Source organism: Perna viridis, chromosome 4 (assembly GCF_037379345.1).
Source record: "Perna viridis isolate PV_CMFRI_1.1 ecotype Kerala chromosome 4, ASM3737934v1, whole genome shotgun sequence".
NCBI lineage: Eukaryota > Metazoa > Mollusca > Bivalvia > Mytilida > Mytilidae > Perna > Perna viridis.
Window position 1 is genome coordinate 15,316,691 of NC_142448.1, and position 72,089 is coordinate 15,388,779.

A 72,089-nucleotide genomic window follows, 5' to 3' on the forward strand; every position below is an offset into this window, starting at 1 on the left:
TAAACATAATTGTGTCATGCTGGTTTGGTTTTGTACAGCATTTCGATTGCGGGCAATAAGATTTTATCGCTTAATGTTAGTCCTGGTTAGATAGCACCTTATTGTTTATCATAATTCTTAAATGGTGATGCTTTTGTCTCAAGGATATTCCATCCCCATATCTTTATAATATGCTGATGGGAAACAGACAAGTATGATGAAGTGATGATTAAAAACTAGAACTTGTGAATCAGACTATTGAAAAGGAGAGGTTAGAATTTTTTATTAACCTGCAACCTATATTTTTATATAGCCTAACTGGCCGAGTGGTCTAGGGCGCTGGACTTTGTGCAGGCGATGTAGCCATAGATGTCACAGCGGTACGAGTTCGAGCCCCGCGGAGGGAACGACCAAAAATTTGCATCGCAAATTTGATAGTTCTAACATCGTTGGGAATATTTCAGACCTTTCTATACGTTTACATATCTTCCCTGTATCAAATTTGATCCGATGGTATATATATATATAACGTCTCAGAATGTGACGACTCTATTCTCTACACTGCTCCACCGGATCAAATTGATACAGGGAAGATAACATAAACTTTTAGAAGGGTCTGAAAAATTCCCAACGATGTTAGAACTGTCAAATTTGCCGTACCGCTGTGACATCTATGGCAACACCGCCTGCACTAAGACCAGCGCCCTAGCTATATAGCCTAGCTGGCCGAGTGGTCTAGGGCGCTGGACTTATTGATTAGAAAGGCCAAACCGAAACATTCATTTGCATGGATCCTTTGTATTTGGTTGAGTCAACACAGTCAGGGTATGTTCATAACCTTTATACCAATAAATAATCGTCTTTTCAATACAACAATTACATGACAAAATCAGAATCCTATTTCTCTAAAACCCAATTTGGTCCTAGTATCCTATCAGTACCCGATGTTGGTTTTTAAAATAATTTAAGCCTACAGAAGGTTTTATACTACTCATAAAAGGTTATCTGGTGAGTATTCATCCACTAGAAGTTTATTTGGAACTTTGATTCAAATTCTCCCTACGGTACATAATTTCAACCAAGTTGACGGCTAACAGGGGGAACCCCAAAGGTGGATTACTCATCCAAGCATATGGCTAATTTGAATATGTGAATAGGTATCATACCATGCCTAACTCAGATTTTCTCCGGTGGTTATCACTCATAGTGATACTAAGCCAAAATTGGTATGATTCTGTTTTTGGCTTCGGAAGTGACTGCTCAAGCAGCTATTGCGATTCAGAATCTGCTTGAAGCCGAAAGTAGGCCTCTTTTTATATGCTGATGACATCATAACTGACCAATCAGAATACTTCTTACAAACACGCGCAATGTCCCGGTAAAATGTAAACAGGAATGGCGATCGCAAGCTGTGTTTTCTCCAGAAAGGAAAATGCAATATTTGCTAATAAAAATAATACAAATGATACATATAATGATCTCAACATCTGGTAAGGATACTATACTAAGGAACCATAATTATAAATAGCGTCAACCAACCGTATCATTTCAACAGGACGTAAAATTAAGCGTTACGGCTTGTAAATCTCAATGTAAACAGACCGAAATAGATCGATAAATATTACTAATCAAGTCAAATTTAAGGTAATTTCACTTTCTATGAGTAATGTGACAATCGTAATCGAAATAAATGCACGAGGGGTTACAAATTTGTAACACAGCCCCCCTTCCTACAAAACATTTGTCCTCAAATGAAACATAAATATACCATTCATGCACTTTAAAGCTGGTTGATTAGCCTTCAAAATATACATATAGTAAGGTTATCACCTTATTCACATCATATTACGACTCATATTTCACACAAATATAAACAAATAGGTAATTGGTAACAATTTAACATATAGATTTAGAATGAGACACACTTTGTACAGGGCACGACCTTCTAACATTTGTGTGAATATATAAACCAATACCAGACAACAAAACACAAGAAAAGTATAGAAAAATCTATCTACTTCAAACGATGTCATGGGGCTTTTCTTGAGTATTGTTGTGCTGTATTAAGATTCAACATCAACATTCATTAACAGAAAATTACATAGTACTAATAGTAAAATCCATCCCCATAAAATATCTACACATGCGTTCAATATTAATCACCATGATTAGATAATGTATGAGTCCGTATAAGATCGCCTCCCCAATGTCTATTACTCAGTTTATCATGGTCACAAACTGGAGATCTTGTATTCTTCTAAGGACACAGGACTGTAGTTGATTAAATTCGTAGAATTCACACTCTAACAGTAAATATCTTAATTGACGGATATCTCTTGGGAACATGTCCGAATGGCAATGACCACCATTACGTAAATAATTGAAAATAAGAAAGAAATATGTTGGATCATTGTACACAAAATAGCATGTCCTCCCGTCCACTGTGTAGGGCTTCATCGGTGAGTCCTTCTCGGTCATTTAACCAAGTAAAGTGTTGGGAATCGCCTGCATCACAGGAGCAGATGTTTCAAACTTGTTTCAACCAACATTTGTTACAAATTGGCTCTGTTGACCAGCCTGTAGCTTCTCAAGTTTCAACCTCCAGCTTTGTGTGGGTACATATAAAGTAGTTGCTTCTTGTTCTTCTTCAACATTCTCACTTCTTGGCTCTTCTGCTACATTTGTATCAGACTTGACTGCTTTGATCTCTGATGCACTGACAAACAATTCCAGACTGTCTCATTTTTGATCGATTTCTGGAATTGAAGTTATTTCTCCACTGTTCTTCACTTGTCTGACAGGATTTTCAATCATTTCCTGGATATCCTCATCTGGACTAAACATCGATAGGTCTTCATCGATATCCCCACAGATGGAGATGGCCGCACAAGAGGATGTCTCCAAATCTTTGCTAAGATTCTCTTCTTGCTTTCCATGTTTTCTTTCTTGCCACATATTTCATGTTTCTCTCCATTGTTTCTTTCTTTTATATCTTAAATAAAACAATCTTGGATGGTGTCTATTTCTTTCTGTACTTCCTCTAATTCATGTACCACTTTCCTCTCCTCTGTTCTCATTTTCTTGTTCTCTTTGTTCTCATCTATTTCAGCCTCTTCTCTTTCTCTTTCTTGTCCTTCCTGCTCTGCTGACTCTCTCTTCCATTCCAATCTTGTTGGTCCCGCTGCCATGGTATAGCTCATCTAAGGGACTTCGGTGTTCTGTCCTTGTATCTTCCCTCCTATCTTTCCTCTCTCTTTTGTCTTCCCTCTGTCTCCGTACATCATTTCTGGTTCCCTTCCTCTCACTGAAAGGCACTTGTTCTGTAATTATTCTTCTTCCTCTAGACTCCTGGGAGGTATCAAAATCTTCCTTCTGCTGGGAGATCAATGTCATAGTCTGCCTATTAACTAGTTTGGTCACACCTGTGCAATTTCTGTTGAGTGCACCTAGCCGACTACTGTCTTACAGGTACTACATCTATACCCAAACTCAGAATGTTGTTCGGTCATATGCTTCTTGCAACTAAGGGTGGCATCAAAAGTAAAATCTCTGCATATACCGCACCGGTACATGGTGGTCTGGAATAAATAGATGGAACATTTCCTTAATATTTTTCATCAATGATTAACTGAATATCTGCTGTGCTGGTTGGATAATCTGTTGTAGAGCCTCATGTACCCTTACAATAGTATATTAATCACGGAACCAAGTTAGTGCATTATTACTCTTATAAGGTTTCAACCTATCTTGATGGACCATTTTGGTTTAGTTTTTGGATTCTTTTGTACTTTATATATTACATCATTTAATTTGCTTATTACTATGAAAGGACCTTCCCAATTTCTCTGTAATTTGGGACATAGTCCCTTTTTGCGTCGTGGGTTATGCAACCAAACTGCAGAACCCTTATCAAATTTCTGCATCCTGGACCCTATATCATAATTTTTCTTCATTCTGTTGCTTGACAGTTTTAATTTCGTTCGTTCGTTCGTTCGTTAATACTCATGTATTGTATCAATTTTCTTAGAAAGTTCATGTGCATAGGTTGATTTCAAGTCAGTGTTTAGGTCTTCAGAGCTTAGTCTCCCTAATAGTAAGTCAACTAGCAAATTAACCTCTCTGCCAAATATCATAGAACATGGTGAGGTTCCCAAACTTTCATGAAGGTAAATAAAATCATCCCAGTCTCGCTGGTGCTCGCTCACGAAAGCAGACAACATGGTTTCAATAGTGGAATCTTTCTACCATTCCATCAGATTTTGGCCTAAATGGTGTGGTCGGGGTCTTATGCATCCCCAGAATATTGCACATTTCTTTAAATATTTGTGATTCAAAATTGGATCCTTGATCCGAATGTATGGACAATGGAACCCCAAAAATAGAAATAATCCTATATGAAACTTTTGGCAACTGTTACTGCCTCCATATCAGGTATTGGAATGGCATCTGCCCATTTAGAAAAAATAGTCTTGTATTACCATTAGGTAACGGTTATTTTTATAGCTATTTGGTAGCGGACCTAAAATGCCGATTGCTACTCTGTCCCATGGGGAACCTACTAGGTATTGCTACAGGGGCCCTTTAGGTCTCTTACAAGGGGCTTTCTTAGAAGCACAGGTATCACATTTTTCACACCAGATTTAAATGTCTCTCCTCATCTTATATCAAAAATATCTAGTTTTGACTTTCGAGAAGCTTTTTTTACACCGAGGTATCCACCTCTTACAGAATTATGAACTTGGTTCATAACTATCTCTTTTAAACTTTCTGGGATTACTAAATGCAGATAATATTTACCATAATTTTTCTCCCATTTTCTATATAAAATTCCATCCACAATTACCAGGCCAACCCCTCAGGGTTTTTGAAATTAAATAACCATCTCAAGGCACCATGATCACTTCTCACAAGGAAATCCCTCCCATAGAGATAATGATGGAAATATTTAATGGAGGAAACCACAACTAATTACTCTCTTCTAGTTACACAATATCGTTGCTCGTTGCTCTGCACAGCTGAAAGTTTTACTATAATAGCAAATGACTTTTTCTACACCATTGTGCACTTGGAAGAGAACAGCACCCAAATTGATATTGCTGGCATCAGCATCCAGTATAAAACTACCATCCGTGGTATGATAAGCTAATATGGGGGCACTTATCAAGGCATTTTTTAACTCTTCAAAAGATAATTGACACTCCTCAGACCGACTAAAACGTTGATTTTTCTTAGTAACTTTGTACAATGGCTTAGCTTTTTCAGCATAGCCTCTTATAAACTTCCTGTAATATGATGTTAACCCAAAAAAGCTCCTAACATCTTTAATACTTCTGGGAATTGGCCAGTCTTTGACTGCTTCAATTTTACTAGGATCGGTAGTCACTCCTTGTTGGATTACAACATAACCCAAAAATTTGACCTGCTTCTTTAAGAAATGACATTTCTTAGGGTTTAGTTTTTAAATTTGCACCCTTAGTCTCTGGAACACTTCCCTTAGGTTCTCTATATGGGTTGAGAATGATTTTGAATATATTATTATGTCATCTAGGTATGCTAAGCAGACTTTGAAGGTTAAACCTGACGATACTTTTTCCACTAACCTTTCGAAAACAAGGGCACTATTATATCGTTCCATGGGCATTCTCTTGAATGGTCATGAACCTCCCCCGGGAAAAGAAAAAGTTGTTTTTGGACGGTCGCTCTCTTCAACTGGAATCTGAAAATACCCTGATTTAAGGTCCATATTGGAAAAAAATTTCGTCCCAGATAAAGCATCTATCGTGTCATCTATCCTGGGTAATGGGTGGGAGTTTTTAATAACTGCCTCATTGACAGCTCTGATATCAATGCAATACCACCAAGTGTTATCTGATTTCTTTACCAATACAATATTGGAATTCCATGGGCTTGTAGAAGGCTCTATTACATCTTGTTTTAAAAGTTTTTGAATTTTAGCTTCGGCATCTGCCATGCGAGATAGTGGAATTCGTCTAGGTCTCTGTCTGACTGGAGAATGGTTTCCTATACTTATAGTATGTTTTACAAGATTTTTTAAACCAAGGTCATCAGAAGTTTTAGAATATATGTCACTGTATTCTATCAAAAGATTTTAAAAATCTTTTCTTTGGTTTTCGTCTAGATCTTCTTGGCCAGATTCATACACATCTGCCGAATGAGATGGTAGTTGAACCCCCTCTTTGGGTTCGTTTGGGCTACCCACTACACTGTTGACAAACTCAGAAATTTGTATATCATCCATCCCCTATTTTATGACAATTGGCAACAACTGTCCCCTTATATAAAGTGCAACGTTCATCTTGAACATTCATCGATCTAATTGGAATATTATACATATCAGGTATTACAATGGCCCTAGCCACCAAAACCCCATTCTTTTCCATAAACTTGTCATTCGGTTCTATAAACCCAGTGTGACCCCTAAAAATTGGAACACTTGATTTCCCATGTACTATTATCTCTGTGCTAGCAGGTACCGTTATATTTTCCTGTATAGCAACTCTGTAACAGGATTTGGCACTACTTGCATAATGAAAACATTGGATTATCTCCCCTTTTTCAATTTATTCTGGCAAAGCAAGTCATCACAGTGGTGATCAACAAGAAAATCCATGCCAAGGATTCCATCATTGGCTATATCTGCTGTCAATACATTTTGGTCATAAATCTTGGTACCCAGACCAATTTTAACTTGAATTTGCCCTACAAAAGTGCACTTTCTCCAGTGACAGTGATTATATTTATGTTTACTAGTTCAATTTTTCCATGTAATGAGGGTTCTGAGCTATTTACAAAATATTTACTCAGTATTGTAACATTGGTGCCTGTGTCAACCAAGAAAGTTAAGATTTTGTTATTGATTCCTGCTATAACAAATAGTCCCTTATTACTAGACTAGGATTCATTAACTCTTATCGACTTGGGCCATTTGGTAATGATCTGGCTCCGACCCCCGAGTTCGACCTCCAATAGTTTCCTTGGAAGCTACCATTTGGTTGCTACCTATTTTGACCCAAATTTTGATTTCCCTGGTTGGGCCTCCTATCGTTGGGACCAAAATTCTTATTTGGGCCATTCAAGTTTCTCCTATTGTTAGTTTGTGGGTACCTTTGTGAGTTTGATTGTTTGGCAAGCCCTTTAATTCTCTAGTCAGGGTGGAAAGTTCTTGTCTTATACTGGAAAAATCGTTCTGAAGAGCTTTAAAGGTTTTGTCACCATTCATTTCTTTGTGGTTAGGGTTATGAGTGTAATTGTGAGCAGAATCAGCTGTTCGAACAAACCTCCCTTTCTGACGTTCTGCTAATTTAAGGGTTTCTAACTTTACTGCTAAGGCTTCGGCTTCATTTACAGTTTTAGGACTAGATTCTCTTAATCTTAATCTCATTTCTGGATCAGGAATGGCATCTATAAAATGTTCAAGTGTCAAAACACTGGTTAAGGAACATGGTGCAATAGGGTATTCCTGTCGTGTCAACTTCTTAATGGACTGGGCCAACTGTGGCAGGCTTTCATCTTTACCCCTAATTCTTGATTAAAGTTTTGCTCTAAATAATTCTGATTTCTCAGCTGAACCATATCTTTTGTTTAAAACCATTATCAAGCTATCATAACCTTTCCTGGTTTCCATATCTAATTCATTTATCAGAGTTCTTGCTCCCCCTTTAAGCTACTCGCTAAATACAGGGATTTGGTTGTATAATTTCAACCGTTTATCTCAGTTAATATTTTAAATCGGGCCAAATATTCATCTATGTCTTCATCCCCTTCATATAAATGTGGCTTCATTGTAACATTACCTGCTTTAGCTGGGATTGGTGAGTTTCTATTACCCTGATTATCCAACACAGCATAGTTCTAATTCATATCAAAAACATTTCCTGTACTCAATAAAATATTATCATCTGGTTGTGTCTTGTCAATTAAACTTTTATTGGTTTTTCTTGTTTGTGTTGCTTGACAATCTTCTGTAATTATTTTTTTTGTGTTTTGTCTCTGACATTAAAACTTTCTTTCATTTGTGGATTTATATTGGTATCTTGGTACTATTTCATTGTTTCATAAATCCTGGCTATGTTATGCTCATTATTCTCAATTCTGTCTTCCATTTTCAGTATTCTGTATTTAATTAAAGAACTTTCTGCCTCTACATCTTGCCTAATCTGGTTACCAGATTCAATCACCACTTTTTGGTAGTTTAGAAAATCATGAGTTATTGACCTTAATTGTTCCCTATATTCATCTTCTCTTTTCTTATTTCAGTCAATACGGTTTGTAAGTGTTGGTTTCCATTAACCATAGGCTGGGCTGAGTCAACCTCCTCATCAACTATATTTTCCAAAGGAATGGTCACATCATCATTTTCTTCTACTTCTAAAGTATTTGAGTTCAACAGAATTTCTCCAGACTCGTCCATTTTCATCTAACCTCAAGATATAAAGCAACTCTCCCCCCCCCCCAAAAAAAAAAATAAAAATAAAAAAAAATCCACAAATTTTCAACCACCAAATTCAAAGAACTAAATCCCACTTCTGACTCCAGTGTAACGATTTAGGCGCCTTTCAGTCCGAGTGGTTCATTCGTATTGATTAAAAAGGCCAAACCGAAACATTCATTTGCAAGGATCCCTTTGATTTGGTATTTAGTTGATTCAACACAAAGTCAGGATAGGTTCATAACCTTTATACGAATAAATAATCTTCTTTTCAATACAACAATGACATGAGACAAAATCAGTATCCTATTTCTCTAAAACCCAATTTGGTCCTAGTATTCTATCAGTACCTGATGTTGGTTTTTAAAATAATTTAAGCCTACTGAAGGTTTTATACAACTCATAAAAGGTTATCTGTTGAGTATTCATCCACTAGAAGTTCATTTGGAACTTTGAATCAAATTCTCCCTACAGTATATAATTTCAACCAAGTTGACGGCTAACTCATCCAAGCATATGGATTATTTGAATATGTGAATAGGTATCATATCATGCCTAATTCAGATTTTTTCAGGTGGTTATCACTCATAGTGATACTAAGCCAAGATTGGTATGATTCTGTTTTTGGCTTCGGAAGTGACTGCTCAAGCAGCTATTGAAATTCAGAATCTGCTTGAAGCCGAAAGTAGGCCTCTTTTTATATGCTGATGACACCATAACTGACCAATCAGAATACTTCTTACAAACACGCGCAATGTCCCGGTAAAATGAAAACAGGAATGGCGATCGCAAGCTGTGTTTTCTCCAGAAAGGAAAACGCAATATTTGCTAATAAAAATAATACAAATGATACATATAATGATCTCAAATTCTGGTAAGGATATTATCCTAAGGAACCATAATTAAAAATAGCGTCAACATACCGTATCATTTCAACAGGACGTAAAATTAAGCGTTACGTCTTGTAAATCTCAATGTAAATAGACCGAAATAGAAGTCTACGTTACCTTCCCTGTATCAATTTGATCCTATGGAGCAGTGTAGCGAATAGAGTCGTCACATTCTGAGACGTTGTATAATATTTATTTGTTGTGACATGCATCACTAATTTGATCCTCTATCCTAAATAATAACTCCTAGATGAACTGTCCCGTACTACCATACATCGTATACTAAATTACAGCCCTAGATTAATCCTACGAGGAGGAATGACCCAGCCACCGAAAGCTATATTTTTATATAGCCTAACTAGCCGAGTGATCTAGGGCTCTGGACTTAGTGCAGGCGGTGTCGCCATAGATGCCACAGCGGTACGAGTTCGAGTTCCGCAGAGGGAACGACCAAAAATTTGCCTGGCAAATTTGAAAATTCTAACATCGCTGGAAATTTTCAGACCGTTATATATATATATACACATTTTATACTACTGTCCAGAACACACAATGTACTCACCACGGTAAAGTAAGACAGATTATAATTGAATTCATGCAAAATGCTCAACCAGTTGAAGATAGGCAGAAAAACATTTAATAATGTACGTAATGCGAAAGTGCATAAAGATAATACAGAAAAGCACAGGCAACCAAAAAGAAACTTTTACTAACGTAAAAGACATTTATAATGAAAATGTAGAAATGAATAAAAAATCATCCCCACCATATAATGCTAAATTTACATTCAATACATTGTAGGAGAGCTCATTGACAGGTAAATGAAGAGCTCAGGTAAACATAAATAAAAATAGAAACCATATGCTTTTGGTGTACTTTAGAAGTCTATCCAAAGTGGATTTCTGTTATTTAAAAAGCAGGTCATCACATAGAACAACACATGGTTTTCGAATGAAATGGACATATTACTGCACAAGTTTGCGTCAGAGGTAACGGGAAAGTTCATTTATTTTCAACAGATTTTTCGGGTGAATGGCTCATGAGTTCGTTTGTTTTTGAAAATGTATTGACAAAAATCTATTTTGTAAAGATTTTTTTTCATTATTATATGGAAACAAAGTGGACTATAATAGCGTTAAGCCTGTTTATACCATCGAAGTTTTCCATAAAAAAATTGACGTTTTATTTGATGGACTTAGACCAAGTTTTTGTTTCAGTCGCTAGTGACGACTTCTTGCATTCTTAATTTCAGAACTATGACTTGCATAATTATATATTACTACACTTGCTTATGTTGCAGATCGGTGCCGTAAAACCGTCAATTCTAGTTTCATACGAGAACAAAATGTACCTCTTAAGTACCATACATATACATATGTTCTACGTGGTTTTTTTTTACTTGTAAGAGAGCGGGAATTTTACATTGAATGACCGGTTAGCATTGAACTTTCTATAATTTAGCTGAGAAACGCCTAGTCTCCGAGTTGTTTTGATTGAAAAACATTCGGGTCATCACAGTTACAAGTAATCTGATTTTATAAAGAGTTTATACATTTTCACCTGAGGTAGGATTTGTCCTTGAAATATGCCATCTATCAGGAGGTACCTTATCTATTTCATGTGTTATCTTATGTTCTATTTACCATTTCATTAGATGTTGTGTTCTTAAATGTTAATGATGAATGATTTATGGAGAGAATGATTTGTGACTAGTCTCATCAGAATATATATGAATGGTGTATATGTGGGATGTCATGTCATTTAATTGTCTTGAGACAATCTTACTTCCTTCTTACTGCTATTTAATTTGAGTGTTGATAATCTCTAGAATTTTAAATGGGTCTGACACATCGTTATTTATACTCAAGACTTTTATTACACAAAGTTTTAATGCAATCTACAATAGTAAACAATATACAATTAAGTAGTACTAAGCAAAAAATCATATATACAATGAAATACATCTTTAAACAAATTGCATCATTTTTTGGCTTCTTCGGGGCTACTCACTTCTCTAGCAAAAATATACATAAAATTACATACGTGAAAATGCAAACAAAAATAAGATGTTATAAATAGACAAAGTAACTAACAACCTGATCCCAGTCAGGTTACAGCCTTTTCTTGATAAAATCCTGAAGTAGAACCCAGTCAGGATAAGTAGAAAATTAAACTCCTGAGGTAGAACCCAGTCAGGATAAGTAATGAATTATATTCCTGAGGTAGAACCCAGTCATAATAAGTAATGAATTATATTCCTGAGGTAGAACCCAGTCAGGATAAGTAGAAAATTAAACTCCTGAGGTAGAACCCAGTCAGGATAAGTAATGAATTATATTCCTGAGGTAGAACCCAGTCATAATAAGTAATGAATTATATTCCTGAGGTAGAACCCAGTCAGGATAAGTAGAATATTAAACTCCTGAGGTAGAACCCAGTCAGGATAAGTAATGAAGTATGTTCCTGAGGTAGAACCCAATTAGGATAAGTAATGACTTATATTCCTGAGGTAGAACCCAGTCAGAATAAGTAATGAATTAAACTCCTGGGGTAGAACCCAATCAGGTGCAATGAAGTATGACCTTAGATATGGGATTAAGTCGCCCGATGTAGAATCCAGTCAGGCGACATAAACCCTTAAATAAATGTATCATTGAGTAGGGGAGGAATTAATTTGATTGCACAAAATTATCCATGCCATATGAACGAGTTAAAACTATTTTAATGGGTGAAGCCCTGAAGAAATGATACATTACCGTACATTTTAAAGATTATGTGAATATATGATATATACGTAGTACTTATAATATCATACCCTAATCATTTTTAACAGATTTTGTAATAGACTAATAAAAGTATTCCTACTAAGCGGTATTTCAGAACAGTACATTCGTATGTGATTTGCATAATTATATATTACTACATTACCTTATGCTGCAGATCGGTGTCGTAGAACCGTCAATTCTAGTTTCATATGATAACAAATGTACCTCTTAAATATCATGCACATATGTTCTACGTGTTTTTTTACTTGCAAGAGAACGAGAAGTTAACCTTAAAAGATTATAAGATGGGTTAGCATTGAACTTTCTGTAATTTAGCCGAGAAACCTCTAATCTCCGAGTTGTTTTGATTGAGAGACATTTGGGTTATTACGGTTACAAAGTCACCCGATTCTTAATGGAGCATATCGAAATTTGATCATCTTATGCGATTGACGAACTGTTGCGTTACACAACAAGTTCAAAAGTAATGTCGGTACATTTAAAGCATTACACCACTTTTCAAACCGATATATGTATGGCAAGCCTAAGTGGACAAAAATGGATGTTTTCTAATATTAAAATATGATTTATTAATATTACAAATTCATTTTTTAATATTACAAATTTGATTTCTAATATTACAAAACACTTCTTTAATATTAAAAAAATCATTTTTAATATTAAAAATTCATTTGAATTTCTAATATTAAAAAAACGATTTTTTAATATTAGAAATTGATTTTCTAATATTAGTTTAAACATATTGTATTTCACATAATACATCAATACATGACAGTGTTGTAAATAAAAACAAGGAAACAAGCCATATGACTTATGCTAATCCGTCTCCAAATAAAGGACAAAATATATCTCAATACATTAAGAAGCATGCTCTGGAATTTTTATAAATACATGTACTATATGTGTAATGAAGTTGGAAAGGATTAATTTATTGGTGAAATATTAATTAGAGAAAAAATATAAGGAGAAAGAAATTTATTATGGAGAAAAAAAAGAAAAAGAAAAAAAAATAGATGAAATGCACTCAAAAAATAGCATGTATACAAATAATATTTTCAAGCGTTTACAAATCGTTTCCTCTTGATGAAACCTTCAGAAAAAGTTCAGTATTTTGATCTGTTGATAGAGCATCAGACCCATTTAGGAGAATATCAATGTCAAACTGAAAATTCAAAGTGTGAATAGTGGTATGTCGTAAATCAGAATAAATATTACATTCAAGTAAGAAATGGCTGTTTGACTCAATTTGTCCGCAAACACAGTTTGGGCTACCCACGTGTTCGTTGAGTGAACTACTGTTCATTCGTAACCTGGTGTGCAATACCTGACCTTGCCTGCTTCCAATATTATAATATACTGGCCGTCGGCGCTTGTTCGAAACATCTAAACGCGCTTTGAAGATCGGAAGGTTATTCCACAATCGAAAAGTGGACGGCAGGAAATAGTTTGAATACAAGAATGTCCTTGTTCGTATCTCTGATATGTCATTAGATTGACGGGTAAAATGGTTATGGATGTTAATCTGCGCGTGTGGTACAAGGGCACTCAAATATTCGGGTGTGTTCGAGTGTGTCACCATTTATGATCTTATAAAACATCACAAGCTTGTGCTTTCGCCTTCTATCCGCGAGCTTTTCCCATCCGATTTCTCGATATAGGCAGTCTAGCGATTTTAATTTTATACCACCAGTTACGAAACGCGTAGCTTCTATCTGAACACCTTCGATCTTTTTAATCAAAATCTGTAACCCGTTGTCCAAAACTACATCTCCGTATTCTAGAATTGGTTTGATAAATGATATGTACATCTTTTCCAAAGTGAAACGGTCGAGAACCAAACGTACACGCCGAAGTACACTGATCTTCGGACACGCCTTTTTAACAATATAATCAATATAATCATGTCATGACCCATCGTCCGAAAAGTAAACCCCTAAATGCTTATGATTGAAGACCTCTTGAAGATCGAAATTATTCAGGATGTATCTGTCTGACATGTTTACGTGATATTAACATCGCTTTCGTCTTTTGACTATTAAACCGTACAAGCCATCGTGAAGCCAACTGGTGGATTTTTTTAATATCTCTATTCAATGCTAGTGCCGCGTCGTCTGGAGTCTCCACCATAACGTACGTAAAAACTAGTGTCATCGGCAAATAATTCAATATAAGCATCAATGTCATCAACGATATCGTTTATGAAAATGAGGAATAATAAGGGACCAAGTATAGATCCTTGCGGAATCCCAGCTCTCACTGGTTTCCAACCAGAAAAACCGCCGTTTAATACAACGCGTTGCAGTCGATCCGATAAGTAACTACGAAACTATCGTAATAGGTGTCCGTTTAGTCCATACTGTTGTAGCTTAAATAATAATCCGTGATGCCAAACACGATCAAATGCCTTAGATATGTCACAAAAGACGACACGAACTTCCTTACCGTGATCCAAGGCTTGCCCAAACGAATTAGAAATGTCAATGAACTGATTCACAGCCGAATCGCCATGCGTAAACCCAGATTAGTGCTGAGTGATGATCCGATTTTCTCTCAGGTAAAAATTTACATACTTGTATACGCAACGTTCCATACATTATGATATGATACTGAGTAAAGAAATAGGCCGGTATTTTTTAACCTCTCGCACGGTCCCGTTTTTGAAAACTGGCGTTACGTTAGCTCTTTTCCGCATAGCGGGAAAGAACAACTTCGAGAGCGATAAGTTGAAAAGTCTACATAATGGACCTTTCAATTCGGAAAACGCGGTCTTTAAAAGTCTTGGACTGACAAGGTCAGGCCCAGATGCATTACCAGTATTAAGGTTTTTGAGTACCTCTTCTGCCTCGGATTCAATAATAACGATTTGGGTAAGCTCGTTATCACTAATGATAGGATTCGGGAGATGAGCGTTAGAGTCATTCAGTTCCGTTTGAAGAACAACAAATGCGTTAAATCCGACCGCTTTGGCTGTCTCATCGGTAATGAGACTACCATTTTTCAATAACGGTGGAATGCAAACTTCTCGTTTCTTCATACCAGATATTTGGTTGCATATATGCCACCATGACTTCGTAGATGGATAGTTTTGTTTCAACTTGTCTACAAGTTGATCTTGATGGCTCTGTTGGGCCTTCCGCACTTGTAAGGTTACTAAATTCCGTACACGTCTGAATTTGCCGAGTCGCTTGCGCTATTTGAACGTCGCGCTTTAGAGTGCAAGCGTCTCTTTTTACGGAAAAGTCTCCTTAAATCGTTCGTCAGCCATCTAGGGTCCGCCTTCCGAATCGTTGCCAGTTTATTTGGAATCGACTCGCCAGCCGAACCCAAGATGACATCTGAAAAATCGGAACACGCGGTTCCAGTTAGTATCTGATAATAATTGCTTGTATTTATCATAATCACCTCTGTCATACAACCAAATTCTACGCCTGAATGAACAATGGGTTGGTTTTGGCGAATTTAGTATCCAGTAATGGGACAGTGATATCTAATCTGGTCAAATAAAGGAGGACCCACTCCAGTATTAAAAAATCAATTTTATAATATAAAAAATTCAATTGAATTTTTGATATTAGAAAATGATTTTCTGATATTAGAAATTGATTTTCTAATATTAGAAAATGAATTTGTTGTATTCAATTACATTTTTTTTAATATTAGAAAATCATTTTGTAATATTAAAAATGTGTCTGATTTAGCAATATTTCAGTGATATTTTGATATTAGAAATTCATTTTCTAATATTACAAATTCAATTTGTAATATTACAAAATGTGTGATATTTTTTAATATTACTAAATCAGGAATTTGTAATATTAGAAAATGAATTTTTAATATTACAAAATGAATTTCTAATATTAAAAAATATTTTCTAATATTAAAGAAATGATTTTGCAATATTGAAAAAAAAATGTTTTCCAGTATTACAAAATATTGATTTTTGTCCACTTTGGCTTGCCATACATATGCTTTTAAAACGTTCAAAAAATGTCAAGTATATCTTCGAAAATGGAATACACTTATTTTGCTAGTAATGTACAAACGTACGATATGTCAAAAGGATGTGAAATGGACAAGAACTTGAGTGTATATTATCGATTGACCTAAAATCATCTTCAAGTTACAGCTCGCTTACATATGTTTGTTTAGAACGAAGTCAATACATATATCTACGCCAGGGTTTATGCTAAAAATGAGGAAATCATGGATTAATTTGGAATTAAGTTTACTAGAGAATTGAATTCGCGTCGATGTTGAAAGCAAGCCAAAATACGTAGCATAGAATATCTGACGATTAACGAAGGACTTCGAAGACTTGAATCTTTATTTTTTTAATCTATGTTTTATTTCCTTGATAATTACATAAGATTGTCATACCGCATGAAGGTAATTAAGTAAATCGCTGCGAAGGTTGACAATAAAACATTTAGTAACGTACGTACCAAAGTAAATCCAGTTATGTACGTACCGCAGTAATTGAAGTTATCTACCGGAGACCGTATTGTAATGAAGCACTTCAGATACTACTACTAAGGGGGGTTTTTAACCTCCTTGACTAATTTTACGAGTCTCGCACGGACGGCAGCACTTAAGATTTTAGATCTATAGTATTTACGGTAAAACTGGCATGGCATGGTTAATTCATTTGAGGTATGATGAGAAAACTATAAATAAATCAACAGAAAGAAATTATTGATTTAAAAAGGTCCGCTTGTCGGTACCTGTAACTACCGCATATCTGATATTTCAGATGCCATTGTGGAATAATAAAATTAAGAGATTTACTATGAAATGGTTCTTCAATGAACTTATATATTTCAATTAGTCCATTATCATTGGAGAAGCCTGATTATCACCTTACGCACTCACAACATAAGGATTGCCGCTTTTTGAGTCATCCATAACCAGTATTTCGTAATTAAGGCGCTGTTATGGCTTTCGTGTCATACGGATTAAAAATACCGCAGCAACAAAAAACAAAACTGAAGCGGTAAGGCAAATCATTGAAGAATACGGAAATTGAAATTGAAACACATCTTGTAAGTCACTTTTCGTTAATCCTCTATCAATCTGCGCATGTTTCCACAGATACACCGCTACCAGCAGTGCAGATAGTACACCTGTAAAATATACGGTTTTATCTGAATTTTAATCTTAATTTTGACAAAATCGATAAGATTCATTTTTATCTTTATAACGTACATTGTAGGAACTGGCATACTTATTAATTTTTTTCTTTTAATTTTGCAAGGACTAAGGCACTGAAGACATTGGACAAAAGGAAATAAATATAAATTTAAAAAAAAATAGAAAAATAGGGAAAAAAAACTTACCAGAAAGTATAAGGCATGTCCCTCCACTAATTCCAAGTTTAGTTGATGGGTGTTCCTTATACACATACCACCCAGACAGACACACGGACAGGAAACATTGCGCTAATACCACAGCACAAACAGCAATTATTACAGTATAGACATTTATCACTGGAATAAATATTCAAATTGTCAGGTAGAATTTATTTCTAAGTATATCTAAGGGTTATTGCATTTTCTTAGAGTTGTCTTCGAACATATTCAAGCTATTTCAAGAATATGACTTCACCCAGATTGACATGCCTTCTCATATACTATTGTTTTGTCCTTCCTGTGCACCTTGGCCATGCTCCTAAGTTTTGATGGAGTTCGAGTTGCGTTTGTTTCTTGGTATGTATTATTTTGGTTATTTCATGTTCTTTCTTGTGAGTGCGTTTTTCCCAGTCTAGTCTTTATCCTTGGATTATATTCTTTTGATTTTTGCTCGAATTTGGATTATTTAATTACTCTTGCATTAAGCAACAAATTCAACGAGTTACCCCGACAAACAATGTACAAAGCATTTTCTGTATCAGAATTTTAGTAAACATTTACAAAAAAAAAGACATAATTGCAAACCTGTGTCTAATGAAAACTGTCCTACGATACCACCATTTACCGATTCCAAGATTGATTGAAAAGGACCTAAAACAAAATGAAAATAAACTGTCGTAGATACACAAATTGACATTTACCGCGAACAAAACCAAAAGGGCTTGCTCCAACCATCAAATTCCTGTATGAGGCCTGACAAGAATACAGAGCTTTGTCCCGACTATTAAGTATATACTGAGCTTTGTTTCCACTAACAAATATGTACAGAGCTCCGTTCCCACAATTAAGTATGTACAGAGACTTTTAATTTCCATGAGGATCTAAAAATAATGACTGAAATGCTAAATTGTTCAATATAACTATCATATAGTGGCTGTGACATATAAATTGGAGACAAATGTTTTAAAAATGTCATATTTTTGCAAAATGTATTAGTGTGCACACTTTTAATTTGCTTGAGGGTTTGAAAATAATGACTGAAATGCTAAATTTATCAATATAATTATCATTTGGGTGGCTGTGACACATTTGTTTTTAATCAAAATTCTTTAAAAAAAATCTTATTCTTGCAAAATGTATGAGTGCGAGCACTTTTGATTTCCATGAGAACCTAAAATTATTTGTAATATAACGACCATGTGGGTGACTGCGTCAAAATTCTTCAAAATGTCCTAGTCTTTCAAATTGTGTGAACACTTTCAAGTTCCATAAAGGCCTAAAATTTCTGTATAAATTGTTTAAAATGTCAATATATATAGGAAATCTGTATCATACCGGTATCTAGGTCTGCAACCAAAAATAATTCAGTCCAGATTCTATAACATAGCAAGGCTTCCTTCCCGTCGTACGAATTAGGATTCGGGTGCCACGCCTTTTTTTTGTAATCACGTACATGTACTGTATGTAATTCAAACAGAGACGTATTCTCGAGCTAATGACTGTCAGAATCTGTTAGGAACTCTTCTAATCCACGTATCTGTTCTTATTAGGACAGTTCCTGACAGGAGGGTGCCAGGACCCATGACAAATTATGACAGAGCTTGTCTAAAGTCCTGACAGACCCTGACAAAGTGTGGCGCGAGTCAGAACAGTTTCTGACAGTTTAGAACTGTTCTATGAGAGTGAATCCTGACAGGATCGAAGAGAGGGTAGAAGTGATCGCAACTGTACTTTAAAGATATGGGAACTTATCAAGTTCGTCCAATTTCAGAGAGACCAATCCACTTTTCAGAAATCTTGAACATGCTGCTTTCTTGGGTCCTAATTCTTAATCGGCTCAAGCCATGACGCTTAGATTTGATTCCAGTTTCCCTTTTATGGTAAAGCACCCCGTGGTGCTATTTCAATGATAAGTCAAGTTATCAAGAAATTAGGAAAATGCTTGTTTCTGACTCAATTTTGGCTCAATATAATAGTTCATGCCACAATTTCATAAATCAAGCGGTCTTCTTTTTGTGGCATGGCACCTTGTGGTACATTTTCAATGAGATCCACTACAATCTTGGTTCCCTTGCTTTTAGAAAATGTTGAAAAAAATAATTTGACTTCCAATAAGTGAAACTTAGGATTCATATACCTCTATGGGACTAATCAACCTGCATAGAAATGACCAACCCTGCTTTTTAATGCCTGTCTGAATAAATACAGAAGACAAGCCGAGACATTTTTAAACAGCACAGTGAGCCCGATTAAAATTGATGTTATAAGGAAAATGGATATGGTGAACATATCAAAAAGACCAACCATCGGTCTTCAATGAATGACGAGGAAATCCTCACAACAATGGGTAGGCTGCAGCTAACCCCAAAAGAACATTTTACTACATGTATTTAAATAGTCGTCTCTATATACTCAAGCAACATAAAGTAACGAAACAATACAGACTAGAAATTCCTGACTTGGGACAGGGGCAAAAAAAATGCGACAGGGTTGAAGTACTTAGGCGTGATCACACCCTAAGTACACACACCATGTCATGTCGTAAAACTGCTCTGAATATAGTGTGTTAAATTCTATTTAAAGACCGTATGGGCGAAGCAATGTTTATACCAAAAAATGCTATCTTTAGCGATACGACGACTAGATCATAACTATACAAATACATTAGGCAATTCAATGGTTTAGTCAACTTATTGGGTGAGTATTGAGCTTTCCGTTCTTTATGAAGAATTTTGCCATAAACTTTAGGGTGGGAGATACCCACACATTTAGTCTGTTTGATTTCATGGATGTCACGGTCCATTTGACGTAATCTGGGTACTAAGGACAACTGGGAAACAATCAAGTTGTCAGTAAAGCCTTGGAACATACCTTTTGTCGTTTGATGAAGTTGAAATAGTTTGAGAATAGATATCACATTCGCTGATGAAATGGTGAGGCACGTGTCAGATGGATATTTTGTCAAACTCTGAATACTCAGACAATAACGAACGTAAAATGGGCCAACAGCTATCCATATTGACGATAACTGGGGTCTGCTGGTGTCGTACATCTGAAAAGATAAGATAGAGTAAAGTTTGAATTAAAGGAATGAAGTCATTTTGGCAATTGTGAAACGAAATTTTGAAAAAAAATAAGAGAAAAAAAACAATTTACTGATGTGTTATCAAAAATGTCTATTATCATTTGTTTTAATAACATTTTTATCACAAAGAAATCGGCTCAGGTCATTTGTGTTACATGTCAAATCTAGTATGAAAACAACATTATTTTTCTCCTTGTTCGCCGGAAAACAAGAACGACAAATTATAAAGTTTGTACCTGCGTCAATTTCATATTTGTCTGCGCGTAAATTTCTTCAATATATGCATAAACACTCAAATTTAAGCAAGTTAAAACAAGAAGCTCTCAAATAGCTTGAATCGCTCACCTGGCTAACCATGTCCTATTAACTAATTAAGTAAAGGTATCATGCTTTCTTACCATGTTTGACAAAAAAATGCTGAAAAAGAGTATATATTGATGAATGCTGTAAGTTCAACGGAGTACATACGGTACTGTAAGACGTTGGAAATGCCTTCAAAGTGTTTTAGAACCACTGGAAAAAATGGACAGGGGTTCCCCTATGTCATGTTTTTCCACTGGTCTGAGAGGACATTAGCCTAGGATAAATTTGCTGAAAAAGGACATAAATAAAGTTAAACCATGGCTATACAACATTTTCATCGTCATCATTCAATCCAGGAGACCATGTTTACTACGGTAACCAAATATCGTTAAAATCAAAGCAAGTAAAAATATTAGCAAGAAAATGGCCACCCAGAACAAACTTACGTCATCACCATTCAACTTAAAACACAATGTTCCTTCAGTAACAAAAAAATCATTGGAATCCGAGTAACTGGTGATAACAGTCGCAAAATGGCACCCATTTTGAAAATGTCCGCCTAAAAAAAATAAATTCTGCCAATCAACTCAGAATATCAGTAGCTTTAATCTTCATTATTCTTCTATAGTTGGGGAAACAATAGCAAAATAAAAAAGCATTTTGACCCCCATGTTAAATTTTTAGTAACGACCGCCATGTTTTTTGACGGAGGAAAATTTTAAATGATCAATATTTGCAGGAAATCTGCTTCAGGGCCATTACACCTATACATCGGGCGACGAATCATTTTAAAAATTTCATCATAGGTTATCTTTTGGTGGTGAACAATATTACCCTCTATCAGAATTTTGCTAAATTCCTCGGTTTATGAGTTATTTGTAAAAAAACTGTATTTTGATATGTTCTATTTTAGTGACAGTGGCCATGTTTTTTTTTCACGGATAAAAATTCAAACGGTCATTTTGTGCAGGAAACCCTAAGAAACAATCATATCAACTTTCGTTGAATTCTGTACAGCAGTTTCTTACAAGATTTTTGAAAGTAAAAACATCAAAAGCAGCAAAAAGCGTCCAAAAAGGACAATAACTCCAACATGGATCAACAGATTTTCACCAAAATTTGACCGAAGATAGATCTCACCAGGTTTAACACTTTTACCTATACCAGAATTGGTTAGACGTTACGGTTTTGGAGATATATGAAAAAACTGCTGTCTGACCCCTATGTTATCTATTTAGTAACGGCGGCCATGTTTTTGACTGGTCAAAAATCCAAGCGATTATTCTGGACACGATACTCTAAGGAACAATCATGCTAAGTTTCATATAAATTCATTCATTAGTTGCAGAGGAGAAGATGTTTGAAAAATTGTTGACGACGACGACGACGGACGGCAGAGTACACAAAATATAGGTGCCGAATAGTCAAGTTCAACAAGCTCAATTATAGGTAAAATGTGCCAATTTCAACTTAAGTAGGTCACATCTTCAATATGTACATTTGTATGTATTGAAGATGTGAACAACTTTAGGAAAAATTATATACAAGCGTGCGAAATGATATTGGTTCACCACTCACTTTTTGAGTTACAACCCCATAAGTGTGACAGGCAGACGGCGTCGAGCGACTACTAGTTCTGAATAACATAAATGGAAACTGATAGTTGCTACAGTAATGAATTAGAGGCTCCCGGGTTGACTGATTGAACAATAAAAGTTAATTTTCTAATTTTTCCCAGTCCGACTTTTGTGGTATAGACCATAGTATAGAAGCGGCATAGAAGGGTCTGGAAAATTCCAAACAATATTAAATTTACAAAGCAAAATTTTGGTCGTTCACTCCGCGGGACTCGAACACGTACCGCTATGACATACTAGTAAATGGCACTGCCTGCACAAAGTCCAGCGCCTTAGACCAGCCAGGCTATATAAAAATATAACTTTCGCTGGCCGGGTAATTTCTCCTCGTAGGATAAGTTTAGGGTTGTAACTTAGTACACGCTGTATGGCAGTAACGGGCTGTTCATCTAGGTGTTGTTATATAGGATATAGAAAGAACTGTACAACGATACCGACATAGATGATATAAGAGAATACATTGTATAAATGGGCAAAATTTTCAGTCATCGTATGACCGTTAGTGCTAAGCATAAACAAATAAATATAATTCTGATCATTTTGATTGGTCGAGAACGTCTTTGCCAGAAAGTTCATACTTGCATGAACTTCTTCAGATCATTCATACATGCATGAACGCCGGTCAGATTGAAACCAATATGGCGGCCGTGAAGTTCGAAAGAATGTGGCAACAAACTAAACGGCATAATATAGCCGTAAGAATAGTTTATTTTATCATGCAATGAGGTTATTTGTTAAACGAATAAAGGTATACGATTATTTTTTGCTGTATCCGTACATTAGGAGGTTATCGACTTTCTGGCTCCTCCCACTCACGTGATCGGCGGAACTACTTTCTTCTGGTATGCAAAAATTAATCATGGCCGCCACCATAGATACGATATAAACAAATTGCGATTGCGTATCCTGTTAATCTTTTTTTCGCTGGTTTGTTTTCACTTTTTTAGCTGAATGAAATAAAAGATTTTATGTAAACCAAACAATGATTTTGTTTGTATTTTTTCACCGTCATATATATGGCAAATCCCAAATCTCGTTCAGATTTGATTCATTATCAGTTTGCAGACGACTTCCCCTGTCATTTCAGTCATGTCGGACTCGGAACCAGAGTGTCCATCACAATTTAACATGAACTGGTCCCTAGTTAAAAAAATTGAAGCATTACAATATGATAAAACTCTTGAAGAGACAAATGACCTGGGAACTGTATGCTCTTGGATTTATTACTGCCTAAACCCCAAGATAATAAATCAGAGGAACACTACATTACAGATCTGCCCATACAACTGCCTCCTCTTCTTCAAAAGTCTCAAACAAATATTTCAAATCCCAAAGAAACTAGTGCACAAATTTCACTTCTGAAATCTACTGCCATATACGAAACAGAAACAAGTCAGCTTCCACCTTCCTCGCGAAATTCAAAACCTTATTGTTCTTAAAATCGACTCAGCGGTGCCTCGCATTTCCTACCCGTTCCGTCGCCTCATCACATATCTTCAATAATTTTCGACAATTTACCTATATTGTATATACATCCACATTGATTTCACCGGTACAGTTTGTTTACAGAGAGTAATTTTCAGCTTGGGGAAAGAAACTTATAAATGCTTAAAATCTAACTACAAGTAAATTCGCCCCAAAATTAAATTGTACCAGAATTAGAATCTATAAATACATTTACCCATTTCAAAAAAAAAAATCCCAATTGTCAGGATAGAATTATAAGGATTAAACAGCTATTTTCGGTCGTTCATGGATGTATGAACGGATCTCTCCACTACCAAACATTACATGAACGGCCTTTCATTGAGTTTGGGAGCTCCGAGATCCGTTCATACATGCATGAACGACCGAAAATAGCTGTTTAATCCTATAATAAAGTCTGAAGGAAGCTACCAACCAGAATTGGGTCGTCGATTCATGACGATACAGCACAAACAAACAAAAACATATAAGTCAAAAGGATTTTACAACGATACCGATAAGGATGATTATGTACTGAATATTACATGTCGAAATCTGTATCACATGCTGTATCAACCTGAGACTCCTATGTATACCCCAAAAGGCCACTAGGTATAAACTGAGTATGTAGGGTTGTAAATAACGTGAACAATTAACTGCATCCCCAATTGAATACCTATGACGTATCAAAATTATTGTCGAAAGTAAAACATTGAACCCAAATTTGAGATGATCTTGAATCTTGTGAAAAAATTATCTAGAAACATAAACAAACACTGTAAAGAAAATAAACTATACAAGCATGGAAGAACTTTTTTTTATTGTCAATGAAGCCACGACAGTGGCTGAAATTGACCTAAGCATCACGCAAATATATATATATATATATTTGAGAGAAACTTGCTAATTTTCTGATTAAGCCATCGAGTATATGGAATCCAAAAGTACTGAAAGATATAAGTCGTTTGAATACCCTTTTGATTCTCTCAGGACTGTTCCTTATTGGGATTCTGTTAGTAACTATTTTAAGTATTGCAGGGGTGACAGAATCTAGCCGTGGGTAATCGGATAGAATTCAGAATATGTCCTACTACTGGTTGGGCTCTTGTCTGTTTGTACGGTCATTTAATTCATTTTGATGATAATTAGACAGCAAAAAGGCAAATTTACATGCTTTGACTGGATTCAACTGTTATCTAGTTACAAAAGCCTACAATGCACTTATATGACTTTGGGAGAACCTTAATTTTAAAGCTGTTTAGACATACATGTAAAACAAAATTGGTTCAATCCTATGATAATCAGAAGCAAATACTTTGTAGTGAAATTGGTGGGATAGAAAAAAAAACATGGGCGATTGATTTAACATGTATATTTTTAAATGTGTATCATCAAATCATGTGTCTGAAAAGTTGAAAAAGTTGTTAATAATTTTTCTCCCATTTGTTTTGTCTAGGTGTCTGGACTGTTTGGTTTATAAACCATCTTTTTTTTAAAAAAAAAAAAAAAAGCTTTGTGTCTAACAGAGTAAAAATTGAATCAAAAAAATCTGTGAGCGATGGCTCACTAGTGATACCCCCGCTTTCAAGCACGATATAAGGAAAATAAAAAAAACCCGGGAAACAGGAAGTTGTTGCCGATTAAAAAAGATAATCATACGATATAGTCAAAAGAAAAAAACAATTTGTTGTCGAATTTTCCCCAAAATGAGTCACAGTATAAAGCATAACTACGAGGAAAAATTGTTACAATTTCAAGCCACTGTGATAAGTAGTTGCAGAGAAAAACGCCACAAAAATGCCAATTTCAAAATATAAAGTAAACAATATAAGTCCTCGATTAACAGGAAGTTGTTGTCGATTTTTCCAATAATATATCCTACCATATGACATACCTAAGTATGAATATATTGTGTTAAATCTCAAACCACTTTGATGAGTAGTTGCTGAGAAAGTGCGACAAATATTTCAACTTGCAAAATATAATGTTAAAATAAGCAAAGTTCTCGGTAGACAGGAATTTCCGAAAATAGATCCCACTATATGGCATAACTACATAAAGACTATATTAAAATTTCAAGCCGCTGTGATGAGTAGATACTTAGAAGAATGCGACGAAAATTTCAACTTTCAAACTACAATTTAAAAGTAAAAAATAAACAAAGTCCTCTATAAACAGGAAGTTGTTGTCGATTTATTCGAAAATGAATACCACCAAATGGCGTACCTACGGGGAGAATTTCTAAAAAAATTTAAGCCGCTCTGATAAGTAGTTGCTTAGAAAACTGTGACGTAAAAAGTGTTACGGAAAATGGAAACAGACAAGGGTAAAACTGTATACCCCCACTCCTACGAGGCAGGCGTTTAAAAATTACTTTCCCTACTGAAATATTATACAATCCATTTTTCATGATTTTAAGTGTGAACAGAGCAAACTATGATGGCCTTCATTGACTCAGTACTTCAGTACTTTGATTTATTTCGTGTGGGTGTAAGACACGGAGTTCTTTATCCAAAACCTTTCCCGCGTCAACGTCTGTCGATTGCCCCAGATGTATTCTGTTCCATGATTGGGATATGCACTTTTTTGTAATCCTCGAGATCGTGTTTTGTTAAACTGAAATGTTGACTTATTGGAAGAAAGGGTTTTTTTGTTAGGTCGCTGCTGTGTCCATTTAAACGATTGTTAAAAGATTAGTTGGATTCGCCATCATATTGGAGGTCACAGAAGGATAGCGAAATAAATAAATCCCATTTGCACTCTTGCAGTGCACTTTACAAAAAAATATTTGTAACGTTTCCCCGAGACCGTGCTAGTAAATGTTGACGACTGGTACATCTGTTTGCAGCGTTTACGCCTTTTGTCATCACAGGATCGACTGGCACCTGGAGTTAAGCTGGGCTTAGATATTTCAGCCCGTACTAACATATTACGCAAACTGTCTGGCTGTCTGAAAGCAAACATAGGTGGCTCAGGAAGGATTCTGGATAGTGAGGATTTTTTCGAGAGAGGTCCAATTGTAATGTTCTCAATTACAATTTTGATATTTTTCCCTTGTCCCAATAGGTATTGTTTAGTTATATTTTCATTGGTTATATCTAACATTTGATATATTTAGATGTTCTAATAATTAACCTATTCCTATGTCCTATTTCATGACCCTAGGGTACGCTTGATTTCTATTTTGGATATTGTACTTTTACTTTCATTTTTGAGTTTCCTGTTTCCGGGTTTGAGATTACATGTGAACCACATAAGTCAGAGCATTGAACCAATGCGTTTTCCATCGAGATTTTTGAGTCAATCTTTTCATGACAGACCACTATGTAAGTCTTATTATTATCTTTAATGCTTATATTTTGTAGTTGCATACATATTTTTGATGGGAAAAGAGAAATTAATGATATTTTTTACACAATTGGCACACATGTTGTTTTCTTACATTTTGCCTAGATAAGCCATGCCTTTATAGTTTATGATAGGTATTTTGAGTTGTTTTCATTCCACTTGCAGTATTAATGATATTGTGACGTAAAATATGATATATCATAATTATTTATGCATCCCACATTCCCTTCACCAGTTTTGAGATATTTTGAGACACTTTGAGGGGGAGACTTTCCTGTTTGAAAAATTGATCTTACCCCTGCATCATAAAGGGAGATAATTCAAGTTTATTTCATAACACTTTTCTTTAAAATATTGTGTGATGTATTATTTGTTATCTGTATTTTGATTCTGATAAATATCTTTGATATTTTGAATGTATGATAATTTTGAATGGTGGCCATTTTGGTGTCCACAGCTGTGCCATTTATTTTACGCTATGGCGGTAAAAATGGCACCGATCAGCAGCTTCATGTGGAGTAGTAAATAAAAATGCAAATTATATACGAATGTAAAATACTGAAATTACGAGTGCAAGAAGTCGCTAACACTGTCAGGAAAATTGGTTGCCATGGTAACGGCACCTTTCGAATCTTCTTGAAATGTCAAAATTTAAACTCAGCATGTCATTTTCTCCGTAAATGCCAAATTTTATTCGGAGCATTTGAAATTTTGGCGTGAAAATCAGTTGCCATGGCAACGGACAGCATATCGTTTTTCTTTGCATAATCTTGTTTAGCATATCAACCTGTACCAAATTTCAAGTTCCTAGGCATCTAGGTTTCTGATATTTCAATATCCTATATTTTGACCTTTTTCCTTATTTGGCAGCCATTTAAAAATTTTTCTGGTAAATTTCATTGATAGGAAAACGGAAGATGACGGGAAAATAATAATTATAAAATAACGGAGTAAAACAATAAGTCACCAAAACTTCGTGGTTAGTGACTTAATAACCATATGGTCCCCCTTTTAGCCCTTATTTCCATAAGGAGTGGGCCAAACAAAACCCCAAAAAACTGTAGGTACAACCGCCATGTTCCAAGGAACAATGTGTTTAAATTTCAAAAAAGAAGTTTTACTCAAGTTATCGTTAATAAACATAGGGAGGCGAACGACGACGGCAATGTGATACCATTATACGACAAAAAAAAAAAAAAAAAAAAATTGCGAGCGTACAAAGAGTAATAACGTCGACTACGACGCCAACAAATACGTCTCGTGCATTTGGGGATTACCTAACAATATTTATAGAATACACATGCTTATAGAAAAGCTATTTATAGTACCAAACGAATAGTTCCTATTTGTATACAAAAAGCGACGAGAGTACCGAATTGAAAGCCTGGCTCATTTTGTGTAGTCATGCTTACATCCGGGAAGTTTTACCTTATCTTTATGGATGATCATAGAGAAAGCTTGAAACAAATAGCCAGACTCAGTGTAATCATATACATGCGTACTGAAAGTTTTACCGGACTGAAGTTGGAATACAGTACACTATTCATTATTCACCATTTTTCATAACTTTAAAGTTTGATAAAATTTTTGATGATTGTAATGATGGTAAGGAAATTTTATGATGGATGGATGGATATGTGAACATTTGTTCACGTAAGACATATGTTTGGTTACTACGTGAGATAACTGAATCAAGAAGATGGTTGTCTTTTTTTTGTATTCGCTGTCGGCAGATTTCATACTTATTCATGATTTTTTTTACATATTTGTAATAAATATCAAATGGCAACTGAATTTAATCGTTTGATTTTATAACTAAATAGACAATGACAATTGACATTTGACAAATAAATTTACGATTGTGCTGACTGTTGTTATTGTAGCTATGTGAACTTATCTATCCACATGGCACGTGTCTGTATAATATAACTTTTGACGTTTAAAGCTGCATTAAAGTTATGAAAAATAGTGAATAATGAATAGTGAACTGTACTCCAACTTCAGTCCGGTAAAACTACCGGTTTTCAGTACGCATGTATATCATAATGATAATGCATCATTTTCAATGAATTTAATGAATGAACGTGGTCACATGACAAATAATTTTCCCCGAATACACAATGACCCACATTCACGGGTTTGACTATGCCCGGGGACTGTGTAAACGCATTGATACTTTACACCGTCCTTGAGAGACCCCAAACGATAGCCAAGGACGTTTAAAAAAACATCTCAGTCCGTCATGTATTACACATATGAGTGCAAACCGGATCTATCAGTATTGTGTATATATGTGAGCACGAAAATGAAAATTAAACCAAGTATAGGAACAGTCAGCTGATCGTCAGCGTCACTCATATCGTGCAAATGATTGGTTAACACTGTGTTACGAAAGATTTTTGGGGGATCTTAGTGGTTTATATCCACAAAGACAGTCGAATTATCTCCCAGAAGCAACGATGTTCTAGCTTTATAATGCACGAAATGAAGGATGTAACGGATTTACGGAAAGTGCTATCATTTTCAACTTTATTGTTATAGTGTTATTTAACAAAGTCAATTTAAATTTGCTACCGATAATTGTATCTATATTTTAATAGGATCTAATTTATTCCGTTTCTTATTACAAGTTTAGTACTATTAAATGGCGAAAAGGTAATTTTTTTGAATTTATGCGCTAGCCAAGGGTTCCGGTCCTGTCCCCCTCCCTTCAAGGCTAGCAAAGATGGAATTAATGTTGTATTAATATAATAGTGTTAGGTAGTTAACCGATGATTGGAAGTAAAACAATTTTACTGTAACTGTGTGTATCCTTTTTGGTTTTAACGGAACGAAAACGAATGTAAAAAAAAAAATCACACAATACTGGTTTTTGGTTGCATCGCACATATTACGATAGCGTAATGACGGGGAAAGATTTGAAGAGAAACTATTTTAAGTGCGAACAATGTTAGAAGTTATTAAAAATTTCCCAAATTTAAACAAACATTCGAAAGAAATTCATTTTCTTCCAAGAGTTAAGTGCGAAGTTTGTGTCGAATTTTGTTCTCGACGTGCTCAAACTTACGTAAGTGCTCAGAACACAACATCTATTTATCAAGTCCCTCAAGTGGCAGTGTAGGTTACAACAGCACAATTATGTCTCCTCGGTATTCAGCCAAATCTATACATGAAGCCCAGGAAAAAATAAATATGGAAACGTTTACGATTGGTGGATAATAAAAAAGATAGTTTTATGAAAAGATTGTACGAACAGTAAGGAACCAAAAGTATCGAATTTGAAAGGTAGCAGCCCATATATGTTCATTTTATGGGACACTTCAGGCATAAGGTGGCTACTGAAAAACTGATGTTTGAAAAACTATTTCCCTTTTTGAGCCATAATTGACGGACAGAAACGCTACATAAAATGGTGATTTTTATTTCAAAGTTTAAAAGCTAAATGGGTGCATCGTAGCAACATAGCATCTATCATGATTAAGGCATTTAGCGAATAATAGAATATTATATCATCACTGTTAAGAAACCTCACATCCGGCTGCTGAGATGTGTACAAACAAAGACAAGCCATTTCTATCCAATAAATATATACTCTTACTTCGTTATAAAACAAAATGAAAAAAAAAAAAAAATAAAAAACTCGAGGGACTAAACATTGTTGCTATGGACTCTGTAATAGTGATTCTAGGTACAATGACAGACCACATATGAAATATGTTAAGTTTATTATGTTTCCTTAGCCTTAGTTGGACTTTGAAAAATGTAAACTTTGGGTATTACATACAATAATGCTATATAGTTAAAGAGTAATCAAGGGAACCAAGGTTATAGCGGTAATCTAAAGAATGCAATCCAGGGACAAAGACCAGACATGGAAAACAGACATACACAACAAAGAGCATAAAGTAAATAAAATCATACATACAAAGTAACAAAAGCAAATGAGCAACTCGGACTCCACTGAAAACTTGGAGCATGGACCAGGTGTACCGCTAGGGTAAGCGTCCTTTGCTTTTCTAGAATCACCCGCCGAGTTGCTCATGAAAAGTCAAGTCCGGGGTAGACGAAAGAGGAAAGGAACACTAAGACACGTTGAACAAATCAGTTTTCATGAAAACATGAAACAATTACTTTTTTAAAAACAATTACTTTGACAATAATTAATAACGAAGATAAATGAAAACATGTCAAAATTCATTAAAAAATGACAACAGCCACATGTTCTACCTGTAAAATGAATATGAAACGTACAAACCGTACTTGTCACGTGGCAAATATACTAAAGGTTCTACTCGATCACGAAATACAAAAAATTCTATACGCTGAAATCATAAATTTTAATACTATGACGTGCAAATTATGATTTAACATGTCTTCCAGTTTAGAAAATACAATATTAGGAATAAACGTCCCAGAACATGTTCATCTTAATGCTGCATTGGCTTCGAAGTTGATAAACAAATATCAAAAATACTGAAATACGATTCGTAACAAATCACTATTGAATTAAGAAGAAAGAGTAATCAAAGGAATCAAGATTCTAGCGGAAATAAAAAAAAGTATATAATCCAGAAACAGAGACCAGTCATGGAAAACAGAGAAACACAACAAAGAACATAAAATAACCAAAATAATACATACAAAGTAACAAATGTAAATGAGCTTTAAATGGCTTTCTTTACTAAGAAATGTTTCGTATATTTATATCAACGGTCAAACTTGTTAATAAATGTACAGATAAATAAAGAGAATATGTACACTTTCCAATAGTTTCATTTTAATTTGGGGAAGCGTTTTGGGGTTATATTGACACCGCTCTTTATATGAATAAATTTCAATAACTCAAGAACAAAATTTTTAGAAAACTACAAGGGAGATTCCAACAGTGGATATATATATATACTTTCTCAAAGTTTCAATTCAATTACATGGTTTTTTGAGTTACCGACTTGCGGGACGGACGGACAGGCGAAGGTAAAACAATTTGCCTCAACTTGCAGGGACATGAAAAGAAATTTAAAGGACATAAAGTGAATGATTCGCAAGTTCATGCAGTATGAGAGACCATTCTGCATATTATTTACAAATGTTTCATGCAGTAAACTTGTCAGTAATTCTATTACAAAACAAAAGTGAGACTTGAAAAAAATAGCGATAGCCTCGATTCAGTTATATATGTACAAACAATATTCAAATCTTACACTGTATTGTTTATGCCATGGCCTATCCCTTAATAATACCTCCCTCTCTCTAATCGCTTGATAATCCAGTTTCATTGATGACCATCCTGGTGTCGTTAGTCCGATGACAATTAAAATGAAACCTAAACCAACTAACACAATCACAACCTTCTTGTCTGTCTTCATGATGCTAAGAATGTAAAAAAACAAAACACACCTCAAAAACATACGCAACAAATGTATAGCTTTAATTCAAATTCGTTATATATAGATCACGGATACATGCAACGACTTCATTAATGCAATGTTGGTGCAGATTAAAACAAAATATGTAGCTAGCAGACGAAGTAAATTGATAAGCAGTGTATGTAAATCTCTTTCATTCGGTAAATAAAAATTCCGTTTTTTTTTTCTTAGAAATGATTTCTTTGATTTTGTTGGCTTTGACCGTTTTTAATTCTTCATTGATTGATCGATTGTTGGTGTTTAACGCCCAAGCAGCAATATTTCAGCTATATCCAGGCGATGAACATGCATTGGTTGATAAAATGAACATGAAATGATGATGAAATGAAAAATGGGATTGGACAAAAGGATAATAGGGTCGACATATTTTGGTTGCCACTGGAAATATGGATTCTCGGACATATATGAAAATGTATTCAAGGATTTCAATTTCCATTCTGTGAACTTGCAAGAAAATCCAGGAGCTAACATTTTTTTTTTGTATCTTATTCACGTAAACTATTTTATGATCATATGGGAATCTTATATTTTTATCAAATCTAGACAAGAAATGTAGAAAGACTAATTTTAACAGATCTAAATTTTCCATGGTGAAAAAAATCACAGAATATCCGTCGAGTGGATGTTACACAGTAATCGCTTAAACATAACATTGTCATTTTCAACGTCATTTTCCGAACGGCCAATACACACGAAATAAACCAAAGGTCGCGGAAGGTCACTACTTAGGGAGGATCACATTTTTGGCCTAAAATGCACTTCCGGCTGTCCTACTGAAATATACCTTTTTTAAAATCACTGTGATCTTATCTTTCCCATAAAGTTACTTGGTACTATGACATCATTAACGTCGATCGGTCCGCACTTCCCAATTCGAATAACTCAAAACTGATTAGGACTTCGATGGACAAAACTTGCTTTTTATTTTGATCGATTAGAAACTTGATTATAAGGATTGTCTTTAATTTTTGACCAAGTTAAGTTCGTATAACCAACTTCGGGACACTTTACATCTGTTTATAAATCGCAATGAAGAAGCCTAAACTGACCTAAAGTTGTTTTTTTTTTTAATTTCGAACAACCCAGTTAAAATTTTCAATAGTCCTTAAAGGAATAAGCGCATATATTATGAATACGAATGCAAAGTTTGTTGAATTTTCAACCATAGATTGCCCATGGATTTTTAAAATGAGCTACCTGGACTTCAGTAAACACTGGGGGTATGGACCAGTTGCACCGCGCTAGGGTAAGCGGCCCATGGATATTTAAAAACACGTACCGAGTTGCTTATAAAATGTCAAGTCCGGGATAGACAAAAGGGGAAAGGAAATTTATGACACGGTAAACGAAGCGATTCTCGTGGTAAAGATAAATACACCATAATGGTCCACGAGTTTAAAATAAAAAGGCCATAAAACTTTGTAGTAGTGACTTAAATCTTGAAGCAACATAGTCTTTGTAGTTTCGACAAGCTCTGGCATAACGTATGCGTTGTGATTTAAGCTATATACGCTGGTGCAGAAAGTATGTCGGCAAAAAGAAAAGAAATGTTGTACAGCAGAACTAAGTCTATTTTTCATTAGTTTGTAGAACATTCGAAACACTTCACCGTGCAGCTTACGTTATACATATTATGTCGTTAATGATATGAACATTTTTGTCATATTAATAGGCAATCGACATAGAGAAGGCTATTCTTCTGAGACCGAATGGACCCCAAACAAGAAAACTTAATGCCTCAATCTTCTATGAAGTCAAACAAATTTCAAACGCGACGATTCCTTTATCGCTTAAATGTCTTGTATTTTCTGTACATTTAAACATAATTGTGTCATGCTGGTTTGGTTTTGTACAGCATTTCGATTGCAGGCAATAAGATTTTATCGCTTAATGTTAGTCCTGGTTAGATAGCACCTTATTGTTTATCATAATTCTTAAATGGTGATGCTTTTGTCTCAAGGATATTCCATCCCCATATCTTTATAATATGTTGAAGGGAAAAGACAAGTATGATAAAGTGATGATTGAAAATTAGAACTTGTGAATCAGACTATTGAAAAAGGAGAAGTTAGAATTGTTTATTAACCTGCAACCTAAGTCAACCTAAAATTATTACATGTACACATATTTTGAATCTTCAGCCAGCCAAATAGGTTTATAGTGCACTGTTTAAAACATAAGAACTTATAGAAGGAAGTACTGCTTTATTTCAATATGTTCATACAACTTATATATCTCCCAAGACGGTACCATAAATAAATCTTACAAGTTTACGAGTTAATCAAAACTGCGACCCAACGAAGAAACTTTCTGCTTAATACCTGTTACATATAGGGTGCAACCGATTATTTATGTATTGAAACATTTACAACCAGTCTCCTTTGGTACGGCCAAACAATGAATCAGAAATTCTTCGAAACACTAGATAAAAAATTAGAATTAGTAAGGCACTCAAAGAGGTAGGCAGAAGAAATCCTTTCACGATGTACGGATGTAAATGTACATGCAAAAGTAAAGTATAGAAAGAAACACATTTTGGGATCAGTATGTTTAAGTAAAAGCGTAAAAATGACAAGACAATATATTTTTAGTCTCGTCACACCATATATATAAATGTCTCAGAATGTGACGACTCTATTCGCTACACTACTCCATCGAATCAGATTGATACAGGGAAGATAATGTAAACTTATAGAAGGGTCTGAAAAATTACCAACGATGTTAGAACTGTCAAATTTGGAAGCAAATTTTTGGTCGCTCCATCAGCGGGACTCGAACTCGTACCACTGTGACATATTTGGCAACACCGCCCGCACAAAATCCAGGGCAGTTCTAGAATCGTTTGGAAATTTTCAGACCTTTCTATATATATTGTTCTTTTATGTTGCCATATCTACCACGAAATTGTACCCAAACTGTTTAATTGCTTTGTCAAATGAAAAAGGGACTGAGGCTGGAACTGGAAAAGATTGTGTTCAAATAAGAATTTGTGTCATTGTTGTTCATTTTCTACTAACTGCATATATTCTGAACCGTTTTTTTTTGTTTTTTGTTTTTTTGTTTTTTGTTTGTTTTTTGTTTTTGTTTTTTTTTTTTGTGTTAATTCTGCCTCGAAAAATAACGATATAAAAGAAAAAAAGCAAAACAATTAATGAACAAAAAATTCAAAAAAAAAAGATTATAATAATAATAAAAAATACAAAAAGACATCTTATTGACATTTCTGTTTGAGAGCAGGAAAATGGTCCATCAACGATACATTGAATAAAGGTCACAAAAGGGTGTGGCCTACAAACGAGGTTTACAGTTTCTTGAAGAACTTGAAAGAAAATAAAAGAATTTTATTGAAGAAAATATAAATATGAATGGTGTATATGTGGGAGGTCATGTCATTTAATTGTCTTGAGACAATCTTACTACTTCTTTTTGCTATTTAATTTGAGTGCTGATAATCTCTAGAATTTAAAATGGGTCTGACACATCGTTATTTATACTCAAGACTATTATTACACAAAGTCTTAATGCAATCTACAATAGTATACAATATACAATAAAATAGTTCTAAGCAAAAAAATCATATAAACAATAATATACATCTTTATACATATTGTATCATTCTTAGGGGCTATTCACTTCACTTCTCTAGCAAAAATATACATAAAATTACATACGTGAACATGCAAACAAAAATAATATGTTACAATAAAACACAGTACCTAACAATCTGAAGTAGATCTCAGGTTACAGCCTTTTCTAGATAAAATCCTGACGTAGAACCCAGTCAGGATAAGTATTTAATTAAACTACTGAGGTAATGAATTAAATTCCTGAGGTAGGACCCAGTCTGGATAAGTAATGAATTAAACCTCTGAGGTAGAACCCAGTCAGGATAAGTAATGAATTAAACCTCTGAGGTAGAACCCAGTCAGGATAAGTAATGAATTAAACCTCTGAGGTAGAACCCAGTCTGGATAAAATGGAGTAACCTAAGGTAGAAATCAGTCAGGTGCAATGAAGTATTATCTATGATATGGGATTAAGTCGCCCAAGGTAGAATCCAGTCAGGGACATTAACCCGTAAATAAATGTATCATTGAGTGGGGGAGGAAATAATATGATTACACATAATTATCCATGCCATATGAACGAGTGAAGCCCTCAAGAAATGATACATTATTACCGTTCATTTAAAGATTATGTGAATACTATACGATATATACGTAGTACTGATAATAATATAAAGCGATAAATCACTCTTCTTTCTGTGCTCTCAAACACATTTCGTATTGTGCATTCTTAATGATATTTTGATCAAATTTAACGTATGTAATATAACAATTCGGAGACCACCTGCCAAGAGCTTGAATCACATGATCTGGCACTCTACCACGTGATAGCTGTATAACCTAAAATATGGGATTTCTGCTCCTATTCGAAAGAAATGACCACTAAATTTACTGTCATCATATGCTAATCGTTTTAATAGATTTTGTAATAGACTAATAAACGTATTCCTACTAAGCGTTATGTCAGAACTGCAAACCGTCAATTCTAGTTTCATACGATAACAAAATGTACCTCTTAAATATCATACGTATACATATGTTCTACGTGTTTTTGCTTGTAAAAGAGCGAGAAGTCTACATTAAAGGAAAATGATTGGTTAGCATTGAACTTTCTGTAATTTAGCTGAGAGACGCCTAATCTAATTATTTTGATTGAGAAACATTCGAGTTATCACGGTTACAAAGTCACCCCGATTTTTAATAGAGCATATCGCAATTCGTCCATCTTATCCGATTGACGAACTGTTGCGTTACACAACAAAATTCAAAAATTCAAATGTAAAGTCGGTTTATATAAAAATTTACAATACAAGCTCTTATGAGCTTTTAAAACCGACATATGCTTCTAAAACGTTCTAAAATATCAAGCATATTTTCGAAAAAGAAATACACTTATTTTGCTAGTAATGTACAATTGTACGATATCTAAAAGGATGTGAAATAAAAATATCCTATGTGTCATCACACTCTAAGTCACCGAATGTAATATGAGTTTTGACATCAAATTTTGGGAAGCATTCAGTAACGTAAAGCGTGAGAACACTGAAAGAGTGAGACGACGGGAAAAAAATTAAATCAGTCGACAGTTTTGCGTTTGGAGCTCAACTAAATTCTAAATTGGAAATTCAGTAAGTAAAATGAAAACCCGAATCTATGAAAAGGAGTATAAAATAAATATTTGGGAAAAGAATAACATTGGTGGATCCAGAGTTTTATGTAAGGGGGTGGAAATAGAAACCAGACTAAACATATCTTGCGATGTGACCCTAATACAGACATGTGATTAGTGTGACTGCTACAGTGCCATTCATATTTTATCACGGGACACCAAATGAAGAAGTATCCGATGACTTAGAAAACACCAGATCTCCTTCATCTGCAACTCGAGAAGTGATTAAGATGCGTTCTTGTCCATATCCTGTGTGACGTCACACGGGAAGTTAGGGAACACACCTTAATCACTTCTCGAGCTTCAGTTGAAGAAGAGGGCGTGTACTGTCCTCTCTCTCACTCTTTTTTATCACGTGGCAAATTTTCTTTTTTACTCGATATTTTAGGAGTCTGGTTAGCTTTTTGATAGTAAGTCATTATTTTTTTATTTATTTATCTATTTTGATTGGTTGATTCATTGTTGGGTTTTAACGTCCGAGCAGCAATATTACAGCTATATTCAGACGATGAACATGAAATGGATGATAAAATGAACATGAAATGATGATGAAATGAAAAAAAAGGAATAGGACACAAGGATAATAGGGTCGACAAATTTCGATTGCCACCGGAAATAGGGAGAGGTGGGTAGGGTCGGGCAATTTAGCCTCCTGTGGCGGAGCCCTAATGTTCCTACTCCGGGAGAATACTACAGTAGGGTTCTTTCACGTGCGAGGAACGTGGCATCTTTCCCAACATGGTGCACCACTATGGTTTGCGGTCAGGTTTTCCGTATTATAGTCTGACAACCCCAGCATGTAACACACCAGGGGTACCCCATTCCACTACCTGGGGCACACGACCCAGTTGCTCTGTGGGCAAAGCGCCCTAGCCTCGGGCCTCGGGCTAGGGTTCTGGGGAGCACTATTTAGTCGCCTTATACGACAAGCTTTACTAATTTTGCTGACAGTTGGTTTGAAATTGATTTGTGGTTAGAAAGAATTGGCTTATTAATCAAGAATTTTTCAAGTTATGAGACAGATATTTGTAAATATGGGAAGCATTTAAAATTTACTACTGTTTTTGCATTCCTAACCTTAACGCCTATCTATAAATTTCGTTTTAAAGTTGATATGTTATTGTTGGCGAAATTTGCTTTGTTTAAATATATTTTAAAATAGTATTGCTTAAGAACGAGGTCCTATAACTCATATGAATCATTATCTTTAGAAAGCTTATTCAAATATGAGTAACATTTTATCACACAGGGCATGGAGATACAGAATTTTTCAGTAAGGCTCTACAAATTTGCAGCTAGTATGAGAATAACCCTGACATTTGTTCGTTGTGCTTAAAGTTATTATGTTCTAGTGAAGACAAAAATATTTCTGCTGCTGTTGAGGAATGGGTGAAAACTTAAAGCTGTGAATCAAAATCTCCTGATATGACGAATCTGGGATTTCCAAACTCAGTAATGTTATTCCCCCTCAACCTACCGTACACTTCAGTTTTCCTCCCTAACACTTTCCGGCTCCGTTGGGACACGCTTACCCTGGTATGGCGCCGATGTTTTCAGGTCCATTTAGTGCAGGTATTAACAGGCCAGGTCCAAGGCCGCGTTGAGACTTGAGAAATGTGTGCTATATTTGTCGATCTAAAGATCATTTTGCAAGTCAATATCCAGATAGGAAAAGGTAATTTAGTCGTGTACGTCGAAGTTAACTTAAAATATTTTCGTTTTTGTTTTCTATTTTCTTTCCAAGAGGGTCTAATTCTCTAGTGGCTTCATGGACACGCGGAATGGAGTTGGGGAACATTATCTCTTTTGAATTTTTTTCCTTTCATTTAGTTTAGATTTATCAGAGAGAAGTTAAAAAGCAAATATTTCTTACTGATATTCACGATTTGGAAATCTATTCCAATTTTGAGCCTGATGATGTGGAAATTACTGATATAGAAGAACGATGGGTAAACTAAAGGGAAATGTTCTCCAGCGTCTAAAGGCTGAGGAGATTGCTGAAAATTACATTTTTGATATTGAATTACTGCCCTTTAGAGATCCCAAATATTTTCGAGCTGGTAATGTGCGTAGATATATAGAAGAATAGGAAAAACTAGGCCCAGATAATGATGTTTTTGATTAGTTAAGGAACGGTGTACAAATAGAGAATTTTTTTCAAGCATTTTCATGGCAACTTTATAGGGAAATCCTATAACTCTGATACTCCTCCATAGGAGTGCTTTCCAAACACTCCAATTTGTAAAGATTATGTAGCATTTATAAGATACACAGTTTTAGATAGTTTAAGTAATGGTTCTTTATTACTATGGGGGGGGAGTAGGAGAGTGTGAACCCCCACATTTACTGCTCCCTCTCACTATTGAGCCTTCAAACCCCGTTTGAAACAATAAAAAGAATGAATACATGTATATGGATATCTTAGGGTTTAAACCAATTACATGGTTTAGAAGACTGTTTTTTGTTTTGCAAGTTAAAGAGTGGTTGTATATGGCTGTATATGGTTGTATATGGTTGTATAGTTATGTATAGAATTCAGCTTGCGTCTAGGCGTAATTTAAGAACATCTAAGTAGATTTTCCAGAAATGTTTTTAGTTGAATAATTAAGGAGGGAAAAAATGCCTTCTGTTTATGGAGTCAGTAGTTTAAACTAAATATAAACAATAACAAAACAACAACAACAAAAAAAGAAACAAACAAACAAAAAAACAAACAACAACAACAAAAAACAAAACAAAACTGCTTTTTTCGGTTTAGATTTGGTAAGTTTTGGGATTGAGGGTTTTGAAAGTTAGTATTTATCGTAATTTGTGATTGTTTTTTTTAAATTCCGAAGTCAATGCAAATATCTACGCCAAGGTTTATGATGAAAATGAGAAAATAAGAAAATCACAGATTGATGGGGATTCAAGTTTAATATAGCATTGAATTTGCATGGATGTTCAAAGCAAGCCAAAGTAAGTAACACAGAATATTTGACGATTAACGACTTAGAAGACTCAGTCTTTGATTTTCTAATATGTTTTATTTCCATTACAATAACATAAGACTGTCATATCACATGAAGGTAATTATATAAATCGCTGCAAGGTTGAGTAACGCACGTACCAAAATAAAGCCAGACATGTACATACCGCAGTAATTGAAATTATCTACCGGAGACTGTATTGCAAAGAAAATAGTATTTTCGGTAAAACTGGCATGACATTCATTTGAGGTATGATAAGAAAGCTATTCATAAATGTAGACGTAAAGAAAATATTGCTTTATAAAGGTCTGCTTGTCGATACCTTTCACTACTGCATATGTGATATTTTAGATGCCATTGTTGAATAATAAAGTTAAGAGATTTTCTATGAAATGATTCTTCAATGAACCCATTTATTTCAATAAGTCCATTATCCTTGGAGAAGCCTAATCAACACCTTACGCACTCACAACATAAGTATTGCCGCTTTTTGAGTCATCCATAACCAGCATTTCGTGATTAAAGTGATGTTCCGACTTTCGTGTCATACGGATTAATAATAAAGCAGCAACAAAAAACAAAACTGTTGCGGTAAGGCAAATTATTGAAGAATAAGGAAATTGAAATTGAAACACATCTTGTAAATCACTTTTCGTTAATTCTCTATCTGTCTTTGCATGCTCCCACAGGTACACCGCTACCATCAGTGCAGACAACACACCTGTAAAAATTTACGGTTTTATCTGAATTTTTATCTTAATTTTGACAAAATCGATGAGATACAATTTTTTAGTTTAAACATAGTTACATTGTAGGAACAGGTATATTTATTTATTTTTTCTTTTAATTTTGCAAGGACAGGCACTGAAACCATTAAACAATAAAATAAAATAAATAAAGTTAAAAAAATAAATAAAAAATAATAATAATAATAAAACACTCACCAGAAAGTATGAGGCATATTCCTCCACTAATTCCAAGTTTAGTTGATGGGTGTTCCTTATACACATACCACCCAGACAGACACACGGACAGGAAACACTGCGCTAATACCACAGCACAAACAGCAATTATTACAGTATAGACATTTATCACTGGAATAAATATTCAAATTGTCAGGTACAAATTATTTTAAAGTAAACCTAGGTGCTATTGCATTTTCTTTCATTTGTCTTCGAACATATTCAAGCTATTTCAAGAATAAAGACTTCACCCAGATTGACATGCCTTCTCATATACTATTGTTTTGTCCTATCGGTGCACCTTGGCCATGCTCCTAAGTTTTGATGGAGTTCGAGTTGCTCATTTACGTTTGTTTCTTTTTATGTATTATTTTGGTTATTTCATTCTTTGTTGTGTACGTGTATTTTCCCTGTCTGGTCTTCATTTTTGGATTATATTCTTTTTATTTCTGCTCGAATCTTGGATTATTTGATTACTCTTACATTAGGCGACAAATTCACCGAGTTGCCCGACAATCCATGTACAAAGCATTTTCAGTTTAGACGTTTGGTAAAGGTTTAAAAAATCTTTTTTTTCCAGAATAACAATTTAATTGCAAACCTGTGTCAAATGGAAACTGTTCTCTGGTACCACTATTTACCGATTCCAAGATGGATTGAAAAGGATCTAAAACAAAGTAAAAATAAAATATCGTAGATACAGAAATAGACATTTACCGCGAACCAAAAGGGCTTGATCCAACTATCGAATACCAGTATGAGGCCTGACAAGAATACAGAGCTTCGTTCCCACTATTAAGTATGTACAGAGCTTTGTTCACACTAACAAGTACGTAAAGAGGGTTGACCCGACTATCAAGTATGTACAGAGTTTTGTTCCAACTATCAAGTACGTACAGAGGGTTGATCCCGCTATCAAATATGTAGTCTGACTAGTATACAGGGGTTTGTTTCACTATCATGTATGTAGCCTGACTGGTATGTATACATGTACTATCAATTATGCCATTTGACTTTAGAATACAGGGGTTCTCCAACTATCAAATATGCTATATGCAACCAGACAAGTACACAAAAGTTTGTTCCCACTATTAAGTATGCAGAGAGCTTTGTTTCCACTATCAAGTATGTACAGAGCTTTGTTCACAATATCAAGTATGTACAGAGGATTGACCCGACTATCAAGTATGTACAGAGTTTTGTTACAACTATGAAGTATGTACATATGGTTTATCCCGCTATCAAGTATGTAAAGAGCTTTGTGTCAACTAGGAATTATGTACGGAGATTCGATCCCACAACCTCAGTTATGAATCCTGACTAATACAGTATACAGGGGTTAGTCCCCTTTAAAGTTAATTTCCCGGCCAATATAAAGGGATTTGTACTCACTTTCAAGGTTGACTTTCCGGCCAGTATACAGGGGTTTGTCTCCAATTTCAAGTTTACTTCCCGGCCAGTATACAGGGGCTTATCCCCACTTTTAAGTTAACCTCCCAGCCAGTTTACCGGGGTTTGTTCCCACTTTCAAGTTAACTTTCCGGCCAATATAAAGGGGGTTGTCCCAACTCTCAAGTTAACTTCCCGGCCAGTATACAGGGGTTTGCCTCCACTTTCAAGTTAACTTCCCGGCCAGTATAAAGGGGTTTGTTTCACTATCATGTATGTATACATGTACTATCCAGTATGCTTTTTGACTTTAGTATACAGGTGTTTTCCCACTATCAAGTATGCTATCTAAATATGCAACCAGACAAGTACACAAAGATTTGTTCCCACTATCAAGTATACAGCCAGACAAGTACACTATTGTTTGTACACACTACCAACTATGCTGTCTGACTACTATACAGAAGTCAGTTTCCACTATCAAGTATGTAGTCTGACTAGTACACAGAGGTTTGTTTCCACTATAATATAAATAATTTGTATACAGGGGTCTGTTCTCACTATCATGTACATATATGCTTCCTGACCAATACACAGAGGTACATTGTGTAAGTTCCCACTATCAAGAATGTAACCAGAGTTCAAACAACCATGCATAAGATATTTGACACTAGATAAGATTAAGACCAGAATCAAAGTGGTCTCTTTTTAAGCCTTTTTTCATAACTGGCTATAGTCACAACTAGTCATAATTACCTAAATCAATCATAGCCCTCCTTTGGTTGTGTAACATCTTATGAAACAATTCCAAAGAAATAATGGAAACGCTTGATCCTTGGCCCCTTATTCATAAACGGTTTAAGTCACAGCGCCCCACCCAAAAAAATCAATTTAAGCTTTCCATTTGTGATTTGGCGCATTGTAGTAGACGAAAGAGATCCATTCCATTTTGTATATTTATTGTCCTGACATAATGAAAACTGATTGTTTTTTTACACCTTTTTCGTCCCTAATTCAAAATGGTATAAGCCTAAACCCCAAAAATCCCAGCCTTACTTTAAAGGTATGAGAACTTTTCAATTTCATCCAACTTCAGAGAGACCAATCAACTTTTCAGAAATCTTGAACATGCTTGTTCTCGTTCTTTCTTTGATCCTAATTCTTAATCGGTTCGACCCATGACGCTTAGATTTGATTCCAGTTTGTCTTTTATGATAAAACACCTTGTGGTGCGATTTCAATATGTCAAATTATTGTCCGGAAATAAGAAAAATGCTTGTTTCTGACCACATTTTGGCAAAATATACTTCACGTCACAATCCCATAAATAAATAGGACATGCATGCATGCATTAAATCATTATAAATATCAATAATAATAATAATAATAATAATAATAATAAAAACATCTATGAAAATTCCAGTGTTAGAATGAAACTTCGCTTACATGTGTATTGGGCTCACTACTTAAAAAGTCTGTTGTATTGTTAATACATTCTGATTGTTTGTATTGTAACACATTCTGATTGTTTGTATTGTAATACATTCTGATTGTTTGTATTGTAATACATTCTGATTGTTTGTAGGAGTAATACATTCTGATTGTTTGTATTGTAATACATTCTGATTGTTTGTATTGTTAGTACATTCTGATTGTTTGTATTGTAATACATTCTGATTGTTTGTATTGTAATACATTCTGATTGTTTGTAGGAGTAATACATTCTGATTGTTTGTATTGTAATACATTCTGATTGTTTGTATTGTAATACATTCTGATTGTTTGTATTGTAATACATTCTGATTGTTTGTATTGTTAGTACATTCTGATTGTTTGTATTGTAATACATTCTGATTGTTTGTATTGTAATTCATTCTGATTGTTTGTATTGTAATACATTCTGATTGTTTGTATTGTTAGTACATTCTGATTGTTTGTATTGTAATACATTCTGATTGTTTGTATTGTAATACATTCTGATTGTTTGTATTGTAATACATTCTGATTGTTTGTATTGTTAGTACATTCTGATTGTTTGTATTGTTAGTACATTCTGATTGTTTGTATTGTAATACATTCTGATTGTTTGTATTGTAATACATTCTGATTGTTTGTATTGTAATACATTCTGATTGTTTGTATTGTAATACATTCTGATTGTTTGTATTGTTAGTACATTCTGATTGTTTGTATTGTTAGTACATTCTGATTGTTTGTATTGTAATACATTCTGATTGTTTGTATTGTAATACATTCTGATTGTTTGTATTGTTAGTACATTCTGATTGTTTGTATTGTTAGTACATTCTGATTGTTTGTATTGTTAATACATTCTGATTGTTTGTATTGTAATACATTCTGATTGTTTGTATTGTTAGTACATTCTGATTGTTTGTATTGTAATACATTCTGATTGTTTGTATTGTAATACATTCTGATTGTTTGTATTGTTAATACATTCTGATTGTTTGTATTGTAATACATTCTGATTGTTTGTATCTGTAATAACAGCTTTATTTGTACTTGTAATGACTATTATATGAAAACACTTAAATATCACTGCATTGTGAATTATGATACTTGTGCAAAATCAGTATGATAAATAATTTTTGAATACAATATGCATACATGTATTTAAAATTTCTTATTTTTTGGACCTTCGAACAAGTGAACTGTCGAATTCATGTACCTCCTCGGACTAATGTATCTATGAATTAACGGGACTTCGAACTTTTTATTCGAAATCAAAATCTAGTCGCACTGCAGCATAAAAAAGATCAACTCTCTATTTAATGGTTGTCTGAGTATATACAGAAGACAAGCCGAGACATTTTAAACAGCACAGTGAGCCCGATTAAAATTGGTGTTATAAGGAAAATGGATATGGTGAATATACCAAAACGACCACAACCCCACCGGGATGACAAATGTCAGCTCAAGGCCAACCATGGGTCTTCAATGAACGACGAGGAAACCCTCACACCATTGGGTAGGTTGCAGCTGGCCCCAAAAACAACATTTTAGTAAATGTATTTAATGCCTCTATATACTCAAGCAACATAAAGTAACAAAACAATACAGATCTAGAAATTTCTGATTTTGACAGACGCCAAAAAATGCGACAGGTTTAAAGTACTTAGGCGTGATCACAACCCACCTCCCCCGTTTTGAAACTGGCCACTGTGTAAAAATACTTTACACAATTAAACACAACTAGCGGTTTGAGTTCCTTATTAAAACTTCAATTAAAACAAACTGATTGTATGACACACAAATACACAAAGGTCTACTAGCATTTTACTGGCATGCCAGTTCCAAACCAGTTAAAACTACAGCATAAAAGTTGTGCCCTCATCGTATGTAATATAAATCCTAATTTTTTTCCATGGAGAGGAGGCTGTGGAGAACGGTACACCGTAAGTCATACAATTAGGACACAAACCATGTCATGCCGAAAATTGCTTTTAAATATAGTGTGTTAGATTCTATATAAAGACCGTATGAGCGAATCAATGTTTATACCAAAAAATGCGATTCGACAACATTGTCATATTAAGTATATCCCCTACGAATGCATTAGCCTATTCAACGGTTTGTCAACTTATTGGGTAAGTATTGAGGTTTTCCTGTTTTATGAAGGGGTTGGCCATAAAATATAGGGTGGGAGATACCCACACATTTACTCTGTTTTATTTCGTGGATGTCACGGTCCATTTGACGTAATCGCCGACATCAGTCTGAATAGTAACTGGGAAACAATCAAATTTTCAGTAAAGCCATGAAACATACCGTTTGTCGTTTGATGAAGTTGAACCTGTTTGAGAATAGATATGATATCCACAGATGACATCGTGAGGCACGTGTCAGATGGATATTTTGTCAAACTCTGAATGCTCAGACAATATCGAATGTAGAATGGGCCAATAGCTATCCGCATTGACGATAACTGGGGTCTGTTGGTGTCAAATACCTGAAAAGATAAGATAGAGTTAAGTTTGAATTAAAGGAATGAAGTCATTTTGGCAATTGTGAAACGAAATTTAGAAAAAAAAATAAGAGAAAAAACCAATTTACTGATGTGTTATCAAAAATGTCTATTATCATTTGTTTTAATAACATTTTTATCACAAAGAAATCGGCTCAGGTCATCTGTATTACATGTCAAATCTAGTATGAAAACAACACAATTTTTCTTCTTGTTCGCCGTGTTTGTATCTGCGTCACTGTCATATATGTCTACACGTTAATTTCTTCAATATATGCATAAAAACTCAAATGTAAGTAAGTTAACACAAGAAGCTCTCGAAGAGCTTTAATCGCTCACCTGGCAAACCATGTCCTATTAACTAATTAAGTAAAAGTATCATGCTTTGTTACCATGTTTGACAAAAAATTGCTGAAAAAGAGCATATATTAATGAATGCTGTAAGTTCAACTGAATACATAAGGTACTGCGAAATGTTGGAAAAATTTGGGCAGGGGTCCCCTTTGCGCTGTTATTAAACTGGGTTTGAGGTGGGGAGGCATTCACCAAGTATACATTTGTCGAAAAGGGAATTAAATGAAGTTAAACCATGGCTATACAACATTTTCATCATCACCATTCAATCCAGGAGACCATGTTTACTATGTAACCAAATATCTTTGGTTTATCCCTTATGGCCCCATTTTGCAGAACTGTAGGACAACCAGTAAACCCATTTGAAATAACAACTCTGTTGACTTGGAGAGCTTGTGCGCATGCCCAACAAAATGGCAGGAACTTTGAACAGCTCCTGATATTTTTCGATATTTTTCGATATTTTTCACATTTCTAAATCCTAAATTGATTACAAAATTGTAGTGGTCAGTGGGTAAGATTGCATTACACAAACATCACACAGAGAAACACATCTTGGAGGCCATCCATACAGAATTTTGCCCGGTAGTTGTCATCGTCAGTTTTTTTTCTGATGGGACCGTAAACAATAATGGCGTCTATGACACCAAAACTGATCTTAGTCATCTTAATACAAGGCTTCATCATCCGATACACATCTATCCATCTGAGAGATGAAGTTCACACATTTATTATCGTAAACAACCATACCTGTTCAACAGATTACGACTGTGTTGTTATTAGAGTGATTACTAATCAGAACAATGGGAGGGATATGCATGCATGTCCAAAACATCGACCTAGTATCATCTTAGCATACCTGTCCATGTTCCCTATCACAATGGCTAATGATGTAAAAATCAATCCTGGACCATCAATATCTGGATCAATTTACCCATGCGGTACTTGTGACAAACCAGTTACATGGGATGATAAAGGCATTGTATGCGATACATGCAATCAATGGTATCGTGCAAATTGTCAGTCCATGAGATCTAGCCTATACTTAGAACATGTCAACGACTCTGCTGTCGCTTGGGATTGCCTTGCCTGTAACTGCCCAAACTATACATCATTTTGCTTCTCCATGGTTTTCAGTACATCAAACCAGTTTAGTGTGTTATCAGACACCTCCTTTGCCAGTCCAGTTCCATCTAACCAAATTAAACCAGTGCATACGTCAACACCAACGAGAACAACGTCAACATCAAAGCGAGTAAAACAACAACCACTAAGAATAGTAAATGTAAATTTCCAGTCCATTAAAACAAAGCAACATCTGATCGAAAACATGATTAGCAGTACAAACCCAGATATAATATTTGGCACAGAAACTTGGGTTGATAGCAGTATAAAAGACCCATAGATTTTTCCATCAGGCTATACCATTTTCAGAAACGATCGCAATCTATCAGGTGTGGTGTCCTTATAGCAGTAAAAAACAACTACATTGTTACAGCTACACCGGAACTACAAACTGACTGTGAAATAGTATGGTGCAAGTTAGAGCTGGTCGGCCACAAAGCTATATACCTTTGAACTTACTACAACCCTAGAACATCCAATGAAGAGAGTATGAACCAATTTGGCAAGAGCTTGGAAAGAGCTTCCAGAATAAAAAAATGCTTTCGTAGTGGTAGCTGGAAACTTTAATCTTCCTGGCTGGGACTGGAAAAGAAACACACTAAAGGCGAACACTCAGTATGCAAAAATTCATCAAAATTTTACAGACATATTAGACGATCATGGTCTTACACAAATAGTAGAAGAACCAACTAGAGGTACCAACACCGTAGATCTCGTCATCACAAACCACCCTTCTAGTTTCCGTAGGACAGAGATCATTCCAGGAATATCCGACCATGACATTGTTTACACTGAAATAGATATCATTCCAACTAGACAACAACAGAAACCACGACAGATTCCACTGTATAGCAAAGCAAAGTGGGAAAATGTTGTCAATGATGTCAAATCCATCCATGAAGAAATCATCAATATGAAGAGCAATGGGGAATCAGTGAACTCTATGTAGAACCTTTTTCAGTCTAAATTAGAAGACAGCATAAAAAGAAACATACCACACAAAACAGCAAAAAATAAAGATTTAAAGAGATTGATCCGTAAGAGAGACTGATGCTATAAACGAAAGAAGAAATCTGGCAACAAAGCGGATAAGGAGAAATATAAAAAGTTAAAACAGGAAACACAGAGACAACTTAGGAAAGCATATTGGCAGTATATGGAGGGCATAGTGATACCAGAAACAGATGACCGTGCTGGAAGTGGAAACTGTATGAAACGCTTCTGGACCTATTTAAAGCATAAAAGATCAGATAACAACAATATACCACCATTGAAAGCAGATGGAACGTTACATCCAGATTCCAAAGATAAAGCTAACATCTTAAATAAACAATTCCAGAAGGCATTTTCAACCAAGTCCGAAGTATCACTTGAATCTTTTACTGACACCTTTAGTATGAAAGGTACATACGATACCATGCCAGACATCCAGATTACAGAAGTGGGTGTTACTAAACTATTGAAAAACCTGAACCCTCACAAGGCACCTGGACCGGACAATATTACACCAAGAGTCCTGAAAGAACTGGCCATTCATCTATCACCGATACTTACCATCATATACAGAGAGTCCTATAACACCGGAGAAATACCCAGTATCTGGAAAACAGCCTTCGTTTGTCCCATCTTCAAGAAAGGCAAGAAGTTTGAGGCTATAAACTACCGTCCAGTATCTCTGACTTGTATCGCCTGCAAAATAATGGAACATATCATCACCAGCAACATCATGGCACATGCTGACAGACATGATATATTACATCCACTACAGCATGGGTTCCGGAAAGGTCTGTCCTGTGACACTCAACTTGTTGAGTTTGTTGATGATATAACCAGAAACCTTGACAACGGTAAACAAACGGACTGTCTGATTATGGATTTTAGTAAAGCTTTTGACAAAGTGTGCCACAGCTTATTGACCCACAAATTACATCATTATGGGGTAAGAGGTAACACCAACAGATGGATACAAAGCTTTCTTAATAATCGAAATCAGGCAGTAGTTGTAGAAGGAGAAACATCCCAATACATACAGGTGGAATCTGGTGTTCCTCAGGGATCGGTTTTGGGACCCAGCTTGTTCTTATACTACATCAACGACATGCCGGAAAACATCATATCAAAAACCAGATTGTTTGCAGACGACACTATAGTATATCTTACAATAACATCTGATATCGATAGGATAAGTCTACAAGATGACCTAAATAAATTGGCAGAATGGGAACAAAGATGGAAAATGAGCTTCCATCCAGAGAAATGCAATGTTCTGTCAATCTCAAGAAAGAAACAGCCTATTCAGAACAGCTATTTCCTCCATGGTCATGAACTGAGCACGTAACAACTGCAAAATATCTAGGTGTTTCTATAACATCAGATATGAAGTGGAACCAGCACATATCAAACATCTGCAAGAAAGCAAACAACACCTTGAGCTTCTTGAGACGAAATCTTAACATCAGAAATGCCAACATTAAGGAGAAAGCTTACCAGTCATTAGTTAGACCAACCATGGAATACGCATGCACAACCTGGGACCCATACTTGAAAGAGGACAAACACCGGATTGAAATGGTCCAGCGTAGAGCAGCCAGATATGTAGCGAACAGATACCACAACACTTCTTCAGTTACCAACATGCTAGAAGATCTAAAATGGCCAACACTAGAAGAACGTAGGAGGAGAGCTAGACTCGTACTAATGTACAAACTGGCAAATGGTCTGGTGGAAATCGACGCGACCAACAAATTGAGCAGTCCAGTAAGACTCAGTCGAAATATGGGCCTACACTCCTACCAATTACCATCATGCAACACAGTACTGAGGAAAGAGTCATTCTAACCAAGAACCATCCGGGACTGGAATGCTCTGCCCACTGACATTGCCTCTGCCAAGAGTCTTGAATCTTTCAAGGCTCATTTACTTGATAAAATTAATCAAGTTGTTTTTTACTTGCACAGTTAATTGTACGTCACACTTTGTTAATTTTTCTTTTAATGGCTACTAAGTAAAATAGGGCATTGCGCACTAAAAGTGACAGTAACAGTATCATCAGTAATTGATGGCGGTCGCGAACTGGTAGAAGTAGAAAGTAGAAAATAAGGACTCAATTTCGAAATCGGACTAAAAAAAATTTTAAAAAAGATATTTGGAGGTGTGGCCCCTTTGACCTATTATCACTCGAAAACTGTTAGAGATATCTGAAATCTGATGGAAAGATGCAGGCAGGGATTTTTCATAAGGAATCAAATAAATAAAAATTTCAAAATCAGACTAAAAATTTAAAAAGATGATTTTTTTAGGTGTGAGACCTTTTGGCCTCTTACAACTCGGTGACCGTAAGAGATAAATACATTTTTACACCCCTTTTACTACAAAACATTTAAAGATAAGCTTACCCTGTAAAATATTTAAAAAAAGACAGAATTTCAAAAGAAATACAAAGATATCTGAATCATGATAATCCTATCCACCCTGATGATAATTTATGTTCACGTTTCGCGAAACTTGTGGCAAGTTACCTCCCGTACACATTATTGCCTCAAAACCAACAAAATTACATGCGGCACAGTATTCTCACCATGAAAGCTAAATTAAACCAAATTCAAAATATTAATAAGTTTTGACGGGAGAATCAGTCACCATGGCAACAAAGACTTTCACATGGTCTTGAAATCCCAAAATGTAGATTCAGCATGTCATTTTCACCCAAGAAACAAAATTTCATCCAAATCGGACCATTTTTATATTTGTCTGGCAAATTGATTGCTGCAACTTTCGAATCTTCTTGAAATGTCAAAATTTAAACTCAGCATGCCATTTTCACACTAAATACCAAATTTTATCAAAATCGAAGCATTTGATATTTTGACGGGAAAATCCGTTGCCATGAAAAAGGGCAACATATCGTTTTATTTATTTATTTTGCATGATCTTGTTTAGCATATCAACTTATACCAAATTGCAAGTTCCTAAGCACCTAAGTTTCTGAGATATTGCAATGCCCTATATTTCGACCTTTTTTTCTGATTTGGCAGCCATTTTAAAATGGCCCTCTTTTTCGTTTTTTTTAAACTTTACGTACAACTTCAGATGGTACTGGTTTCGTAAGAGTTAGCCATACGGTTTTGGAGAAGTTCTCTTGAAAATTTCATTGATAAGAAGACGGAAGATGACGGAAAAATAATAAAGATAAAAAAAAAAAAACCGAGTAAAAACAATAAGGCACCGCAACTTCGTGTCCGGTAACTTAAAACTATATGGTCCCACTTTTAGTCCCTTATTTCCATAAGGGGTAGGACAAAAAAAATCAAAACTGTAGGTACAACCGCCATATCCCTAGGAACAATGTGTTAAAATTTCCAAAAAGAAGTTTTACTCAAGTAATCGTAAATAAACTAAGGGAAGCAAACGATGACGACAACGACGACGGCCAGATGATACCATTATACGACTGAAAAAAATGTGGTCGTATAAAGAATAAAAACGTCGACGATGCCAACGAAAACGACAACAGCTGTTTGACTTTTAGTGACCCATATTTGTTAACCGATAAAAATTCTCAACATCAGTTCTTTGCACAATTCCCCAAGGATCATGTTAAAAATGTTGAATAGCCATAAAATAAAACCATTAGAGTACATGTAAGACCTATTCTGGCGGAGATTAATTATTCAGCAATATAAAATCTATCAACGTGAAATTCTTTTGAAACTATAAAATATTTTATTACTGATCAGAAATCAGTCCTGGGCAGGATAACCCTTAGTTACAAAATGCTAGCTTGGTGAAAATGGTGATAGTTCGCAGATGACGATTTTTGTTCAAATAGACAAGACTCATTTATTAAGACTTGCCAGATTAACAATCGGAACTACTCGTTTTTATGTAACCAGAAAGGCCGGGTAGTTCCGATTGCAATGCTGACTGAAACACTCTCTAAAATGAAGAGAGTTCAAATAAAATCATACTGGGATGGAGAATCGTTCGGGCTTGTCTAGGTGCGATTCCTACGACAAGTGGTCCCATATTTTCATTCTCGCACAGGATATAATTTTCTGTAATACTAAATTATTTTATCAATACAATGTATATATGTATATATATATATGTCTCAGAATGTGACGACTCTATTCACTACACTGCTCCATCGGATCAAATTGATACAGGGAAGATATGTAAACGTATAGAAATGTCTGAAAAATTCCCAACGATGTTAGAACTGTCAAATTTGCGATGCAAATTTTTGGTCGTTCCCTCCGTGGGACTCGAACTCGTACCGCTGTGACGACCAAAAATTTGCATCGCAAATTTGACAGTTCTAACATCGTTGCGAATTTTTCAGACCTTTCTATACGTTTACATATCTTCCCTGTATCAATAGTTATCTACCCGGTTTCAAATTATAAAATAAATCTGTCACAGTCATTTTTGGCTCTTCTGGGGATATGAACTTAACATCAGTCAACTGATCTTTATATGAAAATTTGGGCACAGATCCGTCTCACCTTGCTGATCAATTTAATACTATCAGAATTAAGCTAAATCCTGTTTTTAAAAATCTTTAATTTGACCTTTATGGTATATTTTTAGAAACAGTGGCCATATTTTTTGTCGTAGCGACAGTCCCAACACAGATTGTTGGAGACACACTAAGGAAATTTCAAGCAAAGTTAAGTTACAATAAAACCAGTTAATTCAGTGAAGAAGTATTCAAAGTTGGGAATGTAAAAACGAAATCATACATCCACGGATCAATCCGGGTCCATTTCACCTTGCAGACCAACTTCACCCCTACCAGATTTTAGCTAAACCCAACAGTTTTTGAAATCAAAAGAATGTAATCCAGGGACAAAAACCAGACATACACACCAAAGAACATAATGTAACTAAAATCATACAAACAAAGTAAAAAAAGTAAACTCGGACTCGGACTCCACTAAAAACTGGGAGCATGGACCAGGTGCACCGGTATTGTAAGCGTCCTCTGTTTTTCTAGAAACAGCCGCCGAGTTGCTCATGGAAAGTCAAGTTCGGGGTAGACAAACGAGGAAAGGAAAACTATGACCCGTTGAATAAATCGGTTTTCATGGTGCTGCTGGATACACCATAACGATCCACGAGTTCATGATGACGACCATAAAACTTCTGTAGTGATGACTTCAATCTTGTAGCAACATAACCCTGTTTCAGAAGCCTATTTGTTAGAGTTCTAGCGCGATACAAAAAGTCTGCGTAGTTTCGGCAAGCTCTGGCATAACGTATGAGTTGTGATATGAACACTCCATACGCAGGAGCCGAAGGGATGTTGCCACAGATGAAAGGAAAGTTGACAATTCTGAATGAAAAGTCATCACGTTTGTCGTAAAGTTTGGTCAATAGTTTTCCTTTACCATCGATTTCTAAGTGTAGATCAAGATACGAGGCTGACTGTCTGTAGTATCCTTTATCTCAAGTTCTTTTGGGTAGATGCGTTATGTGTTATATCATAGATAAATGAAATATGGGGAACACATGAAACAATTACTCTTTTAAATAAAGGTCAGAAAACACCAACTAAAAAGGAGTGGAAATGTAAGAACCAAATGCGATAACCGTCAAAGAGAAATACTTTGATTTTATAATAATTATAAATGGGGATAAATGAAAACATGTCTACTCGATCACTAAATACAAAAATTTCCCTCTAGACGCTGTACCGCGGAAAATTATAAATTTTAATATTATGACGTGTGAAAATTATGACTTAACACGTCTTTCAATTTAAAAATATATTAGAAGTACACGCCCCAGTACATGTTCATCTTATTACTGCATTGTTTCGAAGTTGATGACCAAATATCAGAAATACCGAAACAATCACTATTGAATTAAGAAGAAAGAGTAATCAAAGGAACCAAGATTCTAGCGGAATTAAACAAAATGTAATTCATGGACAGAAACCAGACATGAAAAACACAACAAAGAACATAAAATAACCAATATAATACATACAAAGTAACAAAAGTATATGAGCTTTAAATGACTCTTTACTTACTAAGAAATGTTTCGTATATTTATATCAACAGTCAAACTTGTTAACAGATATATATATATATATATATATATATATATATATATATATATATATATATATATATATATATATATATATATATATATACAAAGAAAATATGTACACTTTCCTCTAGTTTCATTTTAATTTGGGGTAGCGTTTTTAACTTATTGTGACACCGCTCTTTATATGAATAAATTTCAATAATTCGACAAAGAAATTTTCAGAAATTTAGAAGGGAGCTTCTAAAAGTGGATATATACATACACTTTCTCAAAGTTTCAATTCAATTGCATGGTGGAAGCGATTTTTTTTTTTTGGGGGGGGGAGGGGGTTACGGAGCGAAAACTTGCGGGACGGACGGACAGACGATGGTGAAGCAATGTGCTGCCAACTTTTAGTTGCAGGGGCATTAAAAGAAATTTTAAGGACATATGTATTTATGTGTATGACTCGCAAATTCGTGCATTATGAAATACCATTCTGCACATTATTAAGGTCTTTCTCTACATGGGAAAGACCTTATTGTTTTTTTCTAAAATATTGTTTTGTTTTGTTTTGTTTTATTCTTTCGTCATTTGCAAAATTTACTTTGACATGGTCCCCCTATTCATCTTTCAAAATATCATTACCAAATTTGGACCATCGATAGAGCTCATTATAAGGATTTTCACAAAATGACCCTGTGACGAATTCCATTTTCCAATGTAGAAGTTATCTCCCTTTTTTTGGCGGTCCCCGAACACATTTTTCATGATATCATGACCATATTTGGTGAACCTGTAGATGTCGACATGTTCTCTTAAAAATTACCTTGCTAAGGATTTCATTATCATCTTTAAGGGTTATGTCCCTTTAAAACATTTTCTTTCGATCGCTCATATCTTGAAAACCATAATAGATAGAATAAATCTGAAAACGGTATCATGTTCATAAGCAGACGACCTAATTAATAAATATAAATTTGTATTCTGTTATCAAACCATACAGGAGTTATATCCCTTGAAATATCATACTTAAGTTTTTTAAAATTCGTATTTCGAGAACCGGAAGTTTAAAGACATTAGACCAGCATCAATGATATTTGGTCCATGTGACCTTCCGCACCCAAGGTCAAAGGTCACAGAGTGCTAGTTTTTTCCCTTCCAACATTTACTTTGATACGGCCCTGTTTCGTCATCTTTCAAGATATCATTACAACATTTGGACCAACGACAGAGGCTTCTTTAAGACTTTTACAAGATGACCCTGTGAAAAATTTCATAATCTATTGTAGAAGTTATCACCCGCTTATTAGCGTCTTATCAACATGGTCAACATGGTCACCCGAACTCAATTTTCTGGATATCATAATCATACTTGTCGAACATGTAGATGTCATCATGTTCTATAAGAAAATGATCCTGCTAAGGATTTCATTATCATTTTTAAGAGTTATGTCCCCTAAAAATATATTTTAATCCCTCATATCTTGAAAACCATAATAGATAGAATCAATCTAAAAACTGTTTCATGTACACAAGAAGAAGACGTAATGAATAATCATAAACATGTATTTTATTATCAAACTATACAGGAGTTACATCCCTTGAAATATCATACTTTTGTTTTTAAAATTTATATTTCGAGAACCGGAAGTTGTAAAGACATGGGACCTTCATCAATGATCATTGGTCCATGTGACCTTTCATTTGCACTTAAAGTCAAACGTCACAGAGTGCTCGTTTTTCCCTCCTACATTTACTTTGACACGGCCTTGTTTCGTCATCTTTCAAGATATCATTACAAATTTTGGACCATCGATAGACCTGATTTAGGACTTTTACAGTATAACCCCGTGAAGAATTTCATCATCCAAAGTAGAAGTTATCTCCCGTTTATTAGCGTCTTATCAACATGGTCACCCGAACTAATTTTTCAGGATATAATTATCATACTTGGTGAACATGTAGGGGTGTTATCATGTTCTATTCAATAATATTTCAATAATCATTGTGCTCAAATTGAGCTCTTTAATTTCCTAAATTGTTTTGTAATTTTGTTGCATATGTTATGTAAATTATCATACAGTTTGCACATTCTTGCCTTGGTTTGGATCTATTGAAATTTTAGTTTTTCAAAGCAGGGGAATATTTTTAAAACCACAATAGACACACAAACGATCAGTACACAGAATGAAAGATCTGCTCAAGTATAACTGTTTGACAAAAACCAATGACGAATATAAAAAAACCAACGATACTACAACAATTTAAAATTTGATATATTTCATCAATACCTATTTATAGATTTGGTGTCTTTCAACTTCGTCGACGGGGGTAATGTAATATATCACTTTAAAGGTCTAAATGAGCACATTTCAAAAATCAGAGTTTCAACTTTGACAAGTCAGTAGGGTCATAAAGTGCAAACATTTGAAGTTCATAGAGGGTAAGGTTATTGCATATCAAATGAAAGGTCTTAAAGCGTACATCCAAAATATCGAAATTTTGTCTCGAAATAAATGAGTTGGATGAGGTCAATGAGTGCAAAACTTAAGTTTTTTTATATAGTAAGGTTGTCGCATATCAAATTAAAGGTAACGTGTAAATCACAAATATCAATTTTGTTATACGGGGAAAAAAAGAACCCAGTTGGGGTTAATTAGCACAAAATGCTAAAGTTCACAGAAAGTAGGGTTGTTGTATATCAAATAAAAGGTCGTCAAGTTTACATTACAAAAATCATGATGGAAACATCGACATTTGACTAGGTTACCAAGTACAGGAAAACAAACTTTTGTAGAAGGTAGCATGTTATAAATCAAACCGAATGTCTTTACGTGTATATTACAAAAGATAGTTTTCAAGGGAAAGACCTTTCAATTGTTTAACAAACATTGTTATCCTAGTTTACAAATGTTTCTTGCAATTAACACATCAGTCTTCCTATTACAAAACAGAAGTGAGACTTGAAAAAAAGATGGCGATAGCCTCGATTCAGTTACCTATGTGCAAACATTATTCAAATCTTACACTGTATCGTTTATGCCACGGTCTATCCCTTAATGATGCCTCCCTCTCTCTAATCGCTTGATAATCCAGTTTTATTGATAACCATCCTGGTGTCACTAGTCCGATTAAAATTAAGACGAAGCCTAAACCAACTATCACAATCACAACCTTCTTGTCTGTCTTCATGATGCTAAGAATGAAGAATACACACCTCAAACAAACATACACAACAAAAGTATAGCTTTTATTAATGTCCGTTATATAGGTCAAGCATACAAGGACTTCATTCATGCAATGTTGGTGCAGAATAAAAAAGATCAATTTACTAGCAGACGAAGTAAATTGATCAGTAGTTGATGTAAAATGTCTTTCATTCGGTAAATAAAACTTTTTTCCTTACAAAGCGAAACTATCCGAATCATTGTCTTTGTTGGCTATGGCCGTTTTTAATGCCATCCCTTTTTTTGTTGTAAGAAGACTCTCCAAATTTTTAGGGGGAGTAAATTACTTAATCTGTAATATAGTGTCATGTTTAGTGAGTATTTTCATACTCCCAATTAATGCATATATGTTCATATTTTCTGTGTTATTTCATACGTCATTTTAACAAATGACATTAACTGGAGACTCTTAATAGGTATCAGTCTTGTATTACATATTCCTGAGAGGATGCAAACATGGAGACTAAAAATATAGTGCTCTTTCTTTTTGACTTTTCTGTTTTTGTTTCTCAGCAAATGACTATCATTTTTCATCAAAAGTACAGTGTAAATATCAAGCTATGACACAAAACACATGTTTTTGAGGAAAAACAGTATTTTCATGAAAAATAATCCTTCAGAAAAGAGGTCTATTTTATGAACTCAAAATAAAAGTGAAAGTAGAAAAAATCTATTTTTAGTTCGACGTGTCCTTGGGTACCAAAGTTCGTGCCTTTTTTTCTAAAATAGACCTAAAAATTATTTTTGACATTTCCTTAATAGAAAAATATGGTCAAAAGTTCGATTGAAACTCCCTGTTTATTTTTTTTTAATCATGAAAATTTAAGGTATACTATAGAAACCTATGGGGCAAAGAATACAAGACTGAGACCTGATAATCACAGTTTCAGTTGAAAGTGAGTTTCAAAATTCCTAGAAGCTTTCAATCAACAATATATCATATTTTGCATGTTTGTACTGAATTTGGAAATTCGCAATGTTTAATAGATTAAAAGATGACCCTATATACGAAATAAATAGGGTGACTTGAATTGCTGAATTATAAACAGTTTTGATTTTTTGACATTTTTAATACTTGGAGTAGAGACTTGAAAATGACCGAATTGCACTTGTTACACATGACATATAAAAATTTAAATGTCCAATAAAACACTTTTTATCTCATAAACGATCATTTCTAATGTACTTCCACTCAAATGCTACTGCGGCTTATAAAAAATTGGTGGTAATGACATATATAAAAAGAATTTTCTTCAATATTGTGTGAGGTAAGTAGAAACTTTGGTCTTTTCTGTGTATGTTATTTACTGTTCTCGCAAAATATCTCTCTGTTTGTATCTATCTGTGTCTGCGAGAAGTTTCTCCTTTTGTAACTACCGAGTACATTTATACATGCCCAGGGTACCAAATCTGACTGACAGTCAGCATTTTTTGGAACTAAGATGTCTTTTTCATTAAAATAATGATAAATATACTACATTTTGACTCTATTTTACCTTTGTGTAAACAAGAACTTCAACTTTGTGCAATTGGCTGTATCAGTAAGCAGATTTTAGATTATCAAGAGACTCCCTTGTGTTAAGGTCTCAGTATCGTATTAATTTTCCCATAGACTTCTATAGTGAAGTGCATATTTTTAGGATTTTTAAAAAAATATGTAAATTGATTCAATAAAACTTTCACTTATGTAGCATTTCTAAGGACATGTGAAAAAATAATTTCCCGCAAAGAAAATAGGGTGAGTCCACGAAGATCGGACAGAAAAGTAGTCTCGAACTATAAATAGCCATTTTCCCTACTTTCACTTTCGTTTTGCACTCACCAAAGCAACCTTTTCAATGGAACATTTTTATGATATTATATTAGATTTTCTTTTTAAAAAGTTCTTCATCTTACAGTGTGATGTTCGCTCTATTTTATAAGTCATTGTTCATATTTTTTGACAAAATATAAGTTTGTAGAGAGGCAAAAAGAAAATGCACTATATTTTTATAGCATCCATGTTTTGACGTACACCTGCTCAGGGATATGCAATACGATACTGGTACCTTCAGGCTAAAAAAGGGGGTCCGAACTTGACTTTCTGTGAATATGGGCCAAAAAAATTGAGATTTTGAAACAATGGTATTCATAGAATAGTTAAGGCATTTGTTTGTTTAAACTGGGAAAACTGATTGGATAACCAGACTGACGTAGTATACACCCTGATATTCGATTGGATTCTTTAATTGTTCTTTGTTGTGCATTGTTGTGACTTATAACTAATCATCTCTGGAAGAAAAAAGTTCTATATGATGATTACAATGTGAACCGAATGGATTTATGTATAATTGTTAAGATTCTTCATTTTTCTAATGGTAGAATTACAAGTAAAAGTTTATTATAGACGAAAATTACATTAAATATAAGACAGTTATATATACTTTATTGTATGGGGCATAAAATACATGCAGATGTTTTTGAATAGAAACATTTAAAATACTGCAAGATAATTTTACATCTCAAATAATAAACTTCCAGTCATTGTCTCACTGATCCAGTTCCGTATTAAGATACAACTAGAGATAGAACGGTACTATTTTGGTCCCTTAAGCGACAATAGTGAAACCTTCGAAATATTCACCCCTTTAAAACAGTGACGGACCTATAATCTAATTTTTTTCTTGTTATATCTTCATTTTCCTAACCAAAGTTGTGAGCAATGTCATAGCATAGCTGTTTATTTTTTTTCTATTTTAAGCAGATTATTTTTGGTATCAAATTGCCCCCTTTTTCTGCAAAGGGTACACGAAGTATAAAAGAATATATAATATTCATATGAAATTGATTTAAAAAAACATTATGCATTTTTTAAGTATGATAAGTAAAGTCTGGATGATAAAAAAACTTTTGTTATCTGCATACGTTGTCCAACCACAATGTTCAGAAGTAGTACCGTCAATAGGGCACAAGACAAATCGGCTCTCAGACAACTTGGACCAGAACCACAAGGACAGTGCATTTCGAAAAAAAAAACAGTATCAATTAATGTAAAGACGCGAATGATTAATTACTAGTTTCGCATCAGAAATGATAAAAAACAAAAAAATCTTTATACTTTTATGCCCGTGGTGCACACTTGATAATGGTTATTTCTTCATAGACCAAAAAAGTTATTTCTCAAATGTCTAAGGTTTTATCATTATTTTTTTTTTAAATAAAATCCTCATATATTTTTTTTAATTGACATATGAAGCATTTAATTGTTTTGTGTGATTTGCAAAGAGTATTATTATTTCAGTAAATTATTGGGTTATCTTTCTTTGCATGATTGATTGAAAATACAGCACAGTAGTAAAGATTTTTGGTCAACAACTATGAACTCAAAGGACTATTTGCCTCTATCTTCACTAAACGGTTATATTTCTTTCCACATACAAGTATTTTATGGAGTATAACATGTCTAACTAGTTACATGTAAATGTTTCTGGAAAAGCAGTTGTTGTTATTTATCTTGATGTGTTCTATATATTTTTAGAGTAAATATTATTGTTTCATACACTTCGTACTTTTCGTTTGATGCATGTGTTTAAATCGTACGATTTTTATTTATTTTTTACACTAGTCAAATACCAAAGATTTAGGCACAGGCCATTTTTATATTGAGAGAAAGGGGGAAGGCTGGGAGTATTTTGAAAAAAAAAAATTCAAAATGTAAGCAAAAATGGTCTGTGCCTAACATGTACCAAAATGGAAAGTCACTTACAAAGGAAGATTACACACACTCAGATTTGTTTTCAATTTTTGATAAAGAAGTAAAAGAGGGAGTCCCCTTTTATTTGATTGTTTCTCAAAGATTTTTTTTTTGCAGAAATAAGAAAATCAATCATTAACATTCTTGTTTCAACACATCTTTGAATCTCGAACCCGTTTCAACTTCCTTTTAATAACAATTACAATTTCATCATCATCATTATCACATCATCAAGATTGATGTATCAATTTAAATAACTAGGGATTCTTGACATAGAATATCATTGATTGATTTTCTTATGTTGGAATCGTATTTGATAACACTGAAAATCTACGTACAATAACAACAACAACAAAAAAGAATTTTCTGATTAGGCATAAATATATATATATATATATATATATATATATATATATATATATATATATATATATATATATATATATATATATTATATGTATATATAAAATATCAAAATTTTCTAGTTGATATGTAAGTGATGCTTTTTGATATCCCGGTCAAGATAACGTGGTCATTTACAGGTCAATGTAGTTACTGTATCTAGATATGTTAAACATCTGCTATTTTACATTGAGAGTTCGCTTGTTGTACTTTTTAATGTCACCATGAAATGAAGAGTGTATGAACCGAGGGCATTTACGGGTTAGCTCTCAAACAAATTACTTGTATAGAAATTATCTTTGGATTTTCTTATGATATGGATTATGATAACCTGAATGTATTCTAGTGAATGTTAAAGATGTAAACTGATACCGAGTTGAAAATATTACTCATACAATAATCTACGAAGTCACACTATATCAAAAGCTGTATATACGGGTGAAAGACAATGCAAACCAGCACTCAAACGAACCCTTATACCTTCCGAGGCTTCAGTGGAGTATTATGACAATAAATGTACAACTTAAGAAATCAAACAATTGAATTTAAGACGGCGAATAAAATAGGTGATGGCAGCGACGATCGAAATGCTGAAAGCAGTGATGATACCGTTGCCGATCCGAAACCAGAACTTGGGAACTTTTATTGAAATTGAATAAAATAACACAAGTAATCAATTCTAAAAACGGAAATAGTATATCTAGAATTCCAGTGGCATTCGCGGGAAATCCATGTGAAGATGCCAAAGAATGGTTAGAGAAATTTGAAGCAAGGATTGCCTTTAACGGATAGATATGAAAGAGTAATCAAGAGAACCAAGGTTATAGCGGTAATCAAAAGAATGTAATCCAGGGACAAAGACCAGACATGGAAAACAGACATACACAACAAAGAACATAAAGTAACTAAAATCATACATACAAAGTAACAAAAGTAAATGAGCAACTCGGACTCCACTAAAAACTGGGAGCAAGGATCAGATGCACCGGTAGGGTAAGCGTCCTTTACTTTTCTAGAAACACTCGCCGAGTTGCTCATAAAAAGTCAAGTCCGGGGTAGACAAACGAGGAAAGGAAAACCATGACTCGTTGAATAAATCAGTTTTCATGGCGCTGATGGATACACCATAACGATCCACGAGTTCATGATGACGACCATAAAACTTCTGTAGTGATGACTTCAATCTCTGAAAAATAATGATAAATTAGTTACGCAATGCAATTAAAACTACAAGGCAATGCTACATGAGACTATATGGGAGAAAACTTTTACTGCAACAAGAGACAACTACACAGTTAAAGCAGTCGATTGGTGTGAAAGGTATTTGATGATTAAATATGAATTAAGGGTAAATTACAATAAATTACCGAACTGATAAAATCTAAGCAATAGTACAAGGAATAGTCAAAAGGAAAGACCGTAAAACAAACGGTAATATCACGGTAAAAACCGGGAAGTTGGAAACCATCGCAAATGGTCCTGGACTGGTACATGCATTTCCATGTTTTATAGCGCGCTTAATCTCAACACAAATGGGCAGCATAATATTGCCGCTACTCACAACGGTAAAATCAGTAAATAAAACTGTACAAGACATATGAACAATAAATATGTTAAAAAATGAAAGTAAATACAATTAATATGAAGTAAATGCAAGTAAAGTGTCATAAAAAATTTACCGAACAGATTAATTGTACCAGTTTCAAAATAAGCCTTGACCTTTTTAGAGAAGAGGCATCATGTTCAAAAATGGAAATTATAATAGTATACAAGTGAAAAAAAACTACAGAAAACAAACTGCTGAATATAACGAAAGTCGTTTTTCCAGAAACTTGATTATTTATCTCAATGATATCCAGATATCGGAAAAAAAACTTTTTAGGCAGTGTATATATGAGTCGTATTTTTATAACCTTGGCCCAAAAGCCCTTCCCTTAGGTAATAAGGGCGCTAGTTGCTCTGAAATACTTAATAACCACCGAGAAATGTAAACACCATATACAGGCAAAGCTGATATATTACTGCACAAAAAAAAAAGAAATTTATAATTGTAAAAGCAAAATCGTCTCGTTTGTCATATATTTCTGTTCTGAGATGACTATTGTCGTCACATTTCGAGGTTTAATAAAAAAAAATAATTTTTAAATCACTTATGAAATGAGGTTTGTTAAAAAGTTTGTTTTATTAAACATGCATTGGCTAAAGAAAGTGACTGATTTCAATGAATGCACACACAGCATCAGTTAATTTGGGAATATCAGATTCATTTTAATACTTCAATTCTTTGTGCTGATTCTGATATTTTAATATACCCCAGTGTGACATCTTCAATATCACATACCACTCAGAAGTAAACTGTTTATCAAGATGATACGTCCTTTACGTCTGTCAAAAGTCAGGAACATCTAATATGATTTTAAACACATTTCTCCAAACCATTACAATCTCTTATGGGTCAGTCGAAGGCAGACCATAGCTGTCGGAGATTTTTCACCTTTCTTTGGTAGCCCAAAGATTGCCTTTAGCTATTTTGTCATTGTCTTGTTGTTGTTTCTTTGAATCATTTCCCGTTCTTCTCTATGTTAGTTATTGAGACATTATATTTGGGATCAATGCAATATTTTGTGTACTACTTTGAGTGGTGTAACCCCTCAACTTATGAAGCTAATGTATGGTTTGTACAACTGCCACATGCGGTTATTTCTGGAAAATTCAGGGCCATAAACCATCCGCTATAATCAATCAGAACATGGTTAGTCTGCATTTCATAATAAACAACAGACTTTAAGCTTTTGACGTAGAATAATCTGTTTCTATAGAATCCTTTTTCAGGTTGTTAGTATTATACCTTGACATTAAAACATTCCTAGAATCTTATAACTAGTTTATTGTAATATTAAAGGAAGCTTAGTTCTATAAATGGAAAATAAATTTATATGATTATCCCTCTGACAGCCATTATTACTATAAATGCCAACAGCTAATTTTACCCAAAAGACAATATTCCATAATTACTTACACTCTAAAGAGATTTGTAATGATGAAATGTTGTTGCAAATTAAGTGTTTGAGTACTTTTATGTGAAGCTATATACATGCCGATGACCCAATAAGGATCTGGTCAACTACTGATCAGCATCACAGGATGACAATATGTAGTTATTTAGACTCTATAGTTGTTTTCAACTCTTCATATTACCTGTAAAACAACCTTTACTTAACCTTTAATTTTCAACAATATTTTGGTCCATTCACCGAGTCCGAGTTGCTCATTTACTTTTGTTGTTTTGTGCGTATTATTGTGGTTATTTTATTTTTATTTGTTAAGTGTGTCCGTTTTCCATGTCTGGTCTTTGTCCCTGGATTGCATTATTTTAATTTCCGCTAGAATCTTGGTTCCCTTTATTACTCATTCTTTATTATGCATTTTTGGTATCATACCAATTGAATGTTATTGTTTTTCTTTTATTCAGTAAAATAAAAACCAATGTAAGCATAAGGTGCAGACACAAATATATTTTTGGGAGAAAAAAATTCTCGACATTCAAAAAGTGTTTTACAATACGAAAACATATTCGTTTAATGTGTGAAAAGGTAAAAATTGACCAGTAATCTTGTATGAAGTATATGAAGTCTTTAGTAAGTTAAATCACAAAATTATTTTAGTCATAGCCTTAATTCATCTGATGTCTGAAGCGGGTCATCATGCACCCTCGGAAAAGACATTAAAACTTTTAGAGGTAATTTCACTCTTAGCCAGACTGTGTCTCTGAGAGGTCACGTTCTTATGATGTTAGAATGTTAGAAGTCCATGAGTTAGTCTTATGAAATATTTTAAAATATACACTACCAAAATCAATAATTAAATGGATTACTTATTAGTAAATGAGTGTGTCTCACCCATTCATAAACTAAAGACTTTGAGTTAGTCTCTGTAATAAGAAGGATATTAACGTAAAAAAATTAAATGAATGTATAAACTTATACTCTAGTAGCGTAGTGAATAAACTTTGTTAGTTAATTTGTGTGTCGGATTTCACTTTGCCACATAATGTAAAGGATTATCTTTATCAATTATGAACATTCCAATAAAAAACCAACTGTGCTCCCTTTTCATATCTTTTTAATAGTATTTGGCGGTTTACTCTATAGCAGATTTTTGTCTCAAAGAAGATACGTCATTTTATGAGGTTCCTTCAATCTCAATCTCCGTATAATGAATATCTAGTGCAATTCGGCTATCGAATTTAAAATAAGGAATTCAAAGTCCGGTGTTAAACACCTGTCTTTTACGGACATATAAATGACTGACATGTGTATCCGTAAATGACTCGTCATAGTTCGCAGTTACTTTGTAACAACTCTAAAATCAATTATTGGAGTGGGTAAATTGTTAAGATCGGTGAAATTTTACAAATCTGTGCCATCAATAGGAAAACTTCATGTATGTGAAAATAGTATTTATGGAAAATGTTTACTATACAAGTGCATTAGTTTATTCGTCCAATTTTTGCTTTTTTTGTCGCTTAATCCTACTAGTTTTTATTTTTGATATTTTCTTACGGTTTCTGTATAGTTACGTTGTTTTGTTCTCCTTCTGTTTTTGCTTTTATTTTTATTTATTTAATTTTGTTTTTTTTATTTTTGTTTTTGTCTCTTGGAACATGGACTTTGCATTTTGATGAAAGGGATTGATATTTCCATTGATTTTGCAGAAACACGATGTAAAATTTGATGTGTTCAAGTACTTCAAGTACCGAGGAAATACTATTGAAAATACTCTTTTATAGTAGAGAGAGAATGTTAAAAGAATCATTTAAATGGAATGTTTTACTTCCATTTTTAATTGAAATATATCTAAATAAAAATTATCCTTATACACTATAAAAAATTGTTGATCACTACGAAGAAATTCCCCTGAGATAAATTTATGACATATTAAACTGCTATTGTTTTTGGTTGGCCACATTAGTAGCATTCATCGAATGTGAAATGTTAATGAGTTTTCGCCTCATCGTTGTACATCACTTATTGTTTAGTTACTGTATATTTACATCGTGACAAATTTTGCTTCAGTTCTTTATACCTGATGATATCTATTCATGTCTGTTACCAACCGGACACGACTTTGGCTCAATTCCACCCTTACTTGACGGGAGTTCTTGGTATGTGGTAGGAGGACATGGTTAATGATACGAGTAAAAGTATCATGATTTATTATTGCTGGTTATACGCTTCTGTTTTATTCATGGTTTTCGTCAAAACACAACTAATTGTCATTTTATCTCTTTTCAAATACAATCGTTATTTATTTGTAGGATTGATCGTACTTTAGTACAGTTGTTTGGCGTACGATTAGTTTTGTGTTGTTTTTGTTTTGGAAAAAAACTGTTTGCATAAACACGATGTAATTGATCAAATATAAAAAAAAATAACCAACAGACTTTCTTTTCAATGCCCCCTTTGTACATGCATTTAAATATGATAGTAGGCGGTATTAATTCAATTTTTGTCGTTTCAAGTTAACACTATAAGTATATACGCAATAGATTTCAAGCCACATTTTTTTATTCGAATACACCGATATATAGTACAAATGCTTGTTCAAAATAAAAGAACAGCGTTCCAATGTTCCACACGTAAAAAAGTGTAGAAAATTTTAAATTCACGGCCGTAACTTATGTACAAATCTTTCAACCATAACCAAAGTCAAACATTATCTGTAACTTCACATAGTAAGACTGCATGCAACAGATAAAATCAATTGCTAAAAGCATTACAAAAAAGTGGGGAAAACTGTAAATTCATCGACATTTTGTAAGTCCAAGGGACATAACTTCCGTAAAAATCATTGAACCGTAACCAACCAAAGTCGAACTTAACATGTAACTCTTCATAATAAAGCTACCTACCAAAAACAAACTTTTTTGGTAAAAGCATTACAAAAAAGTGCGGAAACACGGGCGGACGGACGCCCGGCATTTCCATGTCCCCTCACGACGCGCCGCGTGGCGGGGGAAAATAAGTGAAAGCAGTTGTACATATTAAGAAAGACATGTAATATCATAGCATTATGCTGCTCCAAAAAAGTTATGAATACTTCACGAGCCATGTGACTTGGTACCATGCTTTCTTTTTGTAACGAATGGGTTTCAAAATATATAAATCATTGAGGCTTTATTACCTTCCATTTCATAAGGTAGACCCTCTCAGCGATTGATTTGGCATCCTATTTCGATAGTTTTGGTTTTGAGTACTTCTTTTATTCGATTATTTTTGGGGATTTAGATTTTCTCATTCATTGGATTGTTATGTTGCCGATGAGAGGGTTGCTTCTTGAAACACAAAGACAGCATACCGGAAATTGCAATATATACGACTGGATTTTTTAAAAATTTCATTTGACATAAGAAATATTCATTTGTGAGAACGATCAACAAATAATCACACACGTACACGTACACAAACAAACAGTAAAATATATCTTGTATCTTACAAATGTCAGGGGCTGCTTTGGCTTCCAAAATTCTGTCGCCAGAAAAATCGCCAGCTGCCATTTTTTGTTGCCAGTTTTCAGAAATTAGAGCCAAAGGGTGCCAAAAAAAAATTATACTTTAAAAAAAAAGACAGTATTATGTTCACTGATGAATTATCTTTGTCAATTCAAAATAACCTCTCCATTCACGACATACATGTACCCAAGATTCACTCTTGATGCATATATAAAACAGGTTTTAGCTCTAGTCTGTCACTTTCATATGCATAAAATATTCAGTACTACTCCAGAAACAGGTATTTTACTTCTATCAAAGACTATATTACTATTCTCATACAGTCCCTGATTTTAAAACAAGTTCACCTTTGTCCTTTATGGCCTAATTTATCTAATACTAAATTATTTACTTTTTTTTAAAATTATTTTTAACAAACATGATTCTTTTTTTCAAGTGATAAAATTTCTATCAAACTACAGTTTGTACCATGGACCATTACTTGTGTCCCTGTTTAATTATCTTGATATCTGAGTAACATTGCCTTAATTAGATTTTGGGAATCCCCATTCTATTTGTTTACCGAATTTCCCGCCAAAAAAAAGTCACATGGCAAAAGTGTAAACAAATGTCATCCATTTTCTTTTATCAATTCTTTCATTTCGAAGTATTTAGACACTTCCTGATGGGATAATTATTGTTAATTGGATTTAATTTATTCTGTTATAAGGTAAGTCTGTTTCTGAATGTATTACATGGTTGAATAGGGCTGTGAAACTTGTGTGTAGCCACGTGCACATGGCCATAATTGTGTTTACCTTTGACCAGACGATGAGAGGTTTGATTGGCTCAATAATATATTTACATTTGATTGACACCTCCCATGAGGATATTGTCAGTCCAGTTGCCTGGTCTAATTACCATTAATTGCCTTCAGTCGTCAATTGGTCATAGTCAATTAACTCTGACCAGGTGTCAACACAATTGTTTAATTAGAGAGAATATCGGTTGCTGATAAACTTCCTGTCAATTTTAATACACAAAACCTAGGCGCCAAGAAAATCGCCAACTGACTATTTTTGTCGCCAGATGAAATAAAAAAAATCGCAGGTTGCGACATTGGCGGAGCCCTGCGCGACCCCTGAATGATTTTATTTATTTAGTCTTTGTTGCACACTGAATGAGTTTTCTTCACCTATTTCATCTGGTATCTCTATAGTTTCATTGTTTAGTCTTCTTTGTTTTGTCCCTTTGAGTGTATTGGAAAATGAAAATACCAAGGCTTAAAACATGACAATTATGAGACATCAAAATCCAAAGACATTGGGCATAAACGTGAAAACAGAAAATGGAAATGATACACATACAAAATGTAAAAAAAAAAAAAGAAAAAAAAATAATATAGTTGACGTTTAAAAAATAAAATCAGATAATAAAAAACGAAGACAAAAACAGACAAAAACAAAAACAAAAACGAAACAAAACAACAACTAAGTAAAAGCTAAATCATTTGCAACATACACTCCCGCAAGAACAGGGGTGACCTTCTGATTTTGAGTACTTCTTGAGCACGCTAGCGGCACCAGTCACATTGCAATTCAGTGTTCAAGTTTGTTGGATGTAAGAATCTAATATTGATTACAGTGAGACTACTTTTTGTTGCGCTTTTAAAAGAAGACGAATTCTCAGGGATAAAAAATAAATCAAATTACTGAGGACAAAAACTTCAAAGAATATGACCATATCTCTGTTTGTCACAGTGGATTGATATTATACAACACTTGCAGTGAATACTTAATCCAATTCAAATGTATCTGCATGTCAAGATAAACAGAAATAATTCCACATAATTATCGTCCATTTGATTTCTATAGAATTATGAAAAAATCTTTAAAAATCATATTTTTATCAGAATTTATAAAAAAAAATGGCATAGACATTTGTTTAGATCATACGAATTTTAAAAACATTTTCCTTAAAAAAAATCATGATAAAACGAAAAAAAGTTTCCTACGACTCCTAATGCAAACTTTTAACCTAATATTACCTTATTTATTGTAGGAGTGCTCAGGTAAAAGGAATAGCTCAAGTAAATTTAAACAAAAATAGAAACCATGTGTTTTTGGTATATTTTAGCTAGACATGTGTTCAATCCATAGAGGGATTTTGATATTTAAAATAGGACAACGCATGTCGCGTTTGGAATGAACCAAGACCACATATTTATTTTGTTTTCATTTACATTGAAATTGCTATTACTTTTACCTGATCACTTGTACAAAATATATTTTAATTGAAAAATTTATATAAGGGGTAATGGGAAACTTTTTTATTTCTACGTGCAAGTTTTTAATAAATACTTGAGTTCGTATGATATTGAAAATATGTAAATCGTTTTTTTTTCTAAATTTGATAAAAATCTGATATTTAAAGATTTTTTTTTTTATAATCCTATAGAAATCAAATGG

At 34.3% G+C, this 72,089-nt stretch overlaps 2 protein-coding genes across 4 annotated transcripts; both read right to left on the bottom strand.

Annotated features, from left to right (window-relative positions):
- Nucleotides 1-11,188: 11,188 nt before the first annotated feature.
- LOC148619033 (uncharacterized) lies at nucleotides 11,189-32,694 on the bottom strand. Its single transcript, XM_088578527.1, has 5 exons — nucleotides 32,527-32,694; nucleotides 20,321-20,501; nucleotides 18,035-18,100; nucleotides 17,438-17,587; nucleotides 11,189-17,224 (listed from the first exon to the last, which is right to left on the bottom strand). Exons 1-5 carry the CDS (start codon nucleotides 32,692-32,694, stop codon nucleotides 17,034-17,036), a joined length of 756 nt encoding a protein of 251 aa, XP_088434653.1. The 3' UTR covers nucleotides 11,189-17,033.
- Nucleotides 32,695-40,953: 8,259 nt separating this feature from the next.
- Nucleotides 40,954-59,076, bottom strand: LOC148619034 (uncharacterized). 3 transcript variants are annotated; one of them, XM_088578528.1, is made up of 5 exons: nucleotides 58,797-59,076; nucleotides 47,057-47,237; nucleotides 42,480-42,545; nucleotides 41,861-42,010; nucleotides 40,954-41,637 (listed from the first exon to the last, which is right to left on the bottom strand). In XM_088578528.1, exons 1-5 carry the CDS (start codon nucleotides 59,064-59,066, stop codon nucleotides 41,375-41,377), a joined length of 930 nt encoding a protein of 309 aa, XP_088434654.1. In that variant the 5' UTR covers nucleotides 59,067-59,076; the 3' UTR covers nucleotides 40,954-41,374. The 3 variants fall into 3 exon arrangements, with proteins under 3 accessions (XP_088434654.1, XP_088434656.1, XP_088434655.1); XM_088578530.1 differs by lacking the exon at nucleotides 58,797-59,076 and adding an exon at nucleotides 58,640-58,732; XM_088578529.1 differs by lacking the exon at nucleotides 58,797-59,076 and adding an exon at nucleotides 50,286-50,610.
- Between the last annotated feature and the right edge of the window lie 13,013 nt (nucleotides 59,077-72,089).

What these genes read in the sequence shown, in the direction of transcription:
- LOC148619033 (XM_088578527.1), bottom strand. Translation starts at nt 32,694, where the DNA reads ATGTTTTTGAGGTGTGTTTTGTTTTTTTACATTCTTAGCATCATGAAG. An exon ending in ACTTCATCAAACGACAAAAG is followed by an intron (nt 18,101 to 20,320) that starts GTATGTTCCAAG and finishes ATTTTGTTTTAG; the next exon opens with GTCCTTTTCAATCAATCTTG. An exon ending in GACATGCCTTATACTTTCTG is followed by an intron (nt 17,225 to 17,437) that starts GTAAGTTTTTTT and finishes TATATTTTACAG; the next exon opens with GTGTACTATCTGCACTGCTG.
- LOC148619034 (XM_088578528.1), bottom strand. Translation starts at nt 59,066, where the DNA reads ATGAATGAAGTCCTTGTATGCTTGACCTATATAACGGACATTAATAAA. An exon ending in CGTGGCATAAACGATACAGT is followed by an intron (nt 47,238 to 58,796) that starts GTAAGATTTGAA and finishes TTATCTTTTCAG; the next exon opens with GTATTTGACACCAACAGACC. An exon ending in ACTTCATCAAACGACAAACG is followed by an intron (nt 42,546 to 47,056) that starts GTATGTTTCATG and finishes ACTTTGTTTTAG; the next exon opens with ATCCTTTTCAATCCATCTTG.